Below are 72,089 nucleotides of genomic sequence, written 5' to 3'. Positions count from 1 at the left end.
TGCATTCCCGATCTCCTCCCATCTGTGTTGGGGATCCCCAAGACCACTCTCTAAGTTCTTTGATTTGCTAGAATGACTTGCAGGACTCAGCATATAGTCGCATTCATGAATAAGATTTATTATAGCTAAAAGATACAAAACAAAATCTACAAAGAGAAATGGTGCAGGAAGTGAAGTCTGAGAGGAAGCCAGGTACGAACTTCCAAGAGTCCTCTCCCTGTGGAGACATGTAGGACATGGTTAATCTTTTCAGCATTAATTTCAGACAATATATATGAAGGTTGTTTACCAGGCAAGCTTATTAGAGACCCAGTGCCCAATGTTTTTTGTAGTTGACTGGTCATGCAGACACCCTCTGTCTTTTACTTACCAAAATTCCAAGTTCTCAGAAGGAAATCAGGTGTTCCCTGAACAACCACACTGTTTGTATAAACAATTTAGGCAGAGTCATTTTAATAAGTTAGGGAATGCTTAAGACCTTCTTGAAATCCAACTTCCCAGACACAGGCCAAAAGCTAATCTTGTAAGTGGCTCTTTCTGAGAATACCATCCTCAGGCTTGCTATGTAAACTCTCTTCTGTACACTACTGTTTGTATTGAATGTCTTTGTAAGAAACATATCAGTTCTTTGGCTAAATGTTTTTAATCTTCATTAACTGTACTACAAAGTCCAACCTCCCATTCAATGATATGTCTCAAAGGTCTATAATGGAGCCTAGAGCATGGCAGACACTCGATATACTTCATAATTGATTTGAAAACATACAAATTCCTCATAATTTTGTCGTGTTCCACATTTCCAATGTCATCTCTTATCTGTCCCCAAAGCATACTCCATGTTGCAGACTTTCCAAAGACTGTTCTTCCCAAGTTTTCTCACATTTGTCAGCTGTTTGCAAGGGAAATTTCTTTCTAGAGTACTCTTCCCTCCCTTAGCTACTAGGCCAAGTTAAGCCTCAGCTGAAGGGTTAGCTCCTATTCTTTCATCCCTTATGATGTTCTCCAGGTAGAGTTAGGTATGCTGTCTGCACATCTATGATATGGCCTTCATCAGTTTAGAAGATTTAAGAACACGTGTAATGAGCATGAATAGGTGTTTTCATGTGGTAGGTCAATGGGTCATCTATATACATTGCCACGGGGTGGTATTCATTTATTTGCCTGGTGACCTCGCCACAGTGCAGAGTCAGACCCTGAGCTATGTGTGCTCAGAATCCAGCCTCAACCACGTCTCTGTTAATAAGAATGATTGGATGTAAAGATGCTAACTCACACTAAGAGACCTCACAGAGGCCATTCTGTCAACTTAAAATGAGAAATATCTGTGAAACTGACATGACATTCACATTTGTCTGTTAAGTACCTTTGCTCTCTGTATTTAAGCTATAGTGAAAACCAAACTATCAGGGAGATGCTTGATGAGCATGGAATCAGAACAAGGAGATTTATATTCATTGTGTAATTTCAATATTTTTTGACATTAAGCTCCAATAACTGGACACAACTACCTCAGCAACAGGGATGTGCCTTCAGGCAGAGCAGATAATACTGTAAACCTCATAAAACTCTTCTTCTGGGTAGTTCCTTTGGTAGTTGGAGTAAAACTATTGACCTTTCCCCCTTTTCCCCTGTATATGACTTTCTTTTTCTCTGTATATTTAAATGGCTGAAGTACCCCCTGTCTAATTGGCAAATTCTTTCTGATTTTAGTGTATTTAAAACAGATAATAGTCTGAATTTTACTGACCTGAAGTTCAGTCTGTTTCTTTAAGCATAGTTTCCAAATCTCTGTTCTGATAGATTGTGTTGATTTTTGAGGCAAAAATTTTTTTTCTTATTTTCTATTATTTTCTGGATATGAGGTGACCCCTGCATTGTGAATGCTTATTTATTTTACATTATTGATTTATCAAAAAACCTGTTTCTTTCTACAGGTCAGGGACTATAAATTCCTAATCCTGGTGTCCCAATCCCTAAACCAGAATTGGATTACAGACAAATATGTTGCATAAATGAATGTGAGTTGACAATTTTCTTTGGTGGTAAAGCGATGTTAATTTTCATTGGTATTTTAAACTATCCTTAAGTAAAAGTGTTATTTTGCAGTCTGTAATTATTTTAACATTTTAGAAATTGTGATTTTTTTGTATGTTTTCTGCAATTCAGCTTCCTTTTCAGGAAGTGTTATTCCATCAGTCAATAATGTATTGATACAGAGAAAAAAAAAGTGGTTAAAAGCAAGGCTATTACCTTATAATTTATGGGATTACAATATTCACATGCTAAAATTATGCAATAAACTTTGATAAATAATACTTGGCTTAGCAGTAGTATAGCATTATTTGTTAAATTTCTTAAGTTGGAAATAGCCAGACATGTGTGCTATCAATGGGACCCTAACTTTGAATTATTCTGATTACCAAGATTTCCAAAAGCCACGAATATTTTTCTGACAAAGGAAGCAGATCAATTATTCTAAATAAAAGCCATAATGTTTATCAATTTTAAATGGTTTATATGTGACAAGTTTATTCTAGGATGGTCAGGTATTTAGGCCTGTGTTTTACAGTCAGTTTATCTTGCAGTTTATACTGGAATGTTAGAGCTTGTCAGGTATTTATGAGGTTTTTCTTCATGGGGGTTTTTTGGAATTTTTATAGTCACTGTAGCCATTTTACTGCAGGTGAAATACAATAGCTAACAAGCATCATATACAATAGACTGTTGTCTACTTTATCTACAAAGTAGTGGACTAAGTAAAAATGAAAATAGACAATTAAAATATCCATTAACTAAATTGGGACATGATAAGAGAACGAATGAATGGCTTGCACGATTAAATGAATGCATGTTAACACTGAATATACATGAAAGTAAAAGAGGATCACCACTGGATAAATTGTTGAGATGACTGAAAAGAGGGAGTGGGGCTTAATATAAGACCTTAATTGATAAAATTCAACATCACTTCATGTTAAAAACTCTCAATAAACTAGGTATTAATGGAACATGTCTCAAAATAATAAGAGCTATTTATGACAAACCAACAGCCAATATCATATTAAATGGGCAAAACCTGGAAGCATTCCCTTTGAAAACCGGTACAAGACAAAGATGCCCTCTCTCACCACTCTTACTCAACATAGTATTGGAAGTTCTGGCCAGGGCAATCAAGCAAGAGAAAGAAATAAAATGTATTCAAACAGGAAGAGGGGAAGTCAAGTTGTCACTGTTTGCAGATGACATGATTTTATATTTAGAAAACCCTATCATCTCAGCCCCAAAACTTCTTGAACTGATAAGCAATTTCAGCAAAATCTCAGGATACAAAAATCAATGTGCAAAAATGACAAGCATTCCTTTACACCAACAATAGGCAAGCAGAGAGCCAAATCATGAATGAACTCCCATTCATAATCACTGCAAAGAGAATAAAATACCTAGGAATACAGCGAAAAAGGGATGTGAAGGACCTCTTCAAGGAGAATGACAAACCACTGCTCAAGGAAGTAAGAGAGGACACAAACAAATGGAAAAACATTCCATGCTCATGGATAGGAAGAATCAATATTGTGAAAATTATCATACTGCCCAAAGTAACTTATAGATTCAATGCTATTGACATTCTTCACAGAATTAGAAAAAACTATTTTAAAGTTCATATGGAATCAAAGAAGACCCCATATAGTCAAGACAATCCTAAGCAAAAAGAACAAAGCTGGAGGCATCCCGCTACCTGACTTCAAACTATACTACAAAGCTACGGTAACCAAAACACCATGGTACTAATACCAACACAGACGTATAGACCAATGGAGCAGAACAGAAACCTTAGAAATATCACCACACATCTATAACCATCTGATCTTCGACAAACCTGACAAAAACAAGCAATGGGGAAAAGATCTCCTATTCAGTAAGTGGTTCTGGGAAAACTGGGTAGCCATAAGCAGAAAACTGAAACTGGATCCCTTTCTTAAACCATATACAAAAATTAACTCAAGATGAATTGAAGACTTAAATGTAAAACCCCAAACCATAAAAAACCTAGAAGAAAACCTAGGCAATACGATTCAAGACATAGGCATGGACCAAGACTTCATGACAAAATGCCAAAAGCAATCACATCAAAAGCCAAAATTGGCAAATGAGATCTAATTAAACTAAAGAGCTTCTTCACAGCAAAAGAAACTATCATCAGAGTGAACAGGCAACCTACAGAATGGGAGAAAATTTTTGCAGTCTACTCATCTGACAAAGGTGTAATACCTGTAATTTACGAGGAACTTAAACAAATGTACAAGAAGAAAATACACAACCCCATCAAAAAGTGGGCAAAGGATACGAACAGACACATCTCAAAAGAAGACATTTAGGTGGCTGACAAACGTATGAAAAATAGCTCAACATCCCTGATCATCAGAGAAATGTAAATCAAAACCACAATGAGATACCATCTCACACCAGTCAGAATGGCAACTATTAAAAAGTCAGGAAATGATAGATGCTGGCGAGGCTGTGGAGAAACAGGAACACTTTTACACTGTTGGTGGGAATGTAAATTAGTTCAACCATTGTGGAAGATAGTATGGCGATTTCTCAAGGATCTGGCACCAGAAATACCATTTGACCCAGGAATCCCATTACTAGGTATATACCCAAAGGATTATTAATCAGTCTGCTATAAAGACACATGCACACCTATGTTTGCTGCAGCACTATTTACAATAGCAAAGACATGGAACCAACACAAATGCTCATTGTGATAGACTGGATAAATAAAATGTGGTAAAAATATACCATAGAATACTATACAGTCATAAAAAGCAATAAGATCATGTCCTTTGCAAGGACATAGATGAAGCAGGAAGCCATCATTCTCCACAAACTAACATAGGAACAGAAAGCCAAACACTGCATGTTCTCACTCATAAGCTGGAGTTGAACAATGAGAACACGTGGACACAGGGTGGGGAACAACACACACCAGGACCTGTTGGGGATGGGGGTGAGGTGAGGGAACTTAGAGGCTGAGTCAATAGGTGTAGCATACCACCACTGTACATGTATACTTATGTAACAAACCTGTACATTCTGTTTTTTTTGTTTGTTTGTTTTCTCTGCCTGATTATATAGTGCTGGGACCTGTATTTCATCTAGGAGTTCCAGAGAAAGGATCAATTGACAAGCATGACACTATGATAATATATCAAAATATAACTGTCAAATCTATAGAGAAATGGTGGGAGAGGTGTTTATTTCTCACCTAAGTTGAAATTAATGGTGTCTGCCTTTTTCCTACACAGTGAGTAAAAAATGTACTTTTCCAATCCTGTTCCAGAGAAAGGATGAAGAACTTGCTACCTGTGTTGCAGGTCATTCCTCTTGGTGAATCTGGTGTTTGTTTTCCATGGCAAAGGGTCTGAATTAAAATTAATGACAAGTGGAAAGAAGGTGCAGTAATTGCTGATGCAAAGAGAGTAAATAAATAGATAATGCTAAAAGGGAAAGCTAACATTACCTCGCTTCGTTGTGAGATGGTGAGAGCAAGGGAATGATATTGTCTGTAGGCTGTATTTACACATGAACATGGGACTGGCTACAAAATTTATGGAGCCCAGTGCAAATAAAAATGTAAGGCATTTTGTTCAGAAATGATAAAGCATTGGTAGTCAGTCAAGCATTAAACCAAGTAGGTCTCTTGTAAGCACGAGGCGCTGTATGACTGCACAGGTCTCAAGCTCTTGAAGCCAGCCCTGAATCCTAGAGGAAGGAATCTATTTGCCTGAAGAAATATACTCTTTTATTTGGAGCTAAAGGTCAAGAATGGATCCTAGCATTCAATGTAGAGTTGGCTATGTGATGTACCTTGATGACCTTAAGGCCTTGTGGATGAGCACTTGGAATAATTCCATTTTTCTTTGTCTTTTGTTTTCATTTGATACATTATGTACACTACAGAGGACTCCTATTAAAAGGTAACATGGGGATTGTTGCTCCTGTATGCACACAAAAGACCTGTTCTATAATAGAGCCACTGTGTAACTATTAACCCAAGTGACAATCTGTTGAAAAGTGCCTGGAATGAGTGGACATAAAACATTCTCTCATGTTGCCTCGTGTTTATAGACATGTTCCTGTAAGTGGACACTGGTGGCTAAAATGAAAAACTAGAACCACTGTTTAGGGATGACACAGTGAAGTCATCTACATACTGCTGATAGCCCTGATACTCACCAAGGGGACCTATGAGAAACTCTATGGGATGTTCAAAGTGGAGTATATTTGAAAGTGACTATTAACTATGTGACACTGTCCTGGGACACTGATATCTGTGTTCAGATTTATTGGGAAAATGGAAATAGAAATTTATGCAATGAAATTATACTCTAATACTAAGTCCTCAAAGACAATGAAACATTTGGCGGAAAAATAAACGTCAGTAAAAAAATGTTCTAAAAGGTAATTAGAATAAATTGGTACAGATCCACGTCCTAGAACAAACCACATTACCTTTAATGAAGAGAGCTGTATTGAGAAAAAAGATTTACTTGCCATATTGAATGCTGAAATGATGCTATTTCGGAAGAAAAGGAAAAGGATGGCAATTGGCCTGGACAAATAAGACAGCTTTAGAAAAACAGGTAAAACAAACTCAACAGATAGGCAGCCAGTTTGCTAGTGGGGCATAAATGGAGAACAGTATGCAGGCTGACCCCAGAGGGGCTATTAGGTAGCTCAAGGAAAAATTTTGGCAGTAGAAGCCAGGGAATAAATTTGTGGGAGACTTATGATATCTCTAGTAAATTGGAATTTATAAATTAAAGATGGAATTGATATGGGTCACTCTCTAACTTGCAAGACCCCATGTACCAACAAAAACCACATGTACTGGTCAAGTTTCTTCAGAGAAACTAAACCAATAGAATACACACACACACACACACACACACACACACACACACACACACACACACAAAGTTAGCCCTCAGTATTTAAGAGTTCCACATTCATGGATTTAATCAACCACAGATAGAAAATATTTGAAAATAATGCAACTGTACTGAACATGTAAAGACTTTTTTCCTTCATCATCATTCCCTAAACAGGGAGGAATAATGTATAACAGGAATACATTATACCAGAATAATGGAATACAGGAATAATGTATAACAATACAACAATTATTTACATAGACTTGACATTGTATTAGGTATTATAAATAATCTAGAGATCATTTAAAATATACAGAGCATGTGCATAGGTTATATGAAATACTACATCATTTTATTTCAAGGACTTGAGCATCCACAATTTGGTACCCATGGAAGGAACAACTGTATATACATTATCCATCTACCTATATATATACACACTATATATATAGTGTGTATGCAGTTGTATATATAGTTGTATATATGTAAACATACACCATATATAGTGTATAACAGTTGTATACACTGCATATATAAATATATATTTAAATTTATATATTTATGTATATATAAATATATGTATATATAAATTTATTTTTTATCTTTCTTTCATATATATATACACAATATATTGTGTCTCCCTATCCACATCTCTATCATCTATCTCTATCTCTGTCTGTATTTATATCTAGAGTGTTCAGTCCATGACAACATCTGTGCAAATATCACTTTTTTAGAAGGGTAAGAAAATTCTATTGAAATTCTGATTAATTTTGTTAGGATCTTAGGATAACTCATAATGTAACTGAATTTTGGTGTAATACTGGTATAACTGGTAAGGTGAATTTGATTTCAACAAACCTGTGATAAGCTGATATCAGTATTGCAATTTTTTGGGAGAATGAAAAAACTCCCACGAGCTGTTCTTCTGATGAAAGCTGTTTGGTTAGAGAAAGAACAGATCTTGTTAATCATCAATCAACTGTTAAATTTAATTTGTTTATATTGGTAACTTTCAGAAAGTTCATATTTAGTTGTGGAAGGAGGTAAAGGAGCTGTCAAGTTTGTACATGATTTTGAATGCCTATAGTGGAATATTTGGTAAACTCAAATGACTCTGTAAAGCAATGCCTACTCCTCAATGGAAGATACAAATGATTAGTGTTTGGGTGTGTATCTTTCTACTTCATTTATTCTGTAAATGTTGAAAGATGCAAAAAGAATAATGCTTTGTGGTTTGGAATTTAGAAAGCTGACCAAGGGTCAGGGGCTTAGACTATGTGAGTATAGATCTAATTTCAGTTGTCCTGTTGTATCCCTGTACTTATCTTCAAGACCCCTAGAGTCATAGTGCCAACCACTGGCTAAACCTGAATGAAATGTGCTAACTAGTGATTGATACAGATCCGTACTAGGGTCTGAAAAACATCAGGAAAAATCTTAGCAGTTTATCAGCATTTATTTCAGAAAACGTACAGATTGATTGTTTGCACCTGGTTTTTGCTATTGAGCCTGATCATGCAACTTGCTTTTGGCTGTGTGATCAGTGTGATATTAAAAACTTGCTCAGGTGGGACTGTGGCACCACTGAAAAGATGTCTCACACAGTCTTTGTGATTCATGTTCTGAAGATGAAATGTGTTCTGCGAGACTGGGAAAAACCCTAGGAAACGTAACTGGAAATCTCAGGTTGCTCTGACGTTGGCTTGTGATTTTCCTGCTGTACCACATTCTTCACTCTTTTAAATGTCTTATGTGAATACACTGTGGAGTATGATGAATCCTTTCAATCATTAAACATGCTATAATTGCTGCCATATATATATATATATATATATATATTTGTTTTCCAGAACCATTTAACAGTAAGTTGAAAAGGTGATGACTCTTTACCTCTAAATATTTTAATATGTATTTCCAAAAGAAAAAAAATTGTCTTACATAACCACAGTGCAATTATAATATTAAGAGATTAATATTAGTATCATATGATTATTTATGCAGTATGTTACATATTATCTGTTATATAATCTGTGGGATGTATTCAAATTTGTCTTTATATAGACTTCATTCAGACTTTATACAATAATGTTCTGTCTAGACAAAGTAAACACAAGGTCATGCATTATATTTGATTACCATATATCTTAAATGTCCTTTAATTTGGATCTTCCTAAGTCTTTGTCTTTCATGACATTGACACTCTTGAAGGGCAAGGCCATTTATTCAGTAGAATATTTCTCAGTTTGGGTTTGGTGTTTTCTCAGTTTATGCAAGTTTGGCAGGAATATTATAGATGTGATGCTGAATTCTTCTTAATGCATTATATCAGGAAGCACAAGCTATCAATGAGTCTCATTATCAAATATATTAAACTTGATTTAAGATGGTGTCTGCCAGCCTTTTCCCCTGTGAAGTTACTGTTTTATCCTCTGCAATTAATATGTATCCTGGGGGTAGATACTTTGACACTATGTAAATATTCTGTTATTCCCTTAAATTTTATCCTCAAATTTTAGCATCGCTTGCTAATTCTTGCCTAAACTAACTGTGATAATAGTTGCCAATTGATGATTTTCTAATGGTATCATTCTGTTGCTATTTATTAGTTGGCTTTCTATTGGAAGAAAGGGCCCCCACTCCTACCTTTCTCTTTATCAGTGTGGACGCATGGATTCTGGCTCTATCGATTATCTTTATTTATGTTGATGCTCATCTTGTCCCCGGTTTGGGCAGTGGGGACTACTTTAAGCTGACTTTTGCATCCTTTTGGCAAAGTCAATAGATAATGCTTAAAATGGAAAAATCAATAAATAACTGTTTCAACTTTTTGTGTGTTTTTTGTTTGTTTTTGCTATATAGTTGCCCACCAAAAACAAACAAACAAACAAAAACAAGTGGAGAAGTTGAAGACAGTTGTTTCTGAGGAATTGAAGAGAGTATGATGGAGAGGCTGCAGAAAGCTACATTTTAAAAATAAATGGGGGAGAATACTTGATGGATTAAATTAGGTGTCTCTGTTATAACTACTTTTAACATGTTGTCTACCCATCTCCCTATAGATCTAAACATACTTTGATAATAATAAAATAAACGTTCTCTTAGGAGAAATCACACATGTGAATGACTATGTGAAAATATGCAAGTTATTATTTTTTCTGGAATCTGCTCCAAAATATACCCTTTAAAAGACAGGTCAGCAAACACCTGTGCCAACTGGCATTTTTAATGCTCAATTGCACATTGGAATGAAACTATCTGCCTACATTGCTGAAACTTTTCATCTTGTTTACTCTAAGTGGAGAATGTCACACACTTGTAACGTTATATAGGATAATTTTTTTTCTCTTCTTCATGCCACATATTGTGTATTTCTCCCAAGTGAGTGGTTTGCTTTACTGTATGACATGGCAAACCAAAAAGCTGACAGCCTTTATCTGTGTAGGGTGTTATAAAATTCACAGAAGCATTTTTCTCTCACATTGCAGGATCTCTCAGCCGGTATCTTGTTTACTAATTTTTCTCCTGGGCTTTGTTATAGCCTTTTCCACCCAGCTGTTCTTTTTTTCCCTTGATTTCATTACATATTTCACCATAAATTGCATGAAATTCGATAAACTTCCTAAATGTCTTTTGAAACAAGGAAAGGTATAAATGAATAAATGATGAACTAATTACATATCTTTTAATTCACTGAAACAGAAAATTGTTACTGAGGTATTTATAATCCCTAGAGATGAAAGATGTATAGTTATAATTCTCCTAATTGTTTACTTGGAACTTCTCTGCTTTTCTTAATTTAGTTAACGTTTTCTGTAATCTTGCTGTTAATTAAATTTTGAGGGAGACATTTAAGATAATTTAAAATCAATGTACTTAATATTTATTTTTAAATGGTAGGACAATAGATTTTTAAGTGAGAAATGGTTGTCGTTTTTTTCTCTTTCCCAGTCCTGTGATTGGCTACTTATTTTATTCCTGTTTTCTTTCTCTTGTTTTGTTGGAAAATCCTTTCCTTAAACTAAAACACACACTCTCACACACAATAATTTTATTGTTTCTCTGTGTTTTATAAAGTGCTCAGCACTGGGAAAATTCAAATGAATAAACGAAGCTCCTTGAGCAAGTTACTCTAAAAACCTGTTTCTGGACCGGTAAAGCAGGGATAATAGTAGCACCTGTCTCACAGAAATTTGGTCTGAGTGTTGAATAAGATAAAGCAACAACCACAGAGTGAGGAGCTCAAGGAATGTTTGCTGCTGCCACATTTCACTGGCTTGTTGCTAACGCTAAATAAAGACCTCTGAAAAATGCACAGCACTGTTAAAATGTAACAAAGTATGTTACATGAAATCTTACTAGTGGTAGGTTATAATTTCAGCCAAGTGAACACTTCTTGAATGTGATCCTATCTTGAAGCATATTAAGTATTTATATATATATATTTTTTTGAAAGGCCTATATACAGGTCTTAACACAGCTCCATTAAAATTTCATACTTAACCCTTTGTTCAAGTTTAATACTTTATGGAATCTTCATCCTAATGTTCAATTCATTACCTCTAATTTTCCAGTTTTGTGTGTTTGTAAATGTTACAAATAAATATACTTATATCAAAGCCAGTGATAATTCTATTGATTTGTGTGAACATTATCTTGCTCCATATTACCACTAAATAGTTATTTAATAAATTGTCTTAGACAATTTACTTTTGATTTTTTTTAAAGTAGAGCAATCTCTCAATTTTTGTCTGGAAAGAAAGTTTATTTATTTATGTTCCTCAGACTCACAGAAGCAGAGGGCTGGGCTAAAGACCTATTTAAAGCCCTTTGTTGTAGTAGGTAGGTTATCTCCCACTGGGGTTGTTCTGGCTAGCAGTCTGACTGAAGCTGGACTTTTTAATAGCTAAATCAATAGTGGAATTTAGAACCAGGATGACTTCTGTAATGGCTGCACGCAGTCTTACTGCTTATATTTACTGAGGTGTTTGATAGTAATTTTGGGGAAAAAAGCCTCACAAAACCATAATTATTTAATTTGAATTTATTATGACATTAGGTATTTTGTGTTAGGAAAGACAGTCTTCCCTAAAGCTATGTTATATCTGTAGGAAAGGTAATTCAGGGAGTGAGAAATGGTTCATGTTCAATTTGAGTTATTGGGTTTCCTTTTATGAAGAAATGCATAAATCTACAGCATCAAGATTAGGATATTTATTTCTTCCACCTCTGCACTTACAAATAGTCTGACCCAAATCTATCTATCCAACCTTATTGCTGTAATGTGGACCCTTTGCTCTATTTCATGCAGGTTTCCATCTTTTCCACTTAAGCATTTCTGAATTTTCTGTTTCACTTCTGTCTAGAACCCACTCCTTAGGATCTCTCTACCTATATAAATTCTATTCAAAAATTTTCCCTAAGCAAGTCTCTTTCAGATTGATATTTTTTCCTTCCTTGTTTCCACTGAACCTTAATGTTTGTAACACATTTTATCATATGGATTGTTTTGTGTATAGAAGTGTTAACTTTCCAAATAATGTCTCATTAATCCAAGATGAATAGTTAGCTTTATAAAATAACTTAAATAATCATTTTGGTAAGAAACTTTTAAAAAATGTTAATTTTGTTAAGCTTTACAAAAGATGTTACTTCCCTACTTCAGTAAACATCTATATTAAAACAACTTAGGCTTTTCTTGGCGACATATGATCATAAACATGTAAGTGTTGTTTTTCTCCTGATACAATTAGCCCCAAAACTACTGTCAATTGTTGCTGTCAAGGTATAAACATTAAAAGGATCCCCTATTTCTCATTCAAGCCTCTGCTTCTAAGAAGATTCAATTATTGGTTCATTTAGTGTTTATTGATCACTGTATTTCAGTATTATGCTAGTTACTAGACAATAGTAAAGTAGACATTGCTAGGTCTTATACTACTTATAGAGTATTGGTACTAAACAAAAAGCACATAAATAGAAGTATAAATTAAAGAAGGCACAAAGAAGGAAAATTACAGGGATGTTATGATGAAGTAAAACAAAGGTAAGTGATTTAGACGGGTGTGTCAAGGAAGACCTCTACAGAGAAGGGACATTGAAGCTGAAACCCAAAGAGCAGGTGAATTTTAGCCAGATGAGGAACAAGGGAAGAACATCTCAGGCCAAGGGAATATCGTATGTTAAAGCCCCAGGTTGCAAAAGAGCTTCGTGCTTGTAGGAATTAAAGAGAAGCCACCATCGCAGGAGTGTAGTGACACAAAGCAATATGCAGCTAGTGGAATCAGATATTGCATGGCCTTTTTGGCTATTTTATGGATTTATATTTTTCCTAAGTACAGTTGGAAATAGGTTTCAGCAGGAAAGTGGGAAGATCTCAAATATATTTTAAGAAGATTTCCAGCTGCATGGGTTGAACAGGTAAGGGAGAAATTCCCTAAACAGTCGTTAGGCTGATTACAAGGTCCAGGCAGCGGCTCCACATATTATTGGTGATAGTGGAGTTGGTGAGAAGTGGATAGAATCAGGTTTGACTTTGGAGGTCTGAGCAACAGAATTTGCTGATGATGGATTTGTTATGTGGGTGAGAAGGTAGAGATCAATATTAACTTTTTCTTCAGGGCATGAGTGAGTGAAGGAGGCAGTTTGGAGACAAAGACATAATTAGTGTGTATAACCAGGAGATACAGAATTTCTCAACCTGTGTAACTGTGATCTGTCACCTGAAGTCTCAGTTTAGTTATTTTCAGATCCTTGGTGTTATTACTGAGGGCTGAGGCCCCTAGATATTGGCATTCTAGACATATGAAGGTCAAATTTTAGAGCTTAAGCTTTTTGGTACCAGGGACCAGTATCACACTTCTGAATTATCTTAAAGTGTTGTTCTCAGCACAGAGTAGGTGGTCACTAAGCTAATTTCACATTAACTAATTCATGTTTCATTAATGATAATTATTTGACAATTTCCTTGCTGGTAAGGATTATGTTTTATATTTGTTTTCCACTCTTTTTAGTGGTGGGCACATGGTGCTTCTTTAGAAGACCTGAATTAGAGGTTGCACTTTGACTATTTGTCCTGATTAGCATTAAGGACAGGACAGGAGAAAGAATATTTAAGAACCTCACTGTGCGTAGTGAATGTGAATATATTTAGTTAAATTAACATCTTTCTGCTTTCTTATACTTCTTCCTGCTTAAGGAGTTTGGGAGCCAGAATTAGACATGTATACACATTTTTGGCTACTCCTGGTTCTCTTATTGGGTTCTGCCTGACTGCAGAGAAAGTTTATTCTCATCTTCTTTCTCTGCCATGATGTAAACTGAATGGAGCAGTGTTAAATAATTATTCAGACACTTGTTAAAATGGTAAGAAAGACTATTCAGAACTGTGGTGATAGTTATCCAGACTATTGCAATAGGGAAGGAAGATCCAGCTCAATTTCAAATACAACAATAAATGGAATTTTTTAGCTAAGGAGCAGGTTAGGGAGAAGCGGGGGCAGTGGATGGAAAATTTCTAAGAGCAGACATCAAGGGTAGGGATAATTCTTGCTAAACTAACATGATCCCTGCTGAAGGCAGACCAAGATGACAAGGTATCACCTAGAAAATGGTAAGAGATGAGGAATTTAATCAGATATCAAGGATGATCAGATATCTAGGGTGGGGGATTCTTTCTAAACTAATTTAGCAAAATTCATGATAAAACTGGGATATGCAGGCTCAGCAAGAACAGGGGCGAAGGTCAAGCTTTACTAGAAAGAGGGCTCAGAGGCACCTGACTCAAATTTGGTCAAGGAGAGAGTCTGTCAGCAGGCTCTGCCTCTGTGGGCCTATAGTGGTCCTCTAGCTGTTCACAGCTACTAGACTGGCTGAGACATCTTGCATGCAGACCTAAGCTATTCTCCAAATGACTTTACTCGTAATAAAGTTGAAATATTTACCTCCTACTGTTTGACAGCTAGGTCTGTATTTTGAATGGCTCAGAACTCAGGTGGAGAATATGGATGTTGTTGATATTCATTGAGTCAGGGTTCTCTAGAGGGACAGAACTAATGGAATAGATATAAATACAAAGGGAAGTTCATTAAATATTAACTCACATGATCACAACGTTCCACAATAGGCTGTCTGCAGGCTGAGGACCAAGGAGAGTCAGTCCCAGTTCCAAAACTGAAGAACCTGGAGTTCGATGTTCAAGGGCAGAAAGCATCCAGCACAGGAGAAAGATGTAGGCTGGGAGGCTAGGCCAGTCTCACGTTACACATTTTTCTGCCTGCTTATATTCCAGCCTCAATGGCAGATAATTAGATTGTGCTCACCCAGATTAAGGGTGGGTCTGCCTTTCCCAGCCCACTGACTCAAATGTGCATCTCCTTTGGCAACACCCTCATGAACACACACAGGATCAATACTTTGTATCCTTCAATCCAATCAAGTTGACACTCAGTATTAACCATCACAGCCTTTAAGAAACCCAACACATATGTCCAGATATACCAACACATTTACCTGTTTTTTGCAGCATAGGAAAAGAGTTAATTCCAGAACTACAGTTATAACTGCATTATATTAATCTAGGTTTTTTAGATATGTTATTTCATTTATTCTCACAATGTTACTGAAGAAGCCAGTAATACCATAGAAAACTACAGCAGTGCCAGATGTTTGATTATAATTCTTTTGTTTTGTTGCTTTTCTAAAATATACCAGCTGATTCTAGGTATAAAAAGGTGGGACTGGAAATTTTCATACATTCTTTTGTTGCACTCATCCCTGTCATATTGTGCAATTGAGTGTCAGTTGGAAATTTTATATACTGTTCAAGCTTGACACATACTGGAGGAGTTTTGCTAAAAAGTTATGCTAAGCAAATATGAATTATCAACTTTGTGCAACCAACAGTTCATTGGTAACCTACTATATCTGCTTCTCCCAGCTCTAATTATCTTCATTTATGGTGTATTTCAGATGTTCTTGAAATTAACTTCTCTGAAAATTATGTAACCAAAAAAAATTTCTCGGAATGTGATACAGAGATGATTTGTTTGACCAAACTAAATTATAGCAAATGATTAGACAACTATTATCTTAGCGAAAATAGCAGTGATTTGGAAGTATAAAATCTTTCAGTTTGCAATTTTTCCTGTAATTTTATCTTTTCTCCGAGAACTGTTTCTTCCCTTCTACAAATAATAGTGACTAATTTCCACTTTTGTATTTTCTTTCTGTCTTATTTTGTTTTTTGCTGATTTAAGACACTACACTCCCTTTAGCTGCATGACATGTACAGGTATGCATCAAAGGTATTGCAGGTTCAGTTCCAGACCACCACAATAAAGTGAGTATCGTAATAAAGTGAGTCACACGGATTGTTTTGGTTTCCTAGTACATATGAAAGTTATGTTTACACTATTTGTAGTCTATTAAATGTGCAATAGCATTATGTCTAAAAAATGTACATGCCTTACTTAAAAATACTTTATTGCTAGAAAATGCTAATGATCATCTAAGCTTTCACTGAGTCCTAATCTTCCATTTGGTGGAGGGTCTTATCTCAGTGTTGATGTTGGCTGAATGATCAGATGGTGGTTGCTGAATGCTGGGGTGGCAATGGCAATTTCTTAAAAAGATAACCAAGAAGTTGGCTTCATGGATTGACTTTTGTTTTCGTGAAAGATTTCTCTGCAGCATGCAATGCTGTTATCATTTTACCAGTATAACTATTTTTCACAGTTGAACTTCCTTCAACATTGGAGTAAACCCTATTAAACTCTGCTGCTGCTTTATCAAATAAGTGTATAAAATATTCTAAATCCTTTGTTGTCATTTCAACAGTGTTCACAGCATTTTCACCAGGAGTAGGTTCCATCTGAAAAAAATCACTTTTGCTGCTTATCCATAATAAGGAACTCCTTGTCTGTGCAAACATTATGAGATTACAGCAATTCAGTCACATCTTCAGGCTTCATTTCTAATTCTATTTCTTTTGCTATTTCTACCACATTTGTGGTGACTTCTTCCACTGATGTCTGGAGCCCCTCAAAGTCATTGATGAGGATTGGAATATATTTCTTCCAAACTCCTGTTAATGTTAATATTTGGCCTCTTCCCATAAATCACCAATGTTTTAATGACATCTAGAGTAATGACTTGTTTTCAAAAAATTTTCAATTTGTTTTGATTCCTCTCATTCCATCAGAGGAATCATTATGTATTATAGATGCAGGCTTTCAAAATATATTTCTTAAATAATAAGACTTGAAAGTCTAAATTACTTCTTGATCCATGAGCTGCAGAATGGAAGTTGTATTCACAGGCTTGAAAATATTAATCGCATTGTACTTCTCCATCAGAGCTCTTGGGTGACCAGATGCATTGTCAATGAGCAGTGATATTTGGAAAGAAATCTTTTTTTTTTTTTTTTTTTGACCAGCAGATCTTAAGAATGGGCTTAAGATATTCAGTAAACCATGCTGTCAACAGACGTGCAGTTATCCAGACTTTGTTGTTCCATTTATAGAGCACAGGCAGAGTAGATTTAGCATAATTCTTAAGAGCTCTAGGATTTATAGAGTGGAAAATGAGCATTGGTCTAAACTTCAGGTCACCAGCTGTATTAGCCCCTCACAAGCTTGTCCTTTGAAGGTTTGAAGTCAGCCACTGACTTCTCTTTAGCTATGAAAGTACTAGATGGCATCTTCTTCTAGTAGACGGCTGTTTGGTCTACCTTAAAAATCTATTTGGTGTTACCACCTTTATCAATGATCTTAGCTATATCTTCTGAAAAACTTTCTGGAGCTTCTACATTAGCACTTGCTGCTTCATTTTACACTTCTATATTATGAAGATAGATTCTTTCGTTGAAGTACGTGAATCAACCTCTGCAGAAGAAAAGAATCAGACTTTTCTTCTGCAACTTCCTCACCTCTCACAGCCTTCAGAGAATTGAAGAGAGTTAGGGCCTTGCTCTGGATTGGTTTTGGCTTATGAGAATGTTGTGGCTGGTTAGATCTTCTATCCAGACCACAAAAGTTTCTTCATATCAGCAATAAGGCTGTTTGGCTTTCTTATCATTGTATATTCACTGGAGTAGCACTTTTAATTGTCTTCAAGAACTTTTCCTTTGACTTCACAACTTGGCTATTTAGCACTATCTTAGCTTTCTGCGAGCTTTCTTCACTAAGTGTAATCACTTTTAACTTCGGATTTAAAGTGAGAGACATAAAACTCTTCCTTTCACTTGAGCACTTGAACAAATTATGCCAATTAACTTCAATTAATTAATTATGCCAATTAACTTCAATTAATCAATTAATTAATAGAAGTTAATTGGCCAAATTTTAATATTGCTGCATTTCAGGGAAGAGGAAGGACTGAGAAGAGAGAGATGAACCACCTGACAGTGGAGCAGTCAGAACACACACAACATTTATTGATTTTTTTTTTTTTTTTTTTGGGAAAAAATGTGTTTTTATTTTTTTCTGTTTAGTTTTATAATAATGCTAATAGCCAACATTTTAAAATGGTTACTCTGTGCCAGACACAGTTCTTTTTTTTTATTATTATTATATTTAAGTTCTAGGGTACATGTGCATAACGTGCAGGTTTGTTACATATGTATATTTGTGCCATGTTGGTATGCTGCACCCATCAACTCGTCAGCACCCATCAATTCATCATTTATATCATGTATAACTCCCCAATGCAATCCCTCCCCCCTCCCCCCTCCCCATGATAGGCCCCAGTGTGTGATGTTCCCCTTCCCGAGTCCAAGTGATCTCATTGTTCAGTTCCCACCTATGAGTGAGAACATGCGGTGTTTGGTTTTCTCTTCTTGTGATAGTTTGCTAAGAATGATGGTTTCCAGCTGCATCCATGTCCCTACAAAGGACGCAAACTCATCCTTTTTTTATGGCTGCATAGTATTCCATGGTGTATATGTGCCACATTTTCTTAATCCAGTCTGTCACAGATGGACATTTGGGTTGATTCCAAGTCTTTGCTATTGTGAATAGTGCTGCAATAAACATACGTGTGCATGTGTCTTTGTAGTAGAATAATTTATAATCCTTTGGGTATATACCCAGTAGTGGGATGGCTGGGTCATATGGTACATCTAGTTCTAGATCCTTGAGGAATTGCCATACTGTTTTCCATAATGGTTGAACTAGTTTACAATCCCACCAACAGTGTAAAAGTGTTCCTATTTCTCCACATCCTCTCCAACACCTGTTGTTTCCTGATTTTTTAATGATTGCCATTCTAACTGGTGTGAGATGGTATCTCATTGTGGTTTTGATTTGCATTTCTCTGATGGCGAGTGATGATGAGCATTTTTTCATGTGTCTGTTGGCTGTATGAATGTCTTCTTTTGAGAAATGTCTGTTCATATCCTTTGCCCACTTTTTGATGGGGTTGTTTGTTTTTTTCTTGTATATTTGTTTGAGTTCTTTGTAGATTCTGGATATTAGCCCTTTGTCAGATGAGTAGATTGCAAAAATTTTCTCCCATTCTGTAGGTTGCCTGTTCACTCTGATGGTAGTTTCTTTTGCTGTGCAGAAGCTCTTTAGTTTAATTAGATCCCATTTGTCAATTTTGGCTTTTGCTGCCGTTGCTTTTGGTGTTTTAGACATGAAGTCCTTGCCCATGCTTATGTCCTGAATGGTACTACCTAGATTTTCTTCTAGGGTTTTAATGGTATTAGGTCTAACATTTAAGTCTCTAATCCATCTTGAATTAATCTTCGTATAAGGAGTAAGGAAAGGATCCAGTTTCAGCTTTCTACTTATGGCTAGCCAATTTTCCCAGCACCATTTATTAAATAGGGAATCCTTTCCCCATTTCTTGTTTCTCTGAGGCTTGTCAAAGATCAGATGGCTGTAGATGTGTGGTATTATTTCTGAGGACTCTGTTCTGTTCCATTGGTCTATATCTCTGTTTTGGTACCAGTACCATGCTGTTTTGGTTACTGTAGCCTTGTAGTATAGTTTGAAGTCAGGTAGCGTGACACCTCCAGCTTTGTCCTTTTGACTTAGGATTGTCTTGGCAATGCGGGCTCTTTTTTGGTTCCATATGAACTTTAAAGCCGTTTTTTCCAATTCTGTGAAGAAAGTCATTGGTAGCTTGATGGGGATGGCATTGAATCTATAAATAACCTTGGACAGTATGGCCATTTTCACGATATTGATTCTTCCTATCCATGAGCATGGTATGTTCTTCCATTTGTTTGTATCCTCTTTTATTTCACTGAGCAGTGGTTTGTAGTTCTCCTTGAAGAGGTCCTTTACATCCCTTGTAAGTTGGATTCCTAGGTATTTGATTCTCTTTGAAGCAATTGTGAAAGGAAGTTCATTCCTGATTTGGCTCTCTGCTTGTCTGTTACTGGTGTATAAGAATGCTTGTGATTTTTGCACATTAATTTTGTATCCTGAGACTTTGCTGAAGTTGCTTATCAGCTTAAGGAGCTTTTGGGCTGAGACGATGGGATTTTCTAAATATACAATCATGTCATCTGCAAACAGGGACAATTTGACTTCTTCTTTTCCTAACTGAATACCCTTGATTTCTTTCTCTTGCCTGATTGCCCTAGCCAGAACTTCCAACACTATGTTGAATAGGAGTGGTGAGAGAGGGCATCCCTGTCTTGTACCAGTTTTCAAAGGGAATGTTTCCAGTTTTTGCCCATTCAGTATGATATTAGCTGTGGGTTTGTCATAAATAGCTCTTATTATTTTGAGGTACGTTCCATCAATACCGAATATATTGAGCGTTTTTAGCATGAAGGGCTGTTGAATTTTGTCAAAAGCCTTTTCTGCATCTATTGAGATAATCATGTGGTTCTTGACTTTGGTTCTGTTTATATGCTGGATTATGTTTATTGATTTGCGAATGTTGAACCAGCCTTGCATCCCAGGGATGAAGCCCACTTGATCATGATGGATAAGCTTTTTGATGTGCTGCTGAATCCAGTTTGCCAGTATTTTATTGAGGATTTTTGCATCGATGTTCATCAGGGATATTGGTCTAAAATTCTCTTTTTTTGTTGTGTCTCTGCCAGGCTTTGGTATCAGGATGATGCTGGCCTCATAAAATGAGTTAGGGAGGATTCCCTCTTTTTCTATTGATTGGAATAGTTTCAGAAGGAATGGTACCAGCTCCTCCTTGTACCTCTGGTAGAATTCAGCTGTGAATCCATCTGGTCCTGGACTTTTTTTGGTGGGTAGGCTATTAATTGTTGCCTCAACTTCAGAGCCTGCTGTTGGTCTATTCAGGGATTCAACTTCTTCCTGGTTTAGTCTTGGGAGAGTGTAAGTGTCCAGGAAATTATCCATTTCTTCTAGATTTTCTAGTTGATTTGTGTAGAGGTGTTTATAGTATTCTCTGATGGTAGTTTGTATTTCTGTGGGGTCAGTGGTGATATCACCTTTATCATTTTTTATTGCATCTATTTGATTCCTCTCTCTTTTCTTCTTTATTAGCCTTGCTAGCGGTCTGTCAATTTTGTTGATCTTTTCAAAAAACCAACTCCTGGATTCATTGATTTTTTGGAGGGTTTTTTGTGTCTCTATCTCCTTCAGTTCTGCTCTGATCTTAGTTATTTCTTGCCTTCTGCTAGCTTTTGAATGTGTTTGCTCTTGCCTCTCTAGTTCTTTTAATTGTGATGTTAGAGTGTCAATTTTAGATCTTTCCTGCTTTCTCTTGTGGGCATTTAGTGCTATAAATTTCCCTCTACACACTGCTTTAAATGTGTCCCAGAGATTCTGGTATGTTGTATCTTTGTTCTCATTGGTTTCAAAGAACATCTTTATTTCTGCCTTCGTTTCATTATGTACCCAGTAGTCATTCAGGAGCAGGTTATTCAGTTTCCATGTAGTTGAGTGGTTTTGATTGAGGTTCTTAGTCCTGAGTTCTAGTTTGATTGCACTGTGGTCTGAGAGACAGTTTGTTATAATTTCTGTTCTTGTACATTTGCTGAGGAGTGCTTTACTTCCAATTATGTGGTCAATTTTGGAATAAGTGTGATGTGGTGCTGAGAAGAATGTATATTCTGTTGATTTGGGGTGGAGAGTTCTATAGATGTCTATTAGGTCCGCTTGGTGCAGAGATGAGTTCAATTCCTGGATATCCTTGTTAACTTTCTGTCTCGTTGATCTGTCTAATGTTGACAGTGCAGTGTTGAAGTCTCCCATTATTATTGTATGGGAGTCTAAGTCTCTTTGTAAGTCTCTAAGGACTTGCTTTATGAATCTGGGTGCTCCTGTATTGGGTGCATATACATTTAGGATAGTTAGCTCTTCCTGTTGAATTGATCCCTTTACCATTATGTAATGGCCTTCTTTGTCTCTTTTGATCTTTGATAGTTTAAAGTCTGTTTTATCAGAGACTAGGATTGCAACCCCTGCTTTTTTTTGTTCTCCATTTGCTTGGTAGATCTTCCTCCATCCCTTTATTTTGAGCCTATGCATGTCTCTGCATGTGAGATGGGTCTCCTGAATACAGCAGACTGATGGGTCTTGACTCTTTATCCAGTTTGCCAGTCTGTGTCTTTTAATTGGAGCATTTAGTCCATTTACATTTAAGGTTAATATTGTTATGTGTGAACTTGATCCTGCCATTATGATATTAACTGGTTATTTTGCTCATTAGTTGATGCAGTTTCTTCCTAGCCTCGATGGTCTTTACATTTTGGCATGTTTTTGCAATGGCTGGTACCGGTTGTTCCTTTCCATGTTTAGTGCTTCCTTCAGGGTCTCTTGTAAGGCAGGCCTGGTGGTGACAAAATCTCTAAGCATTTGCTTATCTGTAAAGGATTTGATTTCTCCTTCACTTATGAAACTTAGTTTGGCTGGATATGAAATTCTGGGTTTAAAATTCTTTTCTTTAAGAACGTTGAATATTGGCCCCCACTCTCTTCTGGCTTGTAGAGTTTCTGCCGAGAGATGTGCTGTTAGTCTGATGGGCTTTCCTTTGTGGGTAACCCGACCTTTCTCCCTGGCTGCCCTTAAGATTTTTTCCTTCATTTCAACTTTGGTGAATCTGGCAATTATGTGTCTTGGAGTTGCTCTTCTCGAGGAATGTCTTTGTGGCGTTCTCTGTATTTCCTGAATTTGAATGTTGGCCTGCCCTACTAGGTTGGGGAAGTTCTCCTGGATGATATCCTGAAGAGTGTTTTCCAACTTGGTTCCATTTTCCCCCTCACTTTCAGGCACCCCAATCAGACGTAGACTTGGTCTTTTTGCATAATCCCATACTTCTTGCAGGCTTTGTTCATTTCTTTTTCTTCTTTTTTCTTTTGGTTTCTCTTCTCGCTTCATTTCATTCATTTGATCCTCAATCGCTGATACTCTTTCTTCCAGTTGATAGAGTCAGTTACTGAAGCTTGTGCACTTGTCACGTATTTCTCATGTCATGGTTTTCATGTCTGTCATTTCGTTTATGACCTTCTCTGCATTAATTAGTCTAGCTGTCAATTCTTCCACTCTTTTTTCAAGATTTTTAGTTTCTTTGCGCTGGGTACGTAATTCCTCCTTTAGCTCTGAGAAGTTTGATGGACTGAAGCCTTCTTCTCTCATCTCGTCAAAGTCATTCTCTGACCAGCTTTGATCCGTTGCTGGCGATGGGCTGCGCTCCTTTGCAGGGGGAGATGCGCTCTTATTTTTTGAATTTCCAGCTTTTCTGCCTTGCTTTTTCCCCATCTTTGTGGTTTTATCTGTCTCTGGTCTTTGATGATGGTGACGTACTGATGGGGTTTTGGTATAGGTGTCCTTCCCTTTGATAGTTTTCCTTCTGACAGTCAGGACCCTCAGCTATACGTCTGTTGGAGATTGCTTGAGGTCCACTCCAGACCCTGTTTGCCTGGGTATCAGCAGCAGAGGTTGCAGAAGATAGAATATTGCTGAACAGCGAGTGTACCTGTCTGATTCTTCCTTTGGAAGCTTCCTCTCAGGGGTGTACTCCACCCTGTAAGGTGTGGGGTGTCAGACTGCCCCTAGTGGGGGATGTCTCCCAGTTAGGCTACTCAGGGGTCAGGGACCCACTTGAGCAGACAGTCTGTCCCTTCTCAGATCTCAACCTCTGTGTTGGGAGATCCACTGCTCTCTTCAAAGCTGTCAGACAGAGTCATTCGCATCTGCTCAGGCCTCTGCTGCTTCTCCTGTTGTTTTTTTAGCTGAGCCCTGCCCCCAGAGTTGGAGTCTATAGAGACAGGCAGGTTTCCTTGAGCTGCTATGAGCTCCACCCAGTTCGAGCTTCCCAGCGGCTTTGTTTACCTACTTAAGCCTCAGCAATGGCGGGCGCCCCTCCCCCAGCCTCGCTGCTGCCTTGTGGTTAGATCGCCGCAGACTGCTGTGTTAGCAATGAGGGAGGCTCCATGGGCGTGGGACCCTCCCGGCCAGGTGAGGGATATATTCTTCTGGTGTGCCCGTTTGCTTAAAGTGCGGTATTGGGGTGGGAGTTACCCGATTTTCCAGGTGTTGTGTGTCTCAGTTCCCCTGGCTAGGAAAAGGGATTCCCTTCCCCCTTGTGCTTCCCAGGTGAGGCGATGCCTCGCCCTGCTTCAGCTCTCGCTGGTCAGGCTGCGGCAGCTGACCAGCACCGATTGTCCGGCACTCCCTAGTGAGATGACCCCAGTATCTCAGTTGAAAATGCAGAAATCACCGGTCTTCTGTGTCGCTCGCGCTGGGAGTTGGAGACTGGAGCTGTTCCTATTCGGCCATCTTGCTCCGCCCCTGATTGTTTTCTATCTTATCCCGGTGTGGCTCATGGTGCCCCAAATAATTACGATAGTAACGTCAAAGATCACTGATTTTTCTGTACATCATATTGGGACAAATATAAAAATTACTGATTACAGATCATCATAACTGATATAATAACAATGAAAAAGTTTGAAATATTGTGACAATGACCAAAATGTGACACACAGACATGAAGTGAGCACATGCTGTTGGATAAATGGTGCTGATAGACTTGCTCGATGCAACGTTGCCACAAACCTTCAATTGTAAAAAACGCAATGTGTGGAAAGTGCGATAAAGTGAAGCACATTAAAACTTGATATGCCTGTGTTTCTTGGTCCTAAGAATAGCATTAGAGACCAGAGTCATCATTATGTATTAAAATAGGCATAACCTTAATTCACCAAATTCATGTTTAGGAATAAAGTTAGTTCTGCTATAACACAATTGTGATGTTCTCAATAAACCTTGAATTATTAAGAATCATGGTGTAAACACAGTTGAATGGAGCCAAGGAAGTTAGAACCTGGGTAAACTTAGAATGACAATTATAAGCTCATATTTTGTACAGGTATTTCAATGACACAGGTATTTTAAAACTATAAATACTTTATATTTTTAATGTAAATATTAAATATTAATAAAATAAAATAAAAAATACATTAAAAATTCTGAGTTAAGTCCTATGCATTTTAAACAATGAAAATCAATGAACCTCTAATGAGTTACCATTATCCTAAATAATTTTTGTAACCCATTGCTATGATAAAGACATGGCTGAAATTAGATATTTTAAAAATGCATTAAGTCAAAGTTAATTATAGCATTCATAGCTGCCAATGTTTTTTAAATTATAAGTAAAGAAGAAGGCTAAGAGTTGTAAGTCATGTGCTTAACATTTAAAAAGTCTTTAAGATACCAGTTCCTGGGCCTGGCCTCTTATAATTAATAACAATTCACATATTAAAAATCAGGGTCATTATGAAAATCACAGTAGAAATGAAGTTCTGATATAGCTCAAAAAATCAGAACAAATGTTGCATAAGTGTATTTGCAAGTAGATACATCACAGCATGCTTTATAACAAGAAAATATAGAAAATAACCTAAAATTTCAGCAATAGAGAAATGGATAAATATATTTCATTCTGACAAATTCCCATAATGTATGTATGTATGTACATGTAATGTATGTATTCAGGGTATGTTATTAAATGACAAAATCTTATAGAATAGCCTGTATATAATAATTCTGTTTTTGAAAAAAACGTTTAAATTGATACATAACATTTGTACATATTTGTGGGGTACATGCATAGAATGTGTAATGATCAAGTCAGGGTATTTAGGTTATCTATCACCTTGAGTATTTATTATTTCTATGTGTTAGAAACATTTCAAGTCCTCTCTCCTGGCTGTTTTGAAATATACAGTGGATGTTAACTACAGTCACCCTACTCTCTATAGAACATTAGAACATATTCCATCTACTTAGACTCACATTCGTAGCCATTAACCAACCTTTCTTATCTCCTACTGCCACGGCCACCAAACCAGACACCCTTCCCAGCTTCTGGTATCTGTCACTCTACTCTGTACCTCCACAAGATCAACTTTTTTAGCTCCCACATATGAGTGAGAACACGCAGTATTTGTCTTACTGTGCCTGGTTTATTTCACTTAACATAACGACCTCCAATTCCATCTATGCTGCTAGAGATGACATGATTTCATATTTCTTCATGGCTGAATAGTATTCCATTGTATATATGTACAACGTTTTCTTTATCCATTCAACTGTTGATGGACACTTAGGTTGACTGCATATCTTTCCTACTGTGAATAGTGCTGCAATAAACATGCAAGTGCAGGTATCTATTCAATATACTTCATTTCTTTTCCTTTGGGTAAATAGTAGTGGGGTAAATAAATCATATGGTAGTTCTATTTTTAGTTTTTTGGGAAATCTTCATACTATTTTCCATAGTGGTTGTACTAATTTACATCCCCACCAACAGCATATAAAAGTTTCCTTTTCTCTGCATCCTTGTCAGCATCTGTTATTTTTTGCTTTTTAATAGTAGCCATCATTACTAGGGTAAGAAGCTTCTTAGGACTTGTGGAGGTGGTGGGACCCAGCTTGAGCTCCTTCTCTGGAGCGATGCCATCATTCGGCTTCCAGGCAGCTCCTTATTTATGTTAGTCTCAGGGCCGGTGTGGGTTGAGGGGCTATTCTGTGGTTTGCATTGCAGGAGTCCACAGAGGGAATACAGACCACTGTGGGGGCGGGGGGGGGGGTCACTTACTTATCCTTTTCCACACTGGGGAGCCTCTCCTGGCTCCCAGCTGATCCTGCCGAGCAAGCTGCCTGCCTTGCTTCTCTCTCCTTCCTTGCTTTAGTTGTTTCCTGTTACTTCTCTATTGAATTCCAGCATTCTCTCTTAGGTGATCTATCCAACGTGTGATTATTTACTTGCTATTTTATTTCTTCTTTTTAGAGGAGGTGGGTACCATATGCCTCTAGCCAGATACCTTGAAGCCCCTCTACCTGAAATTTTATATTTGCATTTATTTTCCAATGAAAATATCTGCAAAGATATATAACAAAGTACTAAGACTGGTTCTCTCTGGTTGGTGGAATTGTGAATGCCTTTTCATTTTGCTTGTTTCAGCTGAGTTTGTTTTCTAGAATAAACATGGATTATGTTGCTAAGAATTATAATAATTATCTTTTCTAATTAGTATTACTTAGTAAGTAATTTTAAAAGAATTCAAATCTCCTTTAGTACTGCAGAAATTGAAATAGGGCTTTTGGAAAGTGGGAAAAAAGCAGACCCACAGTACAAAATTGTTTATAAGTACATGCTAAGTATTCTATCTTAATAACTGATTCAACAAAACAATATTCCAGAAACACGTAATGGACAGAGTGCTATAGCATGAACCCTTATGTAGTTTATAGAATGCATCCACGTTTAACTACTTATTTTCTATGTGTCCTTAAGTATAATTAAAAAGTAATATATAGATAGAAATGTGGATTGTTAATATTCTTCAGGGCTGAATGGCTAAGCTATGAAAAAAAGGCAATAAAATACCAATGTGTTGACTTTCCATGTAAAAATTAACATTTTAAAAGCAGTTTGACAGTCATTTATTTAGCCCTTATCATGTTGTAGACTTGGTGCTAGGTGGTAGGGTACAGATGCAGGCAACATGGTGCTTTGTCCCCAACAACTCACCATCCAGCTAGAGAGAAAGAAACATCAAATACCTAGTGCTGCTTTAAAAGCCTTGCTCAATTCCTGTTGCAGCCCACGACTGTCAGAATATGGCAGTGCTTCTTGAGCTGGCACAAAAAGCTCATTTTCTGCAGCACGTTTTTCCGCATGAGGGTATTTATTCCCAAGCAGCTACTCCCTCCTTTACAAAGGACTGATTTGGTATTCAGTTTGGTTGCAATGCCACAGGTGTTTTAAATTTGATGGCAGCTTCCAGCAAGCGTGGGTCTGAGAAGCTCTCTGTGTTGTCTGCCTGGGTGAGCATTTGCCAGGCCAAGTAAGCTCATTCATCGAAGGGAGGGCCTTGCAATTGAAAAGGCGTGCAGCACAAATGCATTGTCATGAGTTTGCCTGTTTTCCTCTTTTATTCTGTGCTCTCTGCCATGAGTCTCAAAATGTATTACTTCATAAGGAGGGATGAATGCCAGCATTTGCCAAGACATTAAGATACAGATCCTGCTTCTTCAGTTGACTAGATTAACATATTAAACAGCCTATTCTGGTAAGATGGTTTCAACTAAAATTTGTCTTTCCTTTCTCCTCCTGCTGGCTGTGATTTCGCTGGGTGATTTTTCTCCTGTGATGGCGCTCCCTCCAGTCCTACTCTACGCCAGTCATCATCCACACTGCCAACAGACTCATCTATTTTACATGAAAACCTGAACATGTTATCCCCTGCTTAAAATTTGTACAAACTGAGCTCATCCTTTAATACTCAGCTCACACTTTGCTTCCCATGCAGAGATGAACACCTTCTGGTCCACCTGAGCTTTGGCATACGCTTGTTAAAAGATAAACTTCAGCACATTCAAGTTTTAATGAGTTTGTTTGATCAGATAGTGATTCATGAATTGGGCAGCAGCAGACCACTGGGGTTAGGGGGCTGGGGCAAGAGAGGAAACTTATAAAGTGTTCATGGAAGCAAGACAAAGAAAATGCATTTGATTGGTTAAAGTGGAAAATCCCTAGTTAGAGGTTAGTGGTAGTTTCTGGTAGGTAAAGTCTATATTTAGAGGTTAGCTGGTGATTTCTGATTGGCTAAGCATAATTTCATTTTACTATTTTCATCAGGCTTTGGTTTGCTTATGGAGGAACCCAAGACACTGAAGCTGTCTCAGCCTAATGGACTCCCAACTAAACTTTTAAAAACACCTTTCATATGTTATCTATGCATGGTATTTGCAGTTCTTTTTTGATATCTATTTCTGTTTCTAGTTAATATCTGAGTTCAAGGACTATATCTTATTTACCCTTTTAGTATCTACTATCAAGACACATGCACACATATATTTATTGTGGCACTGTTCACAATAGCAAAGACTTGGAACTAACCCAGATGCCCATCGATGATAGACTGGATAAAGAAAATGTGGCACATATATACCACGGAATACTATGCAGTCATAAAAATGGATGAGTTCATGTCCTTTGCAGGGACATGGATGAAGCTGGAAACCATCATTCTCAGCAAACTAACAGAGGAACAGAAAACCAAACACTGGACATTCTTACTCGTAAGTGGGAGTTGAACAGTGAGAACACATGGACACAGGGAGGGAAACATCACACACTGGGGTCTGTTGGGGGTTGGGGGGTAGGGGAGAGATAGCATTAGGAGAAATACCTAATATAGATGACGAGTTGATGGGTGCAGCAAACCACCGTGGCACATATGTATCTATGTAACAAACCTGCATGTGTGGCACGTGTATCCCAGAACTTAAAGTATAATTGTAATTTTTAAAAGTATCCAAATCTTATGTAAGACTGGGATATTATATGTACAAAAAACATTTGCTGAAAATATTAAATAAATTTATTAAATATTGAATAAACTATTAAATATTGAATGAATGGCAGTGGTTAAATCTCAGTAAACTCAGTAGATGATGAAGGTGGAGGAGTTGGGAGGGAGCATGTCTAATTGTTATCTATAGTATCTGATAAGACCAAGTGAAAATGGCTGGGATTTCTTTAAAATGATGTGTAGCTGGTATCCTATGACACAGTGTTTTCCTGTCTGTACACAATTCTTGGTGTTTGTGTGAATTCATTGGGTACCTTGGTGCTTAGTGTAGAAATGCATAATGAATGCTTTTTGACAATAAAGAAAATGAGTACAAGATGTGACTTAGGAAAATGCATAATTAAAAAATGGTACATTTAAAATCTCTCTTTACCCTAGAGCTTGTGAAATGATCATCCTATTATATAGATAATACTTAGGATTTTTTTTTTAAATCAGTTTTCCTTAAGATAGCCCAAATAACAGAAACTATCTTTCCTCTGAGGCTCTTAAGGAAAGTGAAAACCTCAGATAAACCAAAATTATTCAGTCTTTTACAGAACTGCCTGAATTTCCTTTTCCTTTTTCTTACTCTAGGGGAGTATCTAACAGAAAAGGTTTTGTTTTTTTCATCCTCGAATTTTGCTCCATTTGAATAGTAGACAAAACAGCAGGGGATAATCTAATACTTTAACAAAAATGGAAGATAGAATGTCCAGCTTAATAATCTTAAAAAGTTAATTTCAACTAATTAAAATAAAAATACGTTATCCTATCAGTATGAAGAATATATGTGTGAAAAAGATACTAGAAAGCTGCATAATAGATACTCAAAAGGTTAATGGTAAAAGAGAACTTAATATAGCCCAATCATTTTTAAATGTCATGAATTATATCTGGGTAATATTTTACACTGGATGATAACTATATGTTAAGCCTTAGGTTACTCTAGGATCCTTGAAATGAGAGAGAGAGAAATGCATGATATTTGATGATTGGTACCTGAATTTGAAAGTTTCCTTTAACCAAAATTTGAATAATTTCTCTCTAATTTAGAAAAAATATTTCATGTCTTGTTTGTGCCCCTTCATTCTTTTAGAACAAACCAAGTTGAGCTATTTATAATTGAAAATTAACATGGAAACTAAGGAGAGTATTTTATATCAAGGCAAGGAAGGCACTGAACAGAAAGAGACACAGGACCTGGCCCAAATATACCCTAAAAGAGTCATCAATAGAATCAACTGGAAAATAATAGAATTCATTTTCTGTCAGATACAAGAGAACATTTCTTGATACAAATGCCTTGTTTCCAAAACACATGTTACAACACCAGTTTTCTTTTTTTAATATTATTTAATTTTATTAGTATTATTATACTTTAAGTTCTGGGGTACTTGTGCAGAACGTGCAGGTTTGTTACATAGGTATACACGTGCCATGGTGGTTTGCTGCACCCATCAACACGTCATCTACATTAGGTATTTCTCCCAATGCTATTCCTCCCCTAGCGCCATAGCACCTGACAGGCCCTGGTGTGATGCCCCCGCCCCGTGTGCATGTGTTCTCATTGTTCAACTCCCACTTATAAGTGAAAACATGTAGACAGCATCAATTTTCTAGCTTTGCTTAGTTCTCCTGAGAAATCATGGCTCACTTACTCCTTTCCTTAGAGAATAAGACCCCTATGTCTAGCTGCACAGTGGACGTCTATTCTGTGTCTGAATCTCAACATATAAAACTACTGACTTAACCCCCAACGTGATTCTTTTGCAGTTCCTCTATCTTAGAAAGGACACCATCTACTTAATTCTTAGGCCAAAAATTTATGAGTTACTTTGATGTTTCCTGTTTTCTTACTTCTGCATTCAATCTAGCACCTCTTAATACATACTAAACCTCTCTTTAATATTTTCTCCTTCTACTACCACCACTGCCTTGGTACCAGTTACCATAACCTAGGAGAGACCAAAAAATGGCCTTCTGACTGATTGCCTGCTTTTTCTTCAGACCTTCTCCAATTCGTTGTGCGTCTTGCAGCCAGAGCTATCTTTCTGAAATGGAGGCTATATTATGTCATTGTCCCACTTGAAACCCTCCAGTGGCTTTCAATTATTTTAAAGTTTAAAAAGAAGGTATTAAACACAGATTACAAGGTCCTGAGTGGTCTGGTCCATCTCCTTCTTTAACCTTCCCTGAGCCCACTGTCATTTCTTTAGCATCATTGGTCTTCTTTCAGTCCTACACATATACCAAGACCCCTCCCTCCTGTGCGTGGACCTTTGCACATGCTCTTCTCCAGTCTGGAAAACTCTTCTGTCTCCCTATCATTGAATAAACTTGTATACTCTCTTTATTTTTTGATACTGTCTCCCTATCATTGAATAAACTTGCAACTCTCTTTTTGGCACTAATCATAATTAAAAGTTTAAATTTGTTGAATTAGTAAGCAGTCTCCTTTACTCAGCTGTAAGCTCTTTAAGGTAAGGGACCACATCTTGTTTTTCTCACCTATGTGTCCAGAACTTACCATATTACTCAACATATAATGTATTATCAATGGTAACAGGCATATTAGCATGTACTGACATTGGAGATAATTTTTGTTTAATAATTAATATTAAAAAAGAAAATCTGTTTTTTAACATAATTACACTAAATAAATCTATCTTAGATACTATTATTGATTATATATGGGGGAGTCAATGTACTTCTTGCATTCTTAAAAACAACTGAGCAGATGTTACACATTCAGATTATTTGGCTTATGTTAAGACATGTTAGACTTGGAATATGTTTTGTCTACCTCAAAATATTGTACATTTTTAGCTTATCAGTATAAGAAGATCTTTTTCAGAAGTATCAGTCACTGGGCACAATGGAATCATTACATAGAGCCAGTGCAACATCTTGGAATGAACTTGAGCTTTGGAACCACACTTATTTGGCTTTGAATCCTGGTTCTGCTATTTCTTACATGTGTGAATTTGGGTAAATGACTTCATTTCTCTGAGCATTAGTTAAATCATCTGTAAAAGAGGTTTTGTAATATCTATCCCATGTGATCATTGTATGGGTTACTAAATTTAATATATATAATTATAATTCTTTCTATTTAATAGGTACTCAATAAAAAGGCTTCATTCTTACTCTGTATACCTTCCTCCCAGGTAATCTGCATGTTTAGAAAGACATATCAATTTGATTTTCATCTCTTCTGCATGCTCCATCTGCATGGAGAATGTTCTTTAAAACTGAACTTTAACTTAAAGGGAGCTAGAGAAAAAGGATGGAAGGAGGATGCAATATGTCAATGAATCACCATGGGACACGCAGGCTAATGCCTTGTAAACAGCCAGAGATAAAAAGGATAAGGGCTATTAGGCTTTGATATGGTGGTTATTTGATTTCAGGTGGCTTTTAGTTTGCTTAAGTTATTCATGTAAAAAACCCTGTTCTTTGGGAGAAATTGGTTTTGTTTATCTGCTTCTATGAGGGAAGGATGTATTGATGTTTCATGTTATAAGTGCTTTCAGTGTGCTCTTTTAACATTACTTAGTTTAAAATGAAACGATAAAGTGGATACTGCAAACATAGTAATCAAGTTAACTCCTACTTTAGTTCAAAATTAAAAATACAGCTAATGACTGTATAGGGGTGTTGTTACACAGTGAGGAGACAGATAATCTTGAGGTCCCTAATTTTATCAACAAATCATGTAGCTAAAAAATATCACTATAATCAATTACTTGGCTACTTTTACCTTCAGGGAAGACTGTGCTTGGACCACCTCAGCAGAAAGATTATCTGGTTCATTGCTTCTAAAATACTGTATGGGCTGGGAGTGTATTAGGCTCAGGCCTATAATCCCAGCACTTTGGGAGGCCAAGGCTGGTGGATCACTTGAGGCGAGGAGTTCAAGACAATCCTGTCCCCAGCATGGCGAAGCCCCGTCTCTACTGAAAATACAAAAATTAGCTGGGCATGATGACACATGCCTGTAGTCCCAGCTAATCAGGAGGCTGAGGCAGAAGAATCACTTGAACCCAGGAGGTAGAGGTTGCAGTGAGATGAGATCGTGCCACTACTCTCTAGCCTGGGTGACAAAGGAGGACTCCACCTCAAAAATAAAAATAAAAATAAAAAATAAATTACTGTATGTCAATGACACTTTTGTTCATCAAAGCCTGGTGAGCTTTGCCCTTTTTGTCTTCCTTTTCCTTCAGAGATAGCCATTGTGTCTTGATGCCCACTTCTTAGCAAGTAATCTGGAATATTATAGATGCTTGTATTAGGAAAGAAAGCATAGAAGCATTCTCTAACAAATCAGGACTGTTACAAGAATTAATGATGTAATACACGTCTGTCTTCAGAGGACAGATAATAAATATAAAGTCAGTATATGATGAAGGCATTACTTTTTGACCTTTTGTTGCTCATTGCACAATTTTATTTTTTCACAAAATTAAGGAATAGGTATAATTTCCACATAAAAATAAATACATGTATGCACTGTAAAGATGCTTCAATGGGCTATAAAAATCTCTCTTCAAAGGCATTAATCTCTACAAATTCCTCCTTGATTGATATGATGCAATAATAATGATTTGTATGGCTAACAATTATTTAGTGCTTATCATATGTTAGATACTATGAAAATTATTTTATATACTTAATTCTCATCACATTTTATTGAGGTAGGTATTTATAAGTTATGTTTACTACATGAGGAAACTGAATCTTGGAGAGGTCAGGTAACTTTCCTAAGATCTCTGCAGCCTAGCATGTGATGGGGGTGTTTTGAGCTCAAGTTTGTTTGATTCTGAAGCCTTTGATCATGGTCATTAGTCAGAAGTCAGCAGATGGACACTGATGGGAAGTCAATGCATTTTTTTGGGTAATGTCATTCTTTTATATATTTGTGTGGACATTTGAGTAACATAAGCAACATGAATTTAAGTTATTTTTCTCCTCTGTATTCTCTGAAAAAGCTTCCGGGTATGATCCTTCCTGCTAGTGAGTGCAATTGGATGTGAGTAATAGCCTATGAGATTACTCAAGCACTTTGTTGCCATGGAGTCAATGAAAATGCTAGGACTAAGAAAAATGGTGATGTGCAAAAACTGATGCTGCTACATCAATTAAATCATTCATTAATCCAATAAAGCATTGGAAAGCTATTATATGCCTAGTAAGATTTCAGGTTTTAAAAACAAAAAATGAACAGCATACATTCTATGTTCTTCATAAGCATGTATTTTAGTGTGTGTGGCAAGACAGGAATTGATAATTAATGAATGAAATAATGACACATTTAATAGTAAAGGCATGGAAAATGACTCTTAGCACACATACAAGGAGTGCACATAAAAGAGAGTGTTTAACTGGTTGGAGTTTTAAGGAATAATTCTAGAGAAAGTTATAGTTGAGTATGAGATGCAGTTCTTCATTTGAATGAGGAGAAGTACAAGGTGATGGCCATTCCAGAAAGAGAAAATGATGCAAAAGCAACTGAGACTCTGAGTAGTTTGATATGACTGCAATGGAAGCACCAGGAAGTGGGAGACAAAGTTGGAAGGGTGAGTTAAGAAGAGTGTATTGGAAACCTTGTAAAGGTTTCTATCTATGTTTGATGAGGAATCATGAAAGGATTCTAGGTAGAATAGTGACATCATCAGAGTTATATTTTAAAAAGATCATTCCAGATTCGGACATCACTATCTATAGGAAATCTATGTTGGTAAGGGCTACAGACCAAAGAATTCACTCTAGCCAGTTAAAGGAGAATGACATTTATTGACAAATACAAGGCTTACATAATTTCATAGTACTCATCCTGGAAAACATGTCCAGCAACCATGAAGCCAAAAAAATTCCACTCTGGACACGTTGAACTATTCTAGCAGGAACAACACACCTACTTTGAACCTGCTTGGATCACTGATGTTGTATCTATCTATCTATCTATCTATCTATCTATCTATCTATCTATCTATCTATCTATCTATCTATCATCTATCTGTCTATCTACTATTCTAGCAGAAACACCACACCTACTTTGATCTGTTTGGATCACTGATATTCTGGAATGGACACCAAAAGGTCTGTCACGTCTATTTAATTAGAGTGCTTCAGAAAAACACAATCTATCTATCTATCTATCTATCTATCTATCTATCTATCTATCTATCTATCTATCATCTGTTTTAAGGAATTGGCTCATGTGATTGTTTAACTGTGGGAGCTGGCAAGACTGAAATCTGTGGGGCAAGTTAGCTGGTAGGTCTGTGTTGCAGTCTTGACACAGACTTGTTTCTTCTTTGAGAAACCTCAGTCTTTGCCTGTGAGAAACACACATTCAACCATCCAAACCCAAAGAATGGACTTGGAGATGCGAAGAACAGTGGAAGTGAGACTTTTAATGGTGATCTTGCAAGATTATGTGTCTGGTAGGCCAGCACACCTGGGGCGGTTACAGCAGGTAATTTATCTTCTAGCACACAAGTCCCTCTGTCAGTTCCTCACTGGTCAAGTACTATGGGGTTACAATATTCCCGGAGGTCACCTAAGTTTCATTATCCCCCTTACAAGGTTATAGCTTGGTCCCCTTCCCCGTTTAAGTTTCGATTTTGCAATAGTGAAACTTTCTTCCCTTTTAATGGCTGACCCCTCCTCTATCTTCTGTTTCCTTATCGTGACTTTTTAGGTGCATGAGCCATGTGGTTTGTCACGTCTGTAGGCTGGCTGCTAGTATTTAGATTCATCATGCCTCAAAATGGGCCATTTAAAATGTTTTCTCATATTATCCTCAAGGTTTTCAACTGATTGGATGAAGTTCACCCACATTATGGAGAGTAAGCTGCTTTACTCAACGTGTACTGATTGTAAATGTTAATCACATTCTTAAAAGTATCTCCACAGCACCATCTATACTAATGTCTGACCAAACAACTGGCCACCATAGCCTAACCAAGCTGACACATAAAATTAGCCATTATACCTGCTAAAGAAGAAACAGTTTCTTTCTCCTTCATGTATTTTTTTTCCCTCTTGCTTATAATGAACTCAAGTCTTATATAAATACAGAGCAGAGATCACTTACTTGCACCCCAGTTGCAAGTGAGTCTAAGAAAGAGGATCTTTACCTTTCCAGCCTTTAGAAAACCAGGAAGACAAACTAGAAGTGAGCTTGAATGGGCATTGAATTAGCCAGCTAAATACTTCTTTAACTATTCAACATCTATTCAAACCTTATTCTCACACCTAAACTTCCAAGCAAGAACAAGAACAATAAAAACTAAAACAACAAGGACAATAACAAGAACAATAACATCAACAACATAAAAGTAAAAATTATATAACATAATTCAATTACCCTTTGCTCAAATGAAAACTCACTTATTCTCTCCTCAGAAGGGAGGTCCACAATCTCATCTATTTCTGCATTCTTTTCTGAATCATGTTCATAATGTTCATTTCTATTCTATTACAGATACATATCTTGGTATGATATCTTGGTATTTGGTAAGTTGTGGAATAAATTATAAAGCTCCTAGCAAAGAATTCATCCTATATAAATTGGGAGAAGAAAGCTATATAGGAAAAACTCCCCCTCTCTCCTCCCCAACACTGCCCTCTCTCTCAGAGTAGATATAAAGTAGCTTACCATATTTCTAATGTCTGCAACTTTTATGAGGCTATGAGGCATTAGTTAATATTTGTGACTAGTCATAAGTTTGTAGTTATTGTTTGTAATGTCCTGCATCACTAGCTATTTGTCTTAGTTTGCTTTGTGCTGCTATAACAGAATACCAGAGACTGGGTAATTTATAAACGACAGAGACTTATTTCTTACAATTCTAGAGGCTGAAAAGTTTAAGGTTGAGGATCCCTGCTTTGGTAAGGGCTTTCTTGCTGTATCATCCTATAGAGGAGGAAGGTGGAAAGGTGAAAGTGAGGGGGAGAGAGAGAGAGAACGCAAGTGACCAAGGGGGACAGAACTCACTTTTAAAACAAGTTCATTCTTGAGATAACTAACCCACTCCCAAGATAGTGGCATTAATCTATTCATGAAGGCAGAGTCCTCATGCCCTAATCATCTCCTAAAGGTCTCACTTCTCGACACTGTTGCATTGGGGTTAAGTTTCCAGCACAAGAATCTTGGAAAATACATTTAAACCATAGCACGTTTCTTAAGTTAGATTACTACTCATAAATTTGTGGCCTTTTTTTCTTTTCTAATATAAGCATTTCAATCTATAAAATCTTTCTAATACTACTTTTTCAGGTCATGTAAGTTTTGATATACAACATTTACATTATTGTTTATCTTGAAGTATTTTCAGATTCCTACGAACATTTCTTCTCTGACTTGTAAGGTATTTAGAAGTGACTTTTGAAATTTTTTAAGAATGTGGGTTTTCATTTGTCTTTTTGGAATTGATGGATTAATTGCATTGTGTTCAGATAATATGGTTGATAATATATTAGGTTTTTGAAATGGTTTTGCAAACTTTTTATATGTCCTTGAGAAAAACGTATATTTTCTAATTCTTACTTGCATAGCTCCACATATGGTTTTAAAGATTGTGTTTGGTAATTGTGCAATTTAAATATTCTTTCCTGACTTGTTCTTTGTTTATCCTGTTGAAAATTGAGAGAAGCATGTTGAAAACTCTAACTATGGCCATGGATTTGTCAAATTTTCTTACAGTTCACCCAACTTTTGATTTACATATTTGAAGTTACTTTGTTTTGAATTGTTATATCTTTTTTGCAAACTTAAACTTTTATTATTATGTATGTATCTTAGTGATTTTCTGATGTTTTGCCTTCACATCACCCTTTCTACACGCTTATGGTAACAGAATGTTTCTTTCTTGTGGGAAATTCATTCCATGTGATTCAAGTGGGACAGCCTAAGCATTCATCCTGTCTCACAATTCTTAGGGCTGGTCTCATTTTCTGCCTAGATTCTTAAAACATGTTTATGTACTCTTAAATATTCAGATTTGATTTAGTGTGTTTATTGATATATGTTTATTCCTACTTTTGTGTGTGTGTGTTCTGAAGTTTTTAGAATTGAGGTTATGTCATTTCTTTTTATTCTTACTTATAACATGAATAATCTTAAGAGTTTCTTTCAGATTTGATTTATAATTAATATTTGTCCTACAATTTTCTGTGCCAATTTAGGGCTCAAATCCATTTGCTTTGGCAGAAACCTTCAAGTTTCCTGCCATTTTCCCAATGTAGAATGCAATCCTGAACCTTAGTGTCTACAGAGAAAATCAGGACCAAATATAGATTTATCTTATTTCATCACCTCTCCCTAAAAAAGTTTCATTTGCCTACAATTCACCGAAGGCAAAAATATTAACAAAGTGACATTTATGTATCTTATTCATGGAATTAATGGGGAGAAGGATGGAGCAGGGAGACATCTTATTTGGAGATCTTTGTGTACCAGTATCCCACTCCTCACAACCTAATTTTCACTCATCAGAACTTAATTTCTGATAGGATTTTCTCAAACTCATTTTTTTTTTGCTTTTAAAATTGTCTTTTATCTTGAACTTTCTCCCATTTAATAAAAGTCAATATGATATACTCCTGTAGATTTTATGTAATAAAATTATTTATGTTGTTGAGTAAAAAAAAAAAATCTTGGGGCCTGCCTTGGTCAGATGTCTGTCATATACCTTCTCATCTGCTTTGCTACAAATGGTTGCAAGTGTGGAGTAAATTTTTTTTTTTTTTTTTGTACAGTATGCTCTATTTAGTTCCTTTCTTTGTTATTTATAAATTTTTTTCTTTGAGAGGAGCTAAGGCTTTTGAGTCATATGGATCTTTCTGGCTGTCGTTTTCAAAGATTCTGTCCTGGGTTTGTACACCTTTTTTCAAAGAGTTTGAGTTGACACATTAGCTTCCTCTTTGTAGGATTTGTTGTGGCTATCGGTTTCTTAAGAATTTGGGGAGATAGAAAAATTGCTATCCAACCACACATTTCTTCTTACCGTGATATTGTTCATAGCTTTTAAACATAGTATGTTTTAGATATTTATCCCAATTAAATACTACTGTGAATATGGCATAACAGGAACTAGTCATTTATCTAAACTATGCAAGATATGTCTTCATTTGGTTGCACAGACAAGGAGATGAGCCTGAAGTAATGATCTGTGGCTTTGTTTCTCAATAGCACTAGGATGCTAGTGGGAACAAATTGCATAGCTGAGTAAAAGGACAATTTACTAACACTCAACATTAACCTTTGCCTTAAGAGAAATACACATGGATTTATCATGTCATTTTAATAAGCATGAGTAACTGAGAGAAAAAAAAGTTATATGATGTTATACTGAATCAGGAAAATACGTAATCTGAGGATTTTAAACAATGTCTAGCAAGTGTGACTATATTCAAGCACCCCAGGAAGAGTAAAGTTTTTATCAAATTTTGCATAATAAAAATCAGAGAAGTGAAGCATGCAGAAAGTTTTGAGAAGGCTCTAACTAGAAAAGCTAGAGTTGATCTTTTTCTAGGTGATAGATTCATCATGCATAAATTACTGTTCTGCTTGTGAGTCATAATTTATTTCTTATTCATTTCCATACATATACTATCCTTCTCTTATTCAAAACTTTATAGGTTCCATTCCATTTGATAAAGGAAATGAAAATAAGAAGGTAATTGTGAATTGCATGCCTGTATCAAAACATGTCATATACTCTACAAATATATACACTTATTATGTACCAACACAAAATAAAAATTAAAGGTAAGTTGAAGGGAAAAAGAAATATAAAATAAATAGGTATAAGAAATTTATTGAGGTCTCAGGTCTAAAAACAATTCCTTTTTAATATTCTAAAAGTAACGTCTTAAAAATATAATAAACCTGGAAAAAAAATTTAAATGGAAAATTATTTGCAGTAAAGAAACATGCATGAAAATAATTGGGAGTATTAAAGTTTGTCCTTTGGTTTCTTTTTTGTTGTTTTTGAGTTTTTTTTTTTTTTTTTTTTTTTTTTTTTTTTTTTTTTTTTTTTTTTTTTTTGAGACGGAGTCTTGCTCTGTCACCCAGGCTGGAATGCAGTGGCGCGATCTCAGCTCGTTGCAAGCTCCACCTCCTGGGTTCATGTCATTCTCCTGCCTCAACCTCCTGAGTAGCTGGAACTACAGGCACCCGCCACCACACCCGGCTATTTTTTTTGTATTTTTAGTAGAGACGGGGTTTCACTGTGTTAGCCAGGATGGTCTTGATCCGCTGACCTCGTGATCCGCCCGCCTCAGCCTCCCAAAGTGCTGGGATTACAGGCGTGAGCCACCGCGCCTGACTGTCCTTTGGTTTCTTATGTTCTGATTTCTACTGATTCTCTGACGTTTGCTTTTCCAGTCTCCCCTATCCAGTTCCCCCATTCTTAGGAAAGGTAGGCGGGTGAGAGAACAAAAAAGAAGTGAGGGGTTTCTTAATCTTTAACAGTGGCCAGTGAAGTATATCCATATATCTTATATCTGCCTCTAAGAACCCCACAGATTCATGCCTCATGAGGAACTCAGTGCCCCTTCAGATTCTTTCCCTCTCCTACCAGAAACAAACATATTCTAAATTCTCCATGCCATCTGGTATTCTGGCCACATAACATTGCATATTATATTTTTGTCTCTCCCGTCCTCACTGATTTATTTAAATTATGGAATATAATATGGTAAACATTAAAGTCAGCCTAGAGATAATGAAGCAAGGAACACAATGTCATAAAATATCAATATGCTCGATACCCCTGTAGCTCCCACTCAACAGAAGCAGCTCAGACTTCCCAGAGCCTTAGTTCTGTAAGCCTTGTTTATCATCTTATGACTCACAGTTCCACCCCTCCCAAACTCAACCCTCCAAATCTTTGCATCATGTACTTTGCAACACATGGTCTGTCATTAGCAAAATCCCCTCTACCTTAGACTCTTTTCAGAATGTTCCCTTCAACCGTATGCTACAGCAGAACCTTCCAGTTCCCTGAGGATATTCTTTGCCTTGCCACCTTTTCACCTAGTGTTCTTTCAGGTGATGATCGGTCAAGAGGGGCACAGGAGAGGCCTAGGAAAATGAAGTTTATTGTACTCACAGATCCTTGGGAAACAGAGACATTGCACATCAAGAGGAGGTCACAGGAAAGAGCACCAAGAAAGTGGGCTCAACCAAACAGGCAGGGAGCTGAGAGGCAGTGAGGACCTGTGGGCAGGTGTCTTGCTGGAGGATACAGCAAAAGGCTGGAAAGAATATCATTGGTGCATTTGAATGTCAGTCAGTCACAGTCATGGGATGTCAAGAAGGGAAAACTGTGGCAGGGCCAGTCTTATCACATTGGTACACCTGGGCTGGATGCACAGCTTATTTGTGGTGATGTCGAGGAAATAGGAAAACATAAAACTTTTAAAATTATACAATACATAAATGACTGTTTTCTCCTACACTATCCCCTAACTAAAAGCAAGATAGTCGTCGTTTCTTATCATGATTTCCATGTCATTATTCCTTTTACCACCTAAAGAATTCCAACTTCCTTAAGCACATATCAATAAACAGCAAAAGCTTCACTTGACCAAATGTCCCTCTCCAGCTTCTGCCCCATATATTGTTTTCTTTCATTGAAAATCTCTTGGAAACATGTTTACATTCTTACTTCTACTACCTTACTTCTTCCTCTGAGCAGTCCATTATAGTGATGTGTTGGCTATGAAACCAGACTTTCATAGCCAGCATTTCACTGAAGCTACTCTTGTCAAAGTCAATGGTCCCTGATGACTTGATGTGGCCAAATGAGTAGTCAAGTCTGATTTCTCATCTTGTTCTACTTTCTGCTGAATTTAACACAATTAAACATTCCCTCCTTCTTGAAAACTTTTCTTCACTTAGCTTCCAGGACACTGAACTCTCATACTTCTCACTCTATCTTTCTGAATAGCCTTTTTCAATCTCTTTTACAGCTCCTGTTCTCTTCCTGAATTCTAGGTGTTGGAGTCCCCATGGTTTGGAATTTTTCCTTTCTATGTTCATTGCCTAGTTGATCACATCCAGACATCCATCCTTGAGCACCATTCACCTGATAACCACTTCCACCTTTTTCCAGCTGGTCCTTTCCTCTGAACTCTTGATTCATATTTTTGACTGTCTACTCCATGTCACTCAACATCTCAAAAACAGAACTCTTGAGCCTTTCCAAAAGACTTTGCATCTCTGTAATTGTCATATCTATTCTTGTATTTTCTTAGGCCTCTCTCCTACATCTCTACCTTTTTTATTGACTCTGCCTTCAAACTGTATTGTGAATCCTGTCACTTAGCACTACCTCCATGATTACTGTCATACCTCAAGTTATTATCATTTCTCTCCTGGACTACTGGAATAAGTTTCTCACTTTCTTCTCTGCTTTTGACTTTGTCACTCTCATGTCTTTTTCCCACTTAGGAGCCAGAGTGATAGTTCTAAAATGTAAATCAAATGATGTCACTGTGAATCTTCAGTGCCTATAGGACATTCCGGCACATGGTTAGCACTCAGTGTTTGTTGAATGAATTAAACAGAAGTGTTCTTTAGAGAAAGGGGTTAAATATAATAGTTCACTCCAGTCCTAGTTTCAAGGAATTTAAATTTTAACTGTACATGTGTGTTAGCTCCTTCAGTAGCCCAGCCTCATTATTACCCACAAACTACTCTCCTAAATTTTGAGAAAGTTACGCATCCTCTATTGTTCTGTTTTACTAACTGCTTAGTGCTTCCAAATGTGATACTGAGAGTAAACTTGTGGATTTCCCATAATACAGACCTTGGGTATTGCTGTCTTCCTTGCTCTCTACCCTCCAATAAGAGAAGTCATTGATGGGAACTAGTACATTAATTTAAGAGGCTTATACCCTTATGATACTTAAAATTGTTTTTCAGGAAACAGCATACTTGAGCTGTAACTCAAAGTGTCAGGTATGTAGAGGTTATAATATAAATTAACTTTAATAGGTAGGGTCAGAGAACATTGGTGGAGGGGATTGGTAGACTAGCGGAGAGAACTTGTATTGTCTCTCAAATCATACAATGCATGTAGCCTACTAATGCATAGCATCAGTCCTAACCATGACATCCATTATTCAGAAATATTAGCATTCAGATTGGGTACAGTAGTTTTCTATTTTTCTTAAGTACACATATGACAAAATATGAAAATCCAGAAAGGCTATTTTATTTCTGTCTTTATTCTGGTATAACTAACATCTTATCATCAATCCACTGACTAGTTAATTAACAAGAGCTGAATTAAACTCCCAGGACATGAAGCATTTGATTTGCTTTGGGATCCTAATCTATTTAAATGCTGAGTCTCTAGGGAAAGACACTATCTTGCTACATTTTGCTCTTGGTAAACTGTTTGGAGTTAGAATAATGAAAGCCCAGAAAGAATAAGTGGCTTTTGGCACAAGCAGCCCTTTGGCAAGATTAAACTGCATACATATGCTCATCAATCTCAATTAATTAACTAAGAAAAAGAAAAATTGAAGAAAAAGCAATTTATGTATCCACAAGTCAGCTTTTATATGTGACCTAAGACAAACCAAATTGGTAACAACACCAATACAAGTTACTTTTGACATTTTCCTGTGACCTTGTTGGAACAAATGGAAAAAATAATAGAAAGCTGCTGCCTTTTCACTAAATCCATTTTAAGATCATGAACTACTTCAATACTTAAGAAAAAAGTGAAACACTTTTCACTGTGAAATAATGAGTGCCAAGATTTTATGGCTCCAGGGTTAGCATCCTGAAGAAATTCAGTGACAAAAAGAGCAGAAAATTTATGGTCTATAATTAACCCTATTTCCACTATTTTTGACTTTACCTGATGGCATGGGACCTATGGTTTGCAATTGCTTCCATTAAATAGTCTTAGGATATTTCGTTTGGGATGCTAACTTTAAATGTTGCTGAACTTGGCACATATCTGGTAGTACTTAAAAGGTTTTCTTTGTTTCAATAACTTCTACCTTCCTTAAGTCACAATAAAAGGTGACACATTTGCGTATTAGGTGAAGGTGAATGACAGTTCATGCCAGTTAGGAATTTATTTAGAGAATGTAAAGTCTTTCAAAATCTAACTTTTTTTTTTTTTTTTTTGCTTAAGGAGATTCATTTTCAATCTAGTGGCAGAAGTCACGAATACAATCAATTATTGAAAAGACAAAGTAACATGTTGCTGAAAAGTGAATAGAGAAATAATAAAATATGGAGAGTCCTCTGACACGGTAAAGGACTATTCCCAGGGCCCCGATTCAGCTCTGAAAGAGGTTTTTATCAGTGAGTATGAGATAAGGTCAAAGGCTATTTGCTCACAGTCTGGGAGAGATGGAGAAAGATAAGACTAGAGCAAGAGAAACAGGACAGGAGATAATGGATTGGATTTAATAAGGCAACCTGTAGATGAATGTTAAGATGCATGCATGTTTGTGTAGAAAGTAAAGCACAGATCAAAGATATGGAAACAAAACTTATTACATTGATACAAACAAATTTAATGTTGGATTTGTTCTTGACAAGTGCAAGATTGCAGGAGGACAGCTCAAAAAGAGACTAAACTATGTAATTGTATTAAAAGAAGTAAACACAGGGTCCTTTCTTTGAACTCACACACTATACATGCTAAAAAAATCTCCTAAATTCTGTGCCTCTTATTGAAAAACACTCTGAGGGTTGCATTTATATTTTGGCTTTGATTCTGTAACAAAGCTTTCTTTTAAGTAAAGAAAAAACAAACCAGCTCTCAAAAAGCGTTTTGTTTGTTTCCGAAGTATGTTAAAGATTCCAAGTAGATGAACTGTTTTTGTTTCTTTTAGTGAGTCAGAACACTTCCATCAGTCGTTGCACATGGGCCTTTGAAGTAGGCGAAAATCATCTGACATTCATTTCATCTTTCACATGGAAAATCTCTGATCACGAGAGGTAATGGGCCTCTGAACATCAACAATTGTCTCATGTTTATGCCTCTACAATGATTTACTGATACAAGAAGCTTGAAGTTAGAGTCTTATTAGGTAGGCATGTGGTACCTAAAATACTGTTAAAAATGTAAATGATGAAATAATTAGGTCTTTTGTTGGACATATGTGTTGAAAGGCTGAAATTGGAATTAATTTCAGTATTGAAAAGACTCCTTAATTTTATCTGGGCTTTACCCCAAACCGCTGTTAGTATACATGTTGCAAATTTCATAGAGCCTTCACCATGAACAAATGATGATCTTCTTCTGGATTAGGAGAAATGTAAAAACTTTTCTGGATGCCTCTATAAATGGCGGTTTGCTTGAGTATGTTGATGTGCATTCTGGATGCTTATGAGTATACTGAAAAAATATACTCACCTTAAAAACATTAGATTAGTGCTGAAGAAACTGAAGCTATACTGTGTGCATAAGTTTACTAAAAGTTTTAGTCAATCTTTGCTTTAGATACTTTTCTAGTTAGCGATTTTGGTGACAATGACACTGGATAGATGGTACCTTCCTTTTCCGCACCTCCAAACTACAAATGCACCTTTGACCATTGTTAAGTGTGTTATTTTAGATACGTTAAGGTATCTTGGCTTCCTCACCGCTAAACAAGGATGATACCACTCATCCCAGAGTGTTGACGTGAGAATTAAATGAGAAAATACAGTAGTCCCCCCATTATGAATGGTTTTGCTTTCTATGGTTTCAGTTACCTGTGGTCACCTGTGGTCCGAAAATAGGTGAATATAGTACAGTAAGATATTATGGGGGGAGGGGGAGAGACCACATTCATTAACTTTTATTACAGTATGATGTTATAATTGTTCTTTTTTATTAATTAGTTATTGTTATTAATCTATTATGCCTAATTTATAAATTAAACTTTGTGATGGATATATAGAAAAAAACCAGAGTATATGTAGGATTTGGCACTATCTGTGGTTCCAGGCATCCATTGGTGTCTTGCAATGTATCCCCTGAGGATAAAGGAGGTCTACTGTATATATGTAGCATGGACTGAAGCTGAGACTCACATGGACTTTTATTTGCTTTGCCAACACTATTTAATCATTCCAGCTTACATCTTCTTGCAGTCTATATTGTCAGCCTATTTGAACAGCTTGAAAATGTCTCTCAGACTGCTGAAAAGAGCTGAAAACTTATCCATTGCTATAATTTGGACTTGGCTATGTGTAGACAATCAATTTACTCATAGAGGATAAAGTATGGTATCTAGATAGCAGACCATGATAACAGAGCCCTTATAGAAGCTCCTCATAAATGAAGAAGAAATACGATTGTTCTAGAATCCACATGTGGACCGAGCAAGCTCCACCTTGGTTCCAGAGAAAGCCTAAAGAAGTGGGCAGAAAGATGTGGACACTTGATGTTTTGAAAGCTGTCAGTGTGTGGGGGAATGTACCACGGCAGCTGCAATGAACTTAGAGTTGCATCTGGGGGATATGGGAAGAGGATCTGCAATTCCAATGGTACGTTGGATTCACCAGTGAGCAAATACTGACTTGTGGGAAGTCTCTATCCTCTGGAGGGTTCTGGCAGCAGATTTGGCTACAGTGTTGCAAAAGGTTGAAAAGGAGAGCACTGAGTGAGAGCTGCAAGTATGATTCACCTTCCGTCCTTGGGGACTCTAGGAGGGGTCCAAAAATAGGCAGTGACATTTTATTAAAAAAATTAAAAATAACAAATGTTGGTGAGGATGTTGGGAAAGAAGAACTCTTACACACTGTTAGTAGGGATGTCAATTAGTACAGGCACTATGGAAGAAGGCAGTATGGAACTTCCTCAAAAAATTAAAACTAGAACTACCGCATGGTCCAGCAATTCTACTACTAGGTATATAGACAAATGAAAGGAAATCAATATCTTGAAGAGATATCAATACTCCCTTGTTTATTATAGTACTATTCACAATAGCCAAGATAAGAAATTTACCTAAGTGTCCTTAAACAGATTAGTGGACAAGGAAAATGTGGTATATATACACAATGGTATACACAGTCTTAAAAAGAATGAAATACTGTCATTTGCAAAAACATGCATGAGCTTGAAGGACATCACAAGTGAAATACACCGGGCTCATAAAGACAAATACCTCATAATTCCTCTCATATGTGGAGTCTAAACAAATTGATCTCATAGAAGTAGAGGCTAAAATGGTAGTTATCAGAGGATGGGAAAAGGAGGGGAGTGTTAGTCAAGGGGTAAAAAGTTACAACTGGATAGGTGGAATAAGTTCTAGTGTTCCATGGCACAGTAGAGTGACTATGGTTAAGAATAATATATTGTATGTTTCAAAATAGCTAGAAGAGAGAAATTTGAATGTTCTTACCACAAATAAATGATAAATTTTTAGGTGATGGATATGCTAATTACCTTAATTTGATTGTTACACATTGCATATATGTATAGATGCATCACTCTGTATGCAAAAAGTATGTATAATTATTATGTGTCCATTTCATAAAATCAGATTTTTAAAAAAGAATGGGGAGTAGCTGTTGGAAAATATTATTAATAGACCTGGGGTGAACTACTTAAAATGACTGGGCTTAGAATCTCATAGTAGATTACATTTAGACTACCTACTCAAGGGCCACTGGGAATTCTGGGTGACAAATGACAGAAGGAAGTCTTGGAAAAAGTCTAGAATTCTCTTAGTATCATGACTTGGTGTTTTCTTATAAATATGACCCTATTTGCTTTTTTTTTTTTTTTTTGAGATGAAATCTCACTGTCACCCAGGCTGCAGTGCAGTGGCATGATCTGGGCTCACTGCAACCTCCACCTCTAGAGTTCAAGTGATTCTCCTGCCTCAGCCTCCCAAGTAGCTAGGACTACAAGTATGTGCCACTACACCTGGCTAATTTTTGAATTTTTAGTAGAGATGGGTTTTCACCATGTTGGCCAGGCTGGTCTTGAACTCCTGACCTCAAGCAATCTGCCGCGGCCTCCCAACGTGCTGGCACTACAGATGTGAGCCACCACACTTGGCCAAATTTGACCCTATTTGTATTCACCCCTGAAATGTACACATTAGATGCATATAAAACACATAGCAGAAAGTACAGCATACAATAAGCAGTTAAGAAATGGATGCTGCTATTTAATATTGTTGTTGTTGTCAATATCAATCCATTAATCCCACTGCAGCCAATATCTGCTATTTCTGTAAGCATAATAGAAAATCAATTAAAATGTGTTAGATAAATGAAAAAAATGCATCTCTGAGATCTGTATAGCTTTTCTGCAGAAGCCTGAAGTTATGAAGTTATAGAAGATGAATTCAGAATCAATGAAAAATATAGATATAGATACTTATCATTCTATTTCAGGATGTTTCTGTCCATAGCATTTGTCACCACTATCCTAATGCAACTGTTATTTTTCTGCTGTTGCTGCCAATGACATTCTGTTTCTGTAATCGCTAAACCATCGTCCTGGTGCTGCTTCTCTACTGATAGTGGGAGCACTTTGCTGAGCTGCTGCAGGGATGTAGATTGAGAAATGGTCCCTCTCCTTATCATTCCTAGGGAATTTGTACTTCCTGTCTGCTTTGAGTAATTAGAGGTCCTGGTTCTAACTAGGGGCAATAATAAAAGTTCCACTAAACTGGAAGGATTGGCTTATACCAGTTTATTTAGGGTCCCTCATTCTAGTAAACCATCAGGCAAAGAAATTAGATACTCTACAGGAAGGAATGATTGAGCCAAATTATCATAAGGAGATAAGGATATTGCTACATAATGAAGTTTTATGGAGACTTCTGATGCTTTTATGCATAGTGATAACAGTGAACAGATTATTCTAGAAACTATAGCCCTGACAAGGGCCTCATATTTAAGGGCTTGGACACCTCAGTGGTGAGGCAGGCTGACCTTGCCTTATGGAGCCAGTGACCTAGACCACAGTGCTGGCTGAATTTGATTACAACCTAAAATAGGTGGTGGAGGAGAAAGAAAATTAGTATCAGTTATGGCCTGAACAAATTGCATCAATGAAACTGGGAATAAAGTTTATACCGTGAATCTTCCTATTGTCTTTTTTTTTTTTTTAAAGAAATTGTGAATACTTATCAATTTTAAATATCTGTGACAGGACTGAGGTCTGAGCAAATTTAATTTGGATTATGAGTTGGGTCACAAGGAAGGGACTGTAGCAGATGCTATCAGTTGACCACCAGTATTTCCCTGGCACTAACTCTATCTATAAAAGTTGATTGCTTCTTACTGCAAATACCTGACAATTCTCTTTCTGAATACTTTCACTGTTTGTAGGAATGAGCTTGGCTTGTGTGCATGACTGACTGGAAATGACGAGGAGTTAACATTCCTGAGAGCAACCCTAAACCAATTATGGATGGAAGTGATGAAGTAATATTGTAGTGTCTCATCCCTCTGGTGGGATGGCTCTGAGGGGCGTTCAACATGGTCTCCTAGTGGTCCCTAAAAGAGTGTTTCAATTTCCCACAATGGCAAACTGTTCATTAATGTACCCTATATTGGCTGTGTTATCTTCCCTGTCTTACTTCCCCATTCTCTTACTGGTGCTTCTTGGAATTACGTCCCAAATAAGATACTTGCACATATATCTTTGTCTCAAGGAACCCAATCTAAAAGTGGCAAAACAAGTCAGAGTCCTGACCTCCCTCTATTTATAGACTAGACAAAGAGAATGATATTAATCAAATAATTACATTATAATTGTAAAGTTGCATAGTGATGAGTACTGCCAAGAAGCCATATTGCGTATAAAAGGGACTAGAAGGGGATTTGATGTGTGTGTGTGTGTGTATGTGTGTGTGTGTGTTGGAGTCAGGGAAGGTCTCTCCTTAGGAAGTGATGTTTTAGCTGTGAATTGCAAGAAAAGAGAGATAGAGCAGGGTTCTGCATGGAAAAGCAATCTGTGCCAAGAGCCTGTGGGAGAAAGCAGTGTGGGATATAGAGAGACTCGAGAAAAACCAGTGTGGCTGAAGTAGAGGATGATGGGAAGTTCAGTGGGAAACAAGACCAGAAGGTAGGTAGGATTCAGACAGTGCTGGGCTTTCTAATGTCATATTTTTGTGAAGCTCTATGAGAAGGCACTGGGAGAGCTTAACCAGGGGTTCATATTATCAGATTTACATTTTACAAAGTTCACTTTGTAGGCAATATGGAAAGAGGGAGTCAATTGAAGGATGTTTGGTCTTAGCTGATACAGGAATCTAGGCGAAGGCTTTTTCTACTGTCATTACTTGGACCTGATTGGACCCCAGGGTTCATGTCATGGCTCTGTCACTTTCAAAATGATCTTTGGCATGTTACTTAATTTTCCTGTGCTGCAGTTGCCTCATGGGTAAAATAATTACATATTACAATACTGATTAGAATAGTGCCTGACACATAGTAAGCGCAATCCATATGTTAGCTGTTATTAACATTATTATTATCTTCCAACATGACGTAGTTGAAAGTCGATTGACTTTAAGGTGGGTTATTGTCCAGGGTCTCTAGTTTTGTTTTTGGTGCATACAACTTCTGCTTTAAAAACTAGTGTTGTGGGATGTGAAGTGGCAGAGGGTCTAGAATCAAATACAAGCATGGGTGCTTACCAGCTGGACAAACTTGGGCAAGTTACATCATTCCTGCTTCCTTCTCTCTATTATGAGTAGGGAGATAATAATGGTACCTACTTCTTTGGATTATTGGGGGAAATAAATGAACTTTCCATCAAATACTGGTAGATAGATGACACATAAGCTTCATATCCATTGTAGCTACTGTGATAAGAATTAATAATTGTCTTTCTAGTTGCCATTCTACTAGTTTATTCTTCTTCCAATGTGAGCTTGTTATAATCCTTAAATAAGAATCTAAGGTAGCATTTTGGAATAACTTTTACCTTGTAAAAGCGTCTGGACAATAACCCACCTTAAAACCAAGCCCTTAGTTTAGCAAATCTTGCAAAAACATAGATACATTCACCACCTTTCATTCATGGATACATTCATTCACCTTTAAAGGAGGATACATTCTCCTTTAAATTTTACATTTTATACCACTTTAATGTCTTTGTATTGTGAACATCACACATCTACTGCCATATTATTATTGCAATAAGGTCCTCATCAAAATGATTCTGACTCTGTATCTCTGTGAGTGAAATAACCACTCTGAACTGAACAACTATCTAAGCAAATTGCTAAGAACCTTCCAGGTGTTATACCACTTTCCTTTTGGCTTCAATGATTTCATCATAATTATTATTGCAAAATGCCACATATTTTGCTCATAAGCATGAAAGCTTGTGTTCTTCCACAGTTTTCTCTCAGGGCTGAATTATAATGTTTTATGAAGTAGAAGAAAAACATGTTTTTTTTTTTTTAATTTGGAAATTATGTGAAGTAAAAAACAACCAAACTATGAATATGAATACTTTTTTATTGAAGTACATTAAGCACATTAACTTTTTTGTGAACATTGTCTATTTATTGAGTGTGGCCTTTAAAACCATTTTTAGCATGATATAGAGATATTGAGAAACAATCTCCTTTCTTAGAATTAGATTAGCTTTTTCCATTTTATGTTTTTAGCACATTTTTCTGTATATATACTTACGCTTTCTTTCTACATAGATTATTAAGTTTCTTTAATGATTGGGTTTAATTAATTTTGTGACATTTAAATATGTGATATATAAAGCTGAAGATTGAAGATTGTTTCTTAATTGATTTTTGATCTGCTAAACAACTGTGTACATTTAATAGTGACAAGATTATCAAATTTAATCTGGATAACGATGTACATTATTCATATGTTTTAACATATTTTTCCTTCATTTTATAAAATATTACTAATATATTTTGAGTAAGAAATTTTCCTATTGTTCTTGATTCAAATCCACAGCATCAGAAGATTTCTAAAATTAGTTGAATCCACTTGTGATGTTTTGATTGTTTCTGCAACCTCTTTTGAACCTATTTTCTATCAAAGACACTTCACTGAGAATACTTTGAAAATAACACTGTTTATTTTCTGTTTATATCAGCAGGTGTGCAAAGTGATTACATTAGTTTTCATACCTTGTTTCTGACATGTTACCCCAAATTTTCAAAGGCTCAATTACTGTAAAATGCATAGTAACGACTCTTGAAAACTTTAAATAATTTTTAGCTTCAATATATGTAAGTGCATGGGTAGTCACTGGCAGTATCAACTTTTGTGTAAGGAACAATTTCAAAGATGAAACATAAAATTCCATTTCAGATCAGCATTAACAGATTAACATTTGCAATCATTTTGAGGACTGGAAACACTGACTTGAATCCCAGTTAAGCAAAATGTTATTCTTTTCAAAATAATTACTTCCTTTTTATTAATTTACTTGTACTATGAGAAAATTGTGCTCAATTATTATATTTTAACTTCTGTCAATAAACATTTTTTTCTTTTTTTTCTTTTTTGTTCCGAAAGTGCCTACATTATATCTTTGATTTTTGCCTCTTGTCTTGCAAAGCCTAAAATATTTGTTATTTGGTCCTCTAGAGAGAAAAACAAACGAAACAAACAAACAAACAAAATATATATATGTGTGCTGACTTCTGCCTTCAGGAAATTGTCCTAGTTATAGAAGGAAGAATGGATTGTAGGGAGGTGAGGCGTCTGATTAGGGTGCTATTTGCCGAAGTGCGGGTGAGAGCGGATGGAGTTTGGAACCGAAGAGGAGTGTTAGAGTGGACCCCTGACTAACAAGAGAGTGCTGAGCCTTTTCTATGCTCCCTTGGCAGGAGAAGGGAAGGGGTGGGAGTCATTCTCCCTGACACCAAAAATGGTTTCTAAAACAACTATTAACAGAAACTTGGATTAGTAATAGACAGAATATATTGATTGCAATTTTTACTAGAATTAACTTATTTTATCTTCATAGTAATCCTGTGGTAGGAGATATTATTATCTCCATTTTGTAGATGAGGTATCTGAGGTACAGAGAAATTTAAAAACATGCCTATTGTCACAGGAGCAGTAAATGGAGGCACTGTAGCTTGAATTGAGCAGTGTCACTCAAGCGCTCAGTCTCTGAGTCACGACTAGACTGCCATTTCCATAAGGAAAGGAGGCAGCTATCTCTTGTCCTGAATGAATGTCTGCCGTGGTGGTGTGCTTGTGGTTCTGTCCCCATTACCTACCAGGACAGGAGGAAGGAGCAGGGAAGAGATGGCAGGGTGAATAAACAGAAGTATGAGATAAATCTGCATTCCCAATACATGGTGTGTCATGGGTGTGTGGGCCAGGTAGACGGACCCTATGAAAAGAAACAAGACTTCATCTATCTCAAGAGGATCTATGGCAGAGAGCAGCTTGTTGAGGTGGGAATCCAAAAAGCAAGAGGTGAGAGGAGAGAGAGGTGGGGGATTTAAGCTAGAAAGTCTCTCACATTAGCAGACTACACTGTAAAGATTTCTTTAAGATTTTCTGAGGAACCCAATAGGTCACCTGCCACATAAAGTAAAATGACAGCTAGGCTGGATGTGGTGGCTCATGCCTATCATTCCAGCACTTTAGGAGGCTGAGATGGGAGTACCACTTGAGGCCAAAGGTTTGAGACGAGCCTGGGCAACACAGTGAGACTCCATTTCTACAAAAGTATTTAAAAATTAGCCAGGCGTGGTGGTGTGCTCCTGTAGTCCCAGCTATTTGGGAGGTGGGAGGCTGAGGAGGGAGGATTGCTTGAGCCCAGGAGTTTGAGGCTGCAGTGAGCTGTACTTGCACTACTGCACTCCAGCCTGGGCAACAGAGTGAGAAAAAAAAAAAAAAAAAAAAAAAAGAAAAGAAAAGAAAAGGAAATGACAGCCAAGAGAGGAAAAGAAAAAGACAGCCAGGAGAGGTCTTCAGCAGCAACAGATATTTGGAAAAATGTGTGCCCTTTTCTCTGTTTCCTGCTCCACCCTACCCTACCCCAACATTGAAGAAGATGTAATGAAGCCGAATTGTGTGGGTGTGTGAGAGGAGGTGGGGAGTGGTGGCAGACTAGTGGAGTGGAGAAGCAGGGACAGACTGAGGGCAAGAGGAGATGGGAGAGATAAGACCAGTATCCTTCTCACTCCATTTCCTTCACACTGACTCTGAATCTGCTCAAGCTGAGATAAAATTCAAATTTCTCTTCTACAAAGTCTTCATGTGCTCAGAGAATATGAACAAATCTCACTGTGGAATAATGCCAATAAATAGATCTGATTCTACACAGATGCTGCAAAGCATTTCATAAGACAAGTTGGGGCAGAACATATTTTACAGTAGTATTGACTATATGCCATATTATATAGATTCTCTTTGCAAATGAATTTACCATGATTTTTAAAACTTTTAAAAGAAAACTGGTGTCGGTATTGACTGTCTGCAACATCCTTCCTCATCTCCACCCTCAGTTTCAATCTGTGGTGAACCCAAAGTGATGCAGACAAAGGTGAAGTGAAGTGCAACAGGCTGACCTGTGAGAATCAGCAGTTTGTCTTAGAATTTAAAAGACGTCTCTGTATTTGTGCAAAACTCGAATCATGCTGCTGCTGCTGATGTTGACGTCATGTAATTTAATTGCCAAGGCAAAACAGGGAGAACTGGACTTATACTTCTATTATTCAAAAAACCAAACTGGCTGGGTGAGGTGCTCACACCTGTAATCCCAGCACTTTGGGAGGCTGAGGTAGGAGGATCACTTGAGCCCAGGAGTTCGAGACCATCCTGGGCAACAAAGTGAGATGATCCCCATCTCTACCAAAAAAAAAAAAAAAAAAAAAAAAAAATTAGCCAGACCTGGTGGCAGGTGCCTGGAGTCCCAGCTCCTCAGGAGGCTGAGGGGAGAGGATCGCTTGAGACCTGAGACCAGGAAGTTAAGCCTGCAGTGAGGACACTGTTCTTCAGACTGGGCTGTAACAGAGTGAGGCTGTCTCAAAACAAAACAAAACGAAACAAAACAAAAGAAAACAAACTGAACTCCCTCATCCTCAAATTTTATCCATTTAAAAACACGTAACAATATTGTAAAAGCTGCATTCTTTCTTTTATTCAACGAAATTTTACTAATCACCTTTTATGTACCAGTCTGTGTTTTAGGCATGGGAGATTCAGCAGTGAAGAAAAGAAACAAAATTCCTTTCTCTTACATAGCTTATAATGTGTGTGGATGTGGGTTTGTTGGAGTTGGCAAGATAGAGAAGAGACAGACAATAAATCGATTATGTAAATAAATTATATAATATGCTAGAAGGTGTTTGTTGTTATGGGGGAAAAAAGAAAGATAGGGGATTGGAACTAGGGGATATGCGTAAAAGTGGTTTGCAATTTTCAGTAGGGGTTTTCCGGGTAATATATGTGAGATTACTTTGCACGTGGCAAAACATCATACAAAACCTAATTGCTTTTACTGTTTGGGGGAATCACAATATAGGCATCTGTTTTTCAGGGTGGGTACATGCAAATTTTGTAATAAAGAATGTACAAAGTCACAGAATAGCAGAGTATCCTATTTAAGCCTTATGTGCTTATTAAGTATCTTTGCACCCTGATCCCTAAATGTCTTCTAATAAAGCTGTAAAACTACTTCATTGGAAGTGGATGTCCTTATGGTAATTATGAATGATTTAAGGAAAGATTTAAAACAGAAGACTGAGGTCAAATATATTTATCTCTATAGTGATTTCCAAATATCAAGTCATCCATTGGTCCGTCTATCCTTCACCTAATATTTACTCAGATGCATGATATCGAGGGCATCTTTTTTATTATTATACCTTAAGGGCATCTTGAATAAGTGCTAGAACAGTTATAAAAGTGCTCACAGTCTAGGGTGAGAATGGAGGTAATTGGGTTATTTAGGAATTATGCTCTGGAGATTTAATTTGGTGTTAACTATACTATTTCAGGAAACTGTCTAAAAATCTCGTTTGACATCAAAGCAAAAATGTAAAATGATCCTTTGAAAAGTGGAGTAATGTATCTTCATATATATAGCATGCAGATCTTTAGTTTAATGATAGAGGTGATGAACCAGCATAGACTTCTATGGAAAGTTTCATAGTGTGGGAAGCATTGTGAAAACCAAACTGAAATGAAAAGTAAAATGAGTTAGCTCTTGAAATAGCCTTTAAATAGTATTAATATTAAAAATTCTAATTATTAACATAATGAAAGCCAGATTTGAATAGAAATAGTTTATGTCATTTAGGATAATTTTCAAGATGGCCCTGACAGCTTTGTATTAATGGATCTTTTTCAAATTCCTGTATTTATAATCACTGTGATCTCTTCAAGATTATATACTCCAATTACATAAATATTAAATAAATAATTTTGTTATAAATGTTCAAATAATTCAGATAAAGAATGCTATGGTTTAAATATTTGTTTCCTTGAAAACTCATGTTGAAATTTAATCCCCGTTGTGGCGGGGTCCTAATCCAGAGGCTGGGTCTTAAAGAGGTGTTGGGTCATGAGGGTTCTTCCCTCTTGAATGGATTAATCCATTCATGGATTAATGGTCAATGAATTAATGGATTAATGGGTCATCATGGGAGTGGAACAGGTGGCTTTACAAGATGAGGAAGAGAGACCTGAGCTAGCATGCTCAGTCTCCTCACGTTGTTATGTTCTGTGCCACCTTGAGACTCTGCAGAGTCCCCACTAGCAAGAAAATATATGGTCTCTCAACTTTGGTCTTCTCAGATGTGGCCTCTCAACTTTGGTCTTCTCAGATTTCATAACTATAATAAAGTATTCTCATTATAAATTACCCAGTTTTAGGTATTCTGTTATAAGCAACAGAAAATGGACTAAGACAAAGCAAAGTTTCCATTTACCTTATTCCTAGCCCCAGCTACCTCCTAGGAAATATCCACCATTATTAGTTTAACATTTTGTATAATATTATTACATAAGAGTTTGTTACATATGTGTATATAGGAATATATTGTTTTTTGTGTAATTAGTCTTTAAATTAAATGGGACTATAATATGAATATTGTTCTACAAATTGTATTTTTACCCTATAGTACACCTTGGAGATCTTTTCACATGTGTAAATATTGATATCTTATTCTTTCCAAGAGCTGCATAGCAGTTCATTGTATGACCTTCCGTAATCATTATTTTATTCATGGATATTTTGGTGTTTTCAACTTTTTACTGTAACAGACAATGTCACAGTGAATGCCATGTATGCTTTCTTCTACACACAAATATTTCTTTCTTGAATATATTGAAAAGTACAATTGCTGGGTGACAAAGTAGCCATATTTTAACTTCTAAGAGTACTGACAAATCATTCCCTACCAAGAGTGTGCCAGTTTACACCCTTAACAGTAATATACATCAATATCAATCTTCTGACAATCTCACTGACACAAAATAGTATCAAAGTTTAAAGTGTATTTATAATTTCCTATTATTTCTCATTGATTTGTATGAGGTCTGTATCTGTTTCAGGAAGTAATTGTCTCCCCATTACAAAGATTGAAAATATATTCTTACTATCTGAAGTTTATCTATTCTAAATGCTAGTCAGTTTTTCTGTTATGTAGGTGGACAGTACATTCTCCCAATTTGTAGTTTGTTTTCTGATTTTTAAAGTTCTTAGTTTTGGTGTAGTCAAAATTATGAGTCTTGAGTATTTTCTTTGTGGCTTCTGTGTTTTATATGTTGTTTAAAAAAGTCTCTTTTATCCCAAAGTTATAAACAGATTTTTTTTTTTTTTAAATAATGTGTTTGCAGTTTTGTTTGTCACGTTTACATCTTTAATCCACATGGAATTTGTTTCTTTGCAAATGGTGTAAAAAAGAGATTTAACCTAATTTTTTTCTCTCATTTTACTGACTACACCATCCCCACTGAGTTGTTTTATCAATTATTGTGTATTTATCCATACAAAGGCTCATTTCTGGACCCTATCCTTTTACAATAATCCATTTATCTCTTTATGTATCAATACTGTCATTTTTTAATTCTTACTTACTTCTGACTTTACAATGCCTGCCACTCTGCTTGTTAATATTAGCAAACTAAATATCATGTTTCTAAGAAAGGATCCTGGCATAGGATAGAAGTTAAATTGACATTTATTGAATTTTTTTAAAAAACCTGTGAGTCGCCTTCAGCAGACTGAAAAAATAGTGTATATAATAATAAGATAAATTGGACTTTATTTTTCCCTCTTTTCCAGGCTCACATATTTCAAACTTTGGGATTGAAATAAACTCATTATATCAACCCCTGAACCCCCACCACACTGCCAAGGGGAGAAGCTCGCATAGCCATCTGACTTCTGCATTTATAAATAGCTATGTTTGTAGTAAAACATAGTCCAGTGGACTAGAGCTTCCAGTAGCTCCTGTCAATCAAGGAAAGAAAGACCAGGCTGTAAAGCAGTAAGACAAGTCATTTATTGGGGTCTTCAGAACTGCAATTCAGGAGACACAGATTCAACTAGAAGCCAAATTGTGTTCCAGAAAGAGGAAAGGGAGTAGAGATTTTTGAAAGGATACTGAGGGTGATTACACAGACTGTTTTAAAAGAATTATCATAAGTGGAGGCGGCTGGTTTAGTACAAGTCAATAGCTCATTCGTTGTTGCTGTTTAGGAGCTGCAGGGCTGGCAAAATTCACCTATTTTCTAGGATGTTGTGGTTTGGCCCAGTTTACTTTAGGTCATTCAGGGAATTCTTAGAATGGCTTCTTTACTCCATTTTAGACCTCTGAACCAAAGTAACACCATTTTGTTTATCACATATTACACCCCTATGACAGAGGGTTTAAAGAAACTGCAGTTCTTTCTTTTGATTGTTGCCATGTATCTTTAAAGAAAACAACATTATTTTGACATGGTAACTAATTGAGAAAAAATATTCCATAAGCATTGCTTTCAAAATGTTTTATTGATGATTTAAAAATTTTAAAGTAAATAGCAACAAAACAGAATACACACCATGAAATCATACAAATTAAAATAATTTAAAACTTTTGCTTTCTGCTAAGAGAGCTGATGACATTAATAAGAATATTGTAAAATGAAGTCCTGAATATGATAGAAAATAAAATAAACCTAACACGGTAGCTAAAATAAAACATCCACAGAGCATAACAGAAGACTGTTATGCTGTTAGGCAATTAATTCATTTCCCATTGCTAGGAGATAAGTAATTTAATTTTGTTAACATTAATTATAATCCCTTTTCAAAGTCATTTGGATTTAGGTCAGAAAAAAGAGCATTATACTTTTAGATGTTCTAAAAAGTACATTATGTAGTTTCTGGTTCAGCATACTGGTAGCTTAGAAGTTGCCACTCCATTCCAACGAGGAAAAAGCTGAACAAACTGAAAAAGAAACAACTCTTCTTAAATTGGTGAAAGATGTGAGGTCACAGGGCAAACTGCTATCTCCAAAATTGGAGAGATCAACAGACGAATACAGAGAATCTCATTTTAACAGAGCAGAAATCCAGGAGCTGAAACCTCTGCGGGAACCAGTACCAGGATAGGGAAACCTGAACTGTGATTGATAGATTGTTGGAGGCTTTGTGCGGAGGAGTCTAAGATGGAAAACCTCCAGGGGGTCCCAGTTATTGGGAGTCCCCACACATTTGCAAATTTTATTTCCAAGAGCTTGACCTGGTTCTCGCAGTGAATAGAGAAGAAAAATCCCCTCCTGCTTCAGGCAAAGAAAGGGCAGGGAAAAGAAACATTTTGAAATATGCCAGAGCACTGTGTACTTAGCAAGGCTGGCCACCAGGAGCAACTATTTAATCAGAGCCTCACCTGCTGGTCTTTATCAGAACCTAACTGACCTGGAGGAAAGGAGATACCCTACTCCAGCTGGCTCTAGTCTTCCAAAGGAGAAAGGAACTATCCAACTCTAGTCCAATTTAGCCATCCTGTCCACCAAAGGCAGGGGGTGGAAATGGGAGACGGGGGACCAAGAAGCATTTGTGAAGTTCCTAGGCCAGAGGCACAGTCTCAGCCCTCCTCAGAGGCAGAGCCCTCACGAATGTGATTAATGCCCTTATAATAGGGACCCAAGGGAGTGCGTTTGTCTTTCTCCTACATGAGGACACAGTGAAAAGACTGCTGTGGGTGCCTCAGGAAGCGGGCCCTCACCAGACACCAAATCTGCTAGGGCCTTCATCTTTGACTTCTCAACTTACACCACTGTGAAAAATAAACATATTGTTTATACGCCACCCAGTCTATGGCATTTTGTTATAGCAGCCTGAACAGACTAGGAGAACTGGAGAAAACACAAATCCCAGTCACACACATAGTGCAAGTCCTTTATTGTAAACCATGAATTTATAACTGTGGTTTATCAGTCAGTCAAAATTTAATTTGTGTCAGTTCCTCTTACCTGGTCACCTTTAAATGGGCTTATTATGTCGTTTATGAACTTTCAAAGTGGTGGGCCCTTCTGTGACTGCATTGCTCCCTCATGAAGCCTCCCCTGAGTGGTAAACCATCCAATTTCTCATGTTAAAACATGAATTTTCCCCCTGCAAACCCGAACTGAAATGCTCTTTATTTATTCATTTATTGAACATCTTTTAGAAAATATTGTTGTAGGCACTGAAGATACAGCAATGAACAAAATTAACAAAATGTTTGCATTCATAGAGCTTATGTTCTAATGTGATGCTAATAATATATATCCTTAGATGTAAGAGTCTTGAAAAGCTTTTAGTTCAATTTCCTTATTTTAATAATCAGAAAATGAACTCTTTTAAAGATGAGATCCCCTGCCCTAGGCCACATAGTTAATAGTACAACTAGGGCTTAAAGCTAAGTTTTCTCGCTGGCTGTCAAGAAAAGGAGAAGAGCCAAATTTGTGTTTCCATTGACTGCTGTGTAGTATTGGTAGGGAGGAATGAGGGCCACTTACACTAGTGAGGATTACCAAGGGGGATGACAGACCAGGACAGAAATGATTATTCCCATAATTTCCTCATTACTCTGTGTTCAGCAAAAAAATTGCCAAAACATCTAGAAGAAAAGCTGAGAGGCTGTATTGTAAACCATATAAAGATAATATACAATCAAATAATGAAGAGAAACCAAAGTAAAAGAAAAAAGCATTCATCAGTTAAGTGGAGATATTTAGTCAATTCTAAAGATTTTTGTTTAGTGTTGCTATTGGCGTTGTTGCTTAAATAACAAAACAGCAATTTAGCTATGAGAAAGTGTTTAAAATATAGACTCAACTAACTCAATTATTGTGACAGTAGCACAATTACATCGTGACTATTTGACTTAAGAAACAATTCAATAAATCATGTATTTACAGGGCTATAAACCTAACTCGACATTTTCTGTGTTTTCCCACTCATCCCTGGCAAAGTAGCACAAAGTATGGTTTTGAACCTAGGTCCCAGATATACATGCTTCTTCTACTTATTCATTAGTATGAGTGACTTTGGCCAAGACACTAGCCTTTCTAGGCCTCTGTTTTCTCTTCCTTAAAACATGGCCAGTATTTCTTTCCTCACAGATCTGCTGAGAGGATCAAATAGATCTTTGCATAAACACACACTGTAGGTTAGGGGAAGTGTATATTAAACTGGTCAAACAAATACTAGACATTCATCATAGATAAAGGCCTACAAAGTCTATGAAGAAATTCACTTAGTTCGAAACATTCTCTAACCTATACTAGCATTTCACTTGTTTCTTAGTGGACTCCTATCAAAGGCCTTCCCTGTTATTATATTAGAAATAAGCAACCTCTAGCTAAAATTGTGAGGTCAGAGAAGTTTGTCTTTATTCTTGCTCAAACCCTTTTCCAATTCATGTTTCCTTTTTCAGATTCTATACAATGGACATTAAGACATAGGACTTCCTGATTAAGGTTCTTTCAAGGATGTCATGAGAAATATGCAATAAAAAGTGCTTCAGATATACAAATAGGTATTATTATTCTTTATTTCAGTTTCTACCATTTGTGCAGGTGAAAGTTAAACACCTATCATCGATAAGTGCTGCTCAGTGATTTCAGATTGTCTCGCACCTCCTACTTACAGAAGGCTAGAAACCAATTTGCTTTATTTTGTTTGCCTGCTTATGAACCTCTTACCCAGTAGGCTTTCCACATTTCCTTTGGATTATAATTTGAAGTGTTTTTAGATTCTCCTGTGGCTTTTTACAAATTATTGTGATTACTAGAGCTTTCTGATGCAAGCAGTTTCTGATTTTCCCTTACATATAATTCATCTCAGTACTACCAGAGGCTTAAATGCTATAAGGACTTAGATTAAACAGAACTCCAAGTTAAGTAAAATCAGATATAGTTTTAGATTATATGTTTATAGACAAAGTTTCCATTTAGTTTCTGCTTCTTTTGTACAATCTGAAAAGAGTTTAAACCCCCAAAACTCTTCTAGATGCCTGAATGGTTCACCAAGTTCAAATTTCAGTTCTCCATATCACATGATAAGTAAGAAAATAATACTTTAAAAAATAAATAGAAATTATTGGGTCATGCCACTCCATTACCTTTTCTGTTATATCAGTTTATACCAATCCTTCAAACATGCACAAATTGGACATCACAATGCTCCACAGAAAATACAAGTTTTAAAAGGTTGGATGCCCGGGTAGGGAATTATGCCTCACACTTTGTATTAAGCACATTCTACATGCCTAGTAGTCACCCAGTGAATTCTTGTTGATTTTAAGTGAACAGAAAAAAAAAAAGTGGGAAAAGGCTTTAGTAGTTGGGGATGGGAGAGCATACTAGAAATAAAAGTAATGATATTCATACAGCCAACAGACACATGAAAAAATGCTCATCATCACTGGCCATCAGAGAAATGCAAATCAAAACCACAATGAGATACCATCTCACACCAGTTAGAATGGCAATCATTAAGAAGTCAGGAAACAACAGGTGTTGGAGAGGATGTGGAGAAATAGGAACACTTTTACACTGTTGGTGGGATTGTAAACTAGTTCAACCATTATGGAAAACAGTATGGCAATTCCTCAAGGATCTAGAACTAGATGTACCATATGACCCAGCCATCCCACTACTGGGTATATACCCAAAGGATTATAAATTAGTCTACTACAAAGACACATGTACACGTATGTTTATTGCGGCACTATTCACAATAGCAAAGACTTGGAATCAACCCAAATGTCCATCTGTGACAGACTGGATTAAGAAAATGTGGCACATATACACCATGGAATACTATGCAGCCATAAAAAAGGATGAGTTTGCGTCCTTTGTAGGGACATGGATGCAGCTGGAAACCATCATTCTTAGCAAACTATCACAAGAAGAGAAAACCAAACACCGCATGTTCTCACTCATAGGTGGGAACTGAACAATGAGATCACTTGGACTCGGGAAGGGAACATCACACACTGGGGTCTATCATGGGGAGGGGGGAGGGGGGAGGAGGGAGGGATTGCATTGGGGAGTTATACATGATATAAATGATGAATTGATGGGTGCTGACGAGTTGATGGGTGCAGCACACCAACATGGCATAAGTATACATATGTAACAAACCTGCACGTTATGCACATGTACCCTAGAACTTAAAGTATAATAAAAAAAAATAAAAATAAAAATAAAAAAAAAAATAAAAAAAAAATAAAAGTAATGAGCATATCTGAAAGTAAATCTTAAAAACCAGAGATTTATAAGCCATGTGAAGAGGTTCAAAATACAACTTTGCATGAGTCAAAGTTCAGACTATTTAATCAATCCTGTATTCCTTGGGGAAATTGGATCTGGGAGTCCATGGATTGGCAGAAACAGAATCTAGGATTCTCAACCAGCATCAGAAGACGTTTATTCTAGAGAAGGCTGGGAAGATCTTGAGAGAAGGGTGCAGTGGGATGACCCTAACAACAAGGACACTGGGTGAGTGAGAAGGAAGTCTGAATATTGTTATAGGGATAAATAATACATAGCGGGCGGAGAAGCATGATGGTAAATTGTATGTGTCAGAGTGAAGGATGGAGTCTGGCCTTGTGGCCTCTCTTTTGTACTTTCTACTTGGACATCTGAAAGGTCAGAAGCATCTGTATTGTAGAGTGGATTCTGATGGTCAAAATGAGGGAAACCATTCTGTAGGGGTGTAGTGCCAGAGAAGGGTGTAGATAACTGAGGTTGAAACTGGAATACAAATTTTGGAACTAAATGTCAGTCTTAGGAAAGACACAAGTAGTTTAAAGCATATAAAACTATTTTAAAAAGATGTTGTATGCTTTCCAAAACTTTCAAGTCTTTCCAGAGGTAAATAGTTTAACATCAGGTAAGAACTCACATGACATATATTATTAAAGATAGTCTCTACAATAAAAAGTAACATACTTTTGTACCAAAGAAGGTACTATTATTTTCTTTTTTTATTCTTTTCTTTTTTTGTTATACTTTAAGTTCTGGGGTTCATGTGCAGAATGTGCAGGTTTGTTACATAGGTATACATGTGCCATGGTGGTTTCCTGCACCCATCAGCCCATCATCTACATTAGGTACTTCTCCTAATGCTATCCCTCCCCTAGCCCCCCACCCCCTGACAACCTCTGGTGTGTGATGTTACTCTCCCTGTGTCCCTGTGTTCTCATTGTTCAGCTCCCACTTATGAGTGAGGACATGCGGTGTTTGGTTTTCTGTTCTTGTGATAGTTTGCCAAGAACGATGGTTTTCAGCTTTATCTATGTCCCTGCAAAGGACATGAACTCATCCTTTTTGGTGGCTGCAAAGTGTTCCATGGTGTATATGTGCCGCATTTTCTTCATCCCGTCTATTATTGATGGGCATTTGGGTTGGTTCCAAGTCTTTGCTATTGTGAATAGTGCCGCAGTAAACATACATGTGCATGTGTCTTTATAGTAGCATGATTTATAATCCTTTGGGCATACATCCAGTAATGGGATTGCTGAGTCAAATCCAGCAATTTCTAGTTTTAGATCCTTGAGGAATTGCCACACTGTCTTCCACAATGGTTGAATTAATTTACACTCCCACCAACAGTGTGAAAGCATTCTTATTTCTCCACATCCTCTCCAGCATCTGTTGTTCCCTGACTTTTTAATATTGCCATTCTAACTTTCGTGAGATGGTATCTCATTGTGGTTTTGATTTGCATTTCTCTAATGACCAGTGTAGGTGAGCATTTTTTCATGTTTCTTGGCTGCATAAACTTCTCTTGAGAACAACGTCTATTGAGAAGTGTCTGTTCATATCCTTCTCCCACTTTTTGATGGGGTTGTTTTTTCTTGTAAATTTGTTTAAGTTTTTTGTAGATTCTGGATATTAGCCCTTTGTCTTAGATTGCAAAAATGTTCTCTCATTCTGTAGGTTGCCTGTTCACTCTGATGATAGTTTCTTTTGCTGTGAAGAAGCTTTTTAGTTTAATTAGATCCTATTTGTCAATTTTGGCTTTTGTTGCTGTTGCTTTTGGTGTTGTAGACACGAAGTCTTTGCCCATGCCTATGTCCTGAATGGTATTGCCCAGTTTTTTTTCCCAATTCTGTGAAGAAAGTCAGTGGTAGCTTGATGGGGATAGCATTAAATCTATAAATTACTTTGGGCAGTATGACCACTTTCATGATATTGATTCTTTCCATCCATGGGCATGGAATGTTTTTCCATTTGTTTGTGTCTTCTCTTATTTCCTTCAGCAGTGGTTTGTACTTCTCCTTGAAGAGGTCCTTCTCATCCCTTGTAAGTTGTATTCCTAGGTATTTTATTCTCTTAGTAGCAATAGCAAATGGGAGTTCACTCATGATTTAGCTCTCTGTTATTGTGTGTTATTGGTATATAGGAATACTTGTGATTTTTGCACGTTGATTTTGTATTCTGAGACTTTGCTGAAGTTGCTTATCAGCTTAAGGAGATTTTGGACTGAGACAATGGGATTTTCTAAATATACAATCATGTCATCTGCAAACAGAGACAATTTGACTTCCTCTATTCCTATTTGAATACCCTTTATTTATTTCTCTTGCCTGATTGACCTGGCCAGAATTTTCCTGAAAAGCTAGCAGAAGACAAGAAATAACTAAGATCAGAGCAGAACTGAAGAGAATACTATAAACACCGCTATGCAAATAAACTAGAAAATCTAGAAGAAATGGAAATTCCTGGACAGATACACACTTCCAAGTCTAAACCAGAAAGAAGTCAAATCCCTGAATAGACCAATAACAAGTTCTGAAATTAATAGACTACCAACCAAAAAAAGTCCAGGACCAGACGTATTTACAGCTGAATTCTACCAGAGGTACAAAGAGGAGCTGTTACCATTCCTTCTGAAACTATTCCAAACAATAGAAAAAGAGGGAATCCTCCCTAATTAATTTTATGAGGCTAGCATCATCCTGATACCAAAACCTGTCAGAGACACAACAAAAACAGAAAATTTCAGGCCAATATCCCTGATGAACATCGATACGAAAATCCTCAATAAAATACTGGCAAACTGAATCCAGCAGCACATCAAAAAGCTTATCAACCATGATCAAGTCGGCTTCATACCTGGGATGCAAGGCTGGTTCAACATGCGCAAATCAATAAATATAATCCATCACATAAACAGAAGCAATGACAAAATCCACATGATGATCTCAATAGATGCAGAAAAAGCCTTTGACAAAATTCAACACCTCTTCATGCCAAAAACGCTCAATAAACTAAGTATCGATGGAACGCATCTCAAAATAAGGGTTATTTATGACAAACCCTCAGCCAATATCATGCTGAATGGGCAAAAACTGGAAGCATTCCCTTTGAAAATCGGCACAAGACAAAGTACTATTATTTTCATTGAGAACTGAATATTTCCATATTCTAAAACTCATAGAGATGAAGTATTGGACCATGTATAAAGAAAAGCATTTCTGCCTTTAAAAGAAGCACAAGCAATTTGGAGTTACAGACAGGCTATTACATGTAAAATCAGAGGCAAGGCACAGCCAATCAGAAAGTGGGTTGGAGAGCAAGCAAGTGGGAGGCATTTGGTCTAAGACTTCACAGCATTGCAAATATGGCATCTGAGATAACATTTACATACTGTGACACTAGGGAAATAATCTAATTTACTGTGTTGACATTTTATGATTTCTAGTTTCTATAACTAGATATTAAGGATTGTTTTCCAGTATCAGAACCCATTTTTTTAGTCACTATTTTTCTGGTAATTTATTTAAATGAAATACATGTATGTGGTTATAGGCAGAATAAGCTCTGTTGAAGGTATACAGCCTCTGTCTGAACAGATCAAGAAATGGAAGGCATTGCTGATATTTCATTTTTGATACTATTTTTACTTTCCAATAATTATAGCACTCACATATCTTTAAAAGCATTGCTTATTGCAGGCATAAAAATGTAACTGGGTTTCTTTAGCACCAGAAATATGTATTTAACCATAATTATCTGAACATCAGAAATAATAGTTGATACTATAATGTAATTGAATCATATTTTTGTTATAATGGAAGACATTTTGATTACTACAAGATACAATTACTTCAGTTATTAGGCATCTAATAAGGTCAAGTCATGCTTTTAAATACAAAGCAGCTTAAATGTCTAGCAGGCATTAAATGTCTGACATGCATTTCATTACAGTCTTCCCTGAAATGAATGCACAAATGCATCCTTAATGGAACATTGTACTGACTGGAATAAAATCAAGGTACTTTCTTGCATCCTCTATATGTTATTATCATTGTTCTGAAGAAACCTCAGAAAGTATAATATAAATCTGAAATTTTATTGATAATTTGTATTTGTCTATGCTAACACACTGTGAGGAATATGTAACTTACATTTTGTATATTAAAAAGCATAGCTAATACAATTTATTAATTTGTATCATGAATTTACCCAGAAAGTATGATTCTAATGATAGTGAAACAATCAAATTTTGTGAGAAGATAAAAATCTGACTAGATATTTAGATTATTTTAGTGTTTTGTTTCAAATATTTTTTTTCTAGAAAAAACAGACAATTTTCAGAATAGGCATTTTTGATCTTTCTGTTCTCTTATGTAAGACATCCACAGTTGGCCCTCCGATTCTGATTAAAGTAAAAAAAAATAAACAACCTTCTTCAGTTCAATGTACAATCATCTTCTATGTGAAAAGCATTTAGAAATAAGACCAAATGAGGTATCAAAATACAATTTCAAAGCAGAGTAAAATTTCATAGGCTTCAATCAAACTGTGGGCTTTTTCACTGACACAAGTTAATGAAGGCAGTAAAGATTAATTGATTGATTCAACAACACTGAATGAGTTTACTGTGTGGGCCTGGGCATCCCAAAATGAACAAGGTGGACTTCAAGGTGCTCACAATACAGTGGTGGTTGTATCATGTGAAAATGTACAGCACTTACTACATTTAGAAAAAAGTTGTGGTTAATCATTTTTGTAAAATAAAAGAGTAATAGTATGTTAATTATTTTTTAGAATTATCAGCCTTGTCTCTGGCTATTCATGTATTAATTGGGGCAGATATAGACAAACTGATACATTTGTATATATGTATTATTTTTCTTTGACATTTTGGCACATACTGAGATTATTTTCAAAAATATACAAATAACCTGATGAACTATAAGGAAAGCTTTATTTTATATATATATATATATATATATATGCACACACACACACACAAAGATAGCTAATAAGAACATGCCTTAATATTTTTAAAAATATGTAAAGAAACTAAAAAACTGATAGAACTGTAAGAGAATTCAGTTAGATGACAAAATGCAAGCTAAACATGCCTGAATATGTAGCATTAATGGCAATAAGTAATTAGAAAGAAAAACTGGAAAAATATTTCAGGCACAAAAGCACAAAACTACACAATTCTAGAATTTTTTAAAGCAGACAATAAAATATTACAATTTTACTGTCAAACATAAAACTGAAGAGCCCAAGTGGAGACACATCCCATGTTTCTGCATGGAAGACTAAACATTATATAGATGTAAATTGTGCACTAAATAATAAACTAAATGCAAACAGTGCTGGGAGTTTTGTGGAACTTCTAGCTTGTTCCAATGTTCATAAAAAAGAGTAAATGAACAGGTTACTAGCACACATTTGATACTTCCTATTATACAGTTGATCCTTGAACTGCATGGATTTACTTTTATGTGGATTTTTCTTCCACCTCTGCCACCTCTGAGTCAGCAAGACTAACCCTTCTTCTTCCTAAGCCTGCTCAACATGAAGATGACAAGAATGAAGATCTTTATGTCAATCCACTTTCACTGAATAAATAGTAAGTATATTTTCTCTCCCTTATGATTTTCTTAATAGCATTTTCTTTTCTCTAGCTCACTTTATTGGAAGAATACAGTATATAATACATATAACTTACAAAATATGTGTTAATCAACTGTTTATCTTGTGGGTAAGGCTTCTGGTCAACAGTAGGCTGTTAGTACTTAAATTTTGGGGGAGTCAAAAGTTACGTGCAGATTTTCAATTATGCAGGAGTAAAAACATAATATACTTTAAGACGATTCAAGAATGAAAAAGAAATGTAGAGGAATGTTTGTAATCTTGCAGTAGAAAAGTCTCCCTAAGTGAAGCACAGATTCAGAAGCCACAGTGGAAAGCCTGCCATATTTGACTACACAAACTAAAATGTCAGTATAGCAAATAAAACCATAATACAATGAAAGTTAAAAGATAAAGAACAAATTGGAAGATGATATATACTTTCTATATAACCAAGGGATAATACCCATACATAAGAGTTTCTACAAAGTCACATTGAAGAGTAATACAAGAAGGTGGTGAAAGAAATGCAGACTGTAGTTTGTGTGTAGTTAATAAATGTTATTTTAAAAGATAGCATGAATTTTTAAATGGAGGCCAAATGTAAAAGTATATCCCAGTTTTACATTTTTCTTTTTAAATGGTTGAGTATTCCTTTCTTTTCACCATATGCTTGCCAGCATGCATCTACATGAATTTTCAATTTGACTCTTCTATTTTTACACTATGACAGGTACAAGAGATCTGTTTCCATAAACCTTGATTCATATGTTATTTTTCTAGCAATTTTCCTCCTTATTGCAGAAGGGTTCTCAAAAATTGAACTCTGATAAGCCTGTTATTATAAAATATCTATTTATAGGTAGGCAACTGGCAGAGTTACCATAGAAACCAAAACAGCAATCAATTCAGAAACCATAAAAGTGTAAGTAAAGATGTATTATGAATAGAAACCAATAAAACACACAATGCCTCATAATTATTAAAAAAATGCAAAATAGAATCTTTTTCAAGGGATAATAACAGAAGGAAAAACAGTTTACAATTATATCCACTAATGTAAATTTGTGCAACTGTAATGAAGCTAGGCATGCTCTCATTTTAAGATGCTGTCACGAAATTGGTTATTTTAAGAAAACTGGATAAATATAAAACTCCAATACACTTTGAGAGTGTTAAATACGCTTAACACTATGTGTTAAGGCAAGCAATTGTCACTCTATCTATATACCCCCAGTATTAGACCTACCTCAGATGCAATGCCCAGATCATTTTGATTTGGCTATCTTGATCCACATCTATCCCTTCTACAGCTACCACCACACAAACATGGAAGTTGAATTCAGTGGGTGAAATTGAGGAACAGGTCAAGAATGTTAATGGATGACCATCAAAGTGATAAAATCCTTTGACAAATAATTGTCTAGATATTTTTAGTTGGCATGTTTGGTGCAGTAATGTATTCATTCCCAAGTTAATGATTGTGACTCTCTAGTAAGACTGCAGAAGGAATTATAGCTAATGCTGGTGGCAATGGGATTTAGTTTTCACTTTTAAAACATGCTTTAATTTTTTAAAGGCAGAACAAAAGAAAGCAAGTGTTCTGTTGATAAATGATTTTATGAATGGATTTTCCTCATTTGTAGGTATTCACTGCTATAAAATGGAATTGCATGAAGAATGTTAGAGTCAATATCCTTTATTTAGTAAATTAATATGAGTTACACCCTAAAGTCAAAGGCACCTTGTAATTTAACCTTACATAAACCAATATGAGTAACTGGATTTTTTTTTTACCTAAACAACAAAGGAAGTTTATAGTATACTAGGGAGCATAAGATAATTCATGTTTCTATGAATATTCTCTTGCTAAATTAAAAGCTTCTCAAAATTTGGCTGGCAAAAAACACGGATTGCTTTCCCATATGTCTACTAAATGAAAAGGAAAATGATTAGTTTCAAAAATTCATATTAATTATATCAGATAGCTCCAAAAATGAAGATTATGACTCACTATAGGCTTGCTCAGTTGCAG

The sequence above is a fragment of the Rhinopithecus roxellana genome, chromosome 8, assembly GCF_007565055.1.
Source record: "Rhinopithecus roxellana isolate Shanxi Qingling chromosome 8, ASM756505v1, whole genome shotgun sequence".
In the NCBI taxonomy this organism is placed as follows: Eukaryota; Metazoa; Chordata; class Mammalia; order Primates; family Cercopithecidae; genus Rhinopithecus; species Rhinopithecus roxellana.
This window is presented reverse-complemented; position numbering follows the sequence as displayed.